The sequence below is a fragment of the Ochotona curzoniae genome, unplaced genomic scaffold (assembly GCF_017591425.1).
Source record: "Ochotona curzoniae isolate NIBS_2020 unplaced genomic scaffold, NIBS_Ocur_1.0 scaffold_4921, whole genome shotgun sequence".
In the NCBI taxonomy this organism is placed as follows: domain Eukaryota; kingdom Metazoa; phylum Chordata; class Mammalia; order Lagomorpha; family Ochotonidae; genus Ochotona; species Ochotona curzoniae.
The window spans coordinates 292,860-364,948 of record NW_024467125.1 but is presented as its reverse complement, the minus strand read 5'-3'; the positions used below and the strand labels follow the sequence as shown (position 1 = coordinate 364,948).

Here is a 72,089-nt window from a genome sequence, read left to right as displayed (position 1 = left end):
ATGCTGAAGCATATTCAAGTACTTATTAAAGAACTACATGGCAGAAATAAAGTGTTAACAATGCTCAATCTTTGTAGATAAGAAAACAACAAAGACAGAAATAAAACTCACCTGAGAGCACACCATGAAAGTGCTGAAATTGAAGGAGAAAATGAGAGTGGCTGGAAAGCGTTGAGTGTATCCAACTCAGAGCTGATGCAATAATTGTCAAGCAGGTATCTTTGATAAAGCTCTTCTTACTGCATTTTTAAGACAACATCGAGTCATGTGAGAGTGCAGTGAGAGTAGACAGAAGACACTGAGACCTCTGTGTTCCAGCAGCTGCTACTGTCAGGATTTCCATGCAGACATTTCCCTTCTCCTGGTCCTTTCCTGTCAATACTGGAACAGTTACAGCAACTCTTCACTGCCTGAATAGGCAGGGTAGTGATTCAGTCCACAAATGCTGTTCCAGGACCAGGGATTGTGATTACACTTTCTGTAATCCATTTTATGTGTTGGACAACCAAAATCCCTTCACATGGCAAAGGTAGTATTACTTCACTCTATCACATGTCCCTCCATACAGGAAATTGCTTCTCTACTCCCCCAGATCTCCAATTGCTCCAAAGTTGACCCCTTCTACTCTAGGGCATTTAAGACACTCACTCTCCATTAGAATTGACCTTTTCTTGCCATCATTGATTCAAAAAAAATGGACATTGCCCTAGGAGATCCAAAATTTCCCTCCCCTTTGATAATTACTGGCAAATGTTTTCATTAGCTAAATATAGCAGTCACTACCCCAGACCTATCCCAGCTGTTGGCTAGGTTTGTTCAGTTCTAAGTTAACCCCAGGGAAAACTGTCTGTGTCCACAGCCTGAGACCCCTCCTGCAGTGCCTACCAGACTCACTTGCATGGCAACTGTAGCAGGACTGCATCTGTAGGGATGCCCAAACTCTTCCCTGGATGGTGGATGCTGCAGACTGAAGCTCAGTCTCATGCACAGCAGCAGGAAAGAGGGAAGCTTTGGTCCCTGAGCTAGACGTGGGGAGCAAATGCAACAAGCAGGCTGCTTCTAGCCCATGGTTGCACAGTCTGAGGGAGCACAGCAAAGGAGGTACTTACAACCCCTGTCACTGCTCATTAAGCAGCTCCCTGACCTCTAAGCATCTGCCGGCCCGTGGCACTCAGGCCAGGACAGAAAGCAGGTGTTTCCCAAGAGACAATGATGCACCCAGGTGAATCCTCTTTCTTTCTTTATCCCACTCTGCTGCAAACACAAATAGTTGTCATTTAGCTCCTCACCTTAAAAAGTTTTGCTTAGTGAGACAAGCCAGTTCCCCTAAGACAATTATCATGTGTTTCTTCTAGTATGTTGCATTTAATGGTGAATACAAAAATAATGTAGAAATGGAAAGAGCATCTTGAGATTCGATTGTTGTTTCTACTCCTGGGAAGCTCTTTTTTTTTTTTTTCTCATTTTTTACTTGTTGAATATATCTTTAGTGGTGCACTAAGCTGGTGACTATAGAGGAAAGTGAGAACACATTTTTGTTTAAATATTAAGGAAAAAAAGGAAGGATAGAATAAAAATAATTGAACTGTGGAAATAAGGGAGGGATGGCAGGATGGTATCCTTGCAATTGTGTCTATGAAAGTAATAAAATTTTAGAAGGAACTAAAAGTCAAAACTATTTGATATGTTTATATTTATATTCATCAGGGGAAGAAATGATTTCATTAACTAAACATAAAAATTCACACATTCCATGAATCGATAATCGCTATCGTCTTTATATTGGTGCAACTGAGATTGGACGCAAGAAAAAGAAACAAATTATGTGAATTATGGTTGAATTCCTCAAGTAGGAGGACATATTTATGTAGCTGGAACAAATACTATAATGCCCAATAAGTATTCTTTTCATCAAGACATGGTTATACTGTTATAACTGAAGACATACAGACTACATTTCACATACACACACACACACATACACACACACAAGGACACTTCAGAATGTTCTTGTAAAAGTGAAATTCAATGGCATGTTTCTGGGGCCATGTATTGTGATGTTGACCTCCCACATGGCAGCACCTATTAAATTCACAGTCACTTTGCCTCTGTGCTGTTCCTGGCCCCTGCACATGGGAGGCAGGTGGAATTTGATCCAAGAACTTGAGTCCTCTGCACCCCATGTGGGAGACACAGGTGGAATTCATGGGCCTTGGTTCAGCCATCATTCACTGAGACCTTTTAGGGAGGGAACCAGCATAAGGGGAACAACCTGTCTGTGTGCAGCTCCCTTGCCTCTGTTCACCCTGCCCCCAAATCCTCAATTAAATCATTTCAGTTAGCTCACTCCTGCAGCATCCAGGGACTGGTACCAACATTGACACTGGCAGGAGTATACCATGACAGATATCACACGTCTAATACAGCCTGCAAGGAAAGAACACATGTCAGGAGATGAATTCTGAAAAACAGTCACCACAGCCACACACAGAGCATGGAGTGAAACTCAGAAACATGACCAAAGATACACAGCTGACTTCAGAACCAGTGGAATCTGTGCTTCAGCAAGATTCTCTATTGTACCATCACACTCTCCATCAGGATAACACCTCAAACCTTTTTATTGTGGAATGGCTCTTTTGGTACCAAAGGATAACATATAGAATAACTGAAGAAAGCAGAACAGAACAGGGTCGTGATAGTCTAGTGATTTTTATTGTGGCATTGTTTCCCATGATAGAAGATAATATTTATAAATGATGTATTGGTCATGTTGACTTCTACTCTACTGTTACAAAGTTGTGACACTGAGTTTGTCTTCTGGGGAATCAGAATCACTGGTAAACAAACACACCTGAACAGAAACATTCAAGATCCTGACAAACACGACTAGATGACAGCTCAGTTCTACAAGTGTTGATGTTCTTGAAGAAGATCCCTGAGCCTGAATGTGCAGTGGAATGGATGGTGTCCATGAGGTTTTCTCAGCTTCTCCATTCCTCTGGAGTGGCTTTGACAAACTCAGAAAGGGAGGGCTGTCTCCTCCAGGGCAGGCAAGGAGGAAAGGTCAGAGATCTCTCGAACTTTCCAAGCAGGTGCTTGAATATTCATCAAGAAAGAAGACTCAAGGAACAGGCAAATCTGCCAATTATTCACTCTAGCCAGAAATCCCACACCTGGACCACAAGACCCTTTCAGCACAAAACACCTGGACACAGGAGAAACGAACACTGTCACACAAGCTATCTTTGATAAAAAATTACTCTTTACAAATTGAAGGGGTTTTCTTATTCTTATCCAAGTAAAGATGATCTGTTCACTTGGGATCCTCCTGGGAGCTGAGACAGGGATGAGATTTTTAAGAGTAAAAGAGTCCCATTTTTTCTTTATGACCTATGCCTGAGAATGCAGTTAGCACATTTTGTTTCAAGAGTAAGATCATAGACAATAAATAATCCAACTGACCACTCACACACTCTACTGTGGTACTAAAGCCTATGCTGTTTAGGAGTAAGATGCACATAGGAATGATGGACAAAGATCAGAGTTTCATTCTGCCCTAAAATTACATAAATTGCATTCCATGTCATACTAGGTGTCCTCAGGTAGAGTCTGGTGTGCAAAGAAAATTTTTATTGCAATGATTCTTAAATGTCTGTTATCTGAGAGATATATTACGAAGCTAAGAAGAACACTGAATAGTATCATAAGATATTATTTACAAGAAATTGTATCCTGAGAAATGTGGAAATTTCAATTCTGCACACTTCCTCTTGAAGTTCAAGGAATACTTAAGATGTCTATGCTAATTAAGATTCCTATTAATAGTCCATGTGCTACACATATTACAATGAAATAACACACAGTCATCAAAAGGAAGAAATCATCTATTTTTGCAATAAGTCTGATGCAACTGGTGATCATTATGTATAGTAAATTAGGCTATTCCATAAAGCAAACTGTGTGCTGCTTAGAATACAAATGCACCTGGAAAGAAAGCATTCTGGGTAAATCATCACCTTGTATCTGCCAGGATCTCATATGGGTGCCAGTTCATTTCCATGCCATTCAACTTCCCTTCCAGTTCCTAGCTTGTGGCCTTATAAAACAGTAGAGCATGCCCAAAACCTTGGGTTCCTCACTTATTCAGGAAACGTAGAAGAATCTCTTGGCTTCTGGCTCTGAATTAGCTCAGCTCTGGTCTTTGTTGCTATTTGGGGAATAAACCAGCAGATGGAAGATACAATCTTTCTCTACATAAACATCTCCATTGAACTTATCCCCATTTCCAATAAAATGTTCAATATTAATTTTAAGATTTGTGTTGGAGAAGATGGGTCAGGGGCTAATGTACTGTGGGAAGTATCACTATTTCTTAAATCTCTACTGCGAGTAATGAAACCTCCTAATTTTATCCAAATAAAACGAGGTGCTTTAAGTGTAGTCTACACAAGAGACCCATTCTGAAAAACCAATGCAGTGTACCTATAGTGGTCTGAGAATCACAGATGACCTGAAATGTGTAAACCTTTAATATCATACATTGAATTTTCAGTCATTCATCCTCTTTGAAGTATTTTGTTCTGTGATGGACATCCACCAATATTTAAAAAAAAAGAAATATATTGAAAGGGAGCAAATTTCATGTTAGTTGTGTTAAGAAAATAACAGTACTTCTCATGGTATTCCTCCTCCCTCTCTCACTCTCACAATTCCGTTTCTTTCTTTCTGACTCCAGTAAGTTCTTCATTCTGAGAATATAGTGGTGGTTCGAAGTTATTCCAGAGTAAAACAGTTCCTCAAATATTTCATGATTATGCAGAAGATAATCTCAGTAATAAGCAATGTTAATACAGGTATAACAAATAAGCATGAATGTCCACGTTACCATGAGTTCAACCAATAAGCACCAGATCCAATGCCAAACACAAGAAGCAGGGAATTGTCTTGTCCTCATTATTGTTGGCAACATCACTGTTATCAGTAAGCAATTTCAGGGTAATGGCCCAGCACAAATCAATGTTAAATGTGTATTGACTGTCTGCCGCATGGATGTGGAAGACCTGAGAGAGCTTTAGATCTGGCTCTGCATGTGGACTACAGGTGGGATTTGAATCTTGACAACTCTGAATACAATTGGGACTGTGTCTCCACCACACACCCATGACTGGGTGATCCCATGGACATGATCAAGATCAGCTTATCATTCCTAGATCTGAGGGAAATTGTAGTAGGTCTGTGATATGGGGTTAGGAGATTTTGTTTCCACAGGGTGAAAGTGCCCACAGGATACAGTCATAAATATTGAGTTTGTCTGATATTTGAGCTGTCATCTTGGGATAAAAAACACTGCAAGAATAAAGTTGCCTTGTTTTACAGAACAGCATGTCACAGGACAATGATGTACCCAGGAGCTGAAGTCCCAGAGAGAAACATGCCTGCTGAGCAGGCATAAGGAACTGTGCACAGCTCTCCAGCCAGGAACTGCTGTCAGGAATCCTGGCTGTCTGGGGTTTGGTAGTGCCCAGCTCAGGGACAGGCACTTGGTACCTTCCTACCGGCTTGAGTAAGGAAAATGGTCCTGACTCCATGCAGAAGCTCCCCTGGATATGTTTGCATTTCCAAGTAAAAACCTGCCTCTCTAAGAACCCTTCAGGTAAGTCTGAAAATCCACCAGGTGCTGCAGGAAAGGCTCAGCAAACAGCAGCCAAGAGCATTCACCTGTAATGAACTGAGAGTCACACTATCCTAGACCTGGGCCAAGAGAAGGCAGATGGCAGAGAAGCCTGCTTGCCAGAGTCATGATCTCAGTGAAGTGCTTGTGCCTGAGGATGAAAAGGGACATGTCAGTGGAATTCAGTAAGGCAAGGGACCAGGAAGTGAATGTACTCCCATGAGAACAGGGAATGGGACAGGTCAGATGGAAGAGCTGTTACCAAAATTTTGTGCAATGAGTGGCTATGCAAGCAAGGTTTTTGCTGTGGAGGGTTGTCCATGGACGTGACGACATGTCTTTTTTATCTGTGACATGAGTCTAAATGAATATGCTCTGATGTGAACAAGAAAGATCCAGGCAAGACAAGCCCTAGCTGCAGAAGCAGTTTCTGTGTCACACACACTGTAGCCTCTCCTCTCGTATGGTTGATTCACACAACCAAAAATCTAATGGGCAAAAAATGCCCATCAACAGAGGACTGGATAAGAAAGCTATGGTTCATATATTCCATGGAATACCACTCAGCTATCAAAAAAAAAAAATGAAATGCAGTTCTTTGTGGCCAAATGGGCCCAACTGGAATCCATTATTCTAAGAGAAATGAACCAATCCCTAAAGTTTAAATACTACACGTTTGCCTTAATCTGAGATGAAAAGTTGTTAATCTGGAAAATAATACCTATATATTGTAATATTATTGCAATCTCTGACAGCATGTATCCAATGCAATAAGATAAAGTGTTGTAATCTATAAAATAACAATTAATGTGGGTCAGAAGGCTTATGATCTACATCAAAGAACTGTAAAACCTAAAACACTCTTAATACCCTATGTTACTCTGTAATGGGGAGGGAATGCAGAGAAATCTTCCATCTCCCTAAATAGTGAGAGGAAGATGTGAAATATAGCCTATCAGGATCAAATCTGATAACTCATAGACGACAGACTTGAGTCGGCTCTAGACAATATTAAAGCTACACAGGCACAGGGGGAGAATCGGGAGTGATCCTGAGAGCCTCTTAACAAGAGGTCGTTCGTATGGAGCGGGGGTTGGGGGAAGACCCCAGAGTGGAGCAGGTGGACAGGAGGAGGTTTGTATCCCAACCCTGAAGACTCCCAGGTCCTCACCAAGGACTATCAGTATGGACACCAAGGACTACATCCCAACCGCGAAGGAGACCATGGGGAATAGGAGTGCCTTCAGAGGCCAAGAACTCTAAGGTCACCCACCCCCATTTGGAGCCTGCACAGGGGATGGAAGAAGTCCAAACTCTGCCGTGCAGAAACCAGCGTCATCGGAACAGTGGCCTGGAGCCCCAAGCAGTCTGCAGAAACAGAACAATAAACTTCCTTCAGGACTAGGGAGGCGAGCTCTCTCTGGTCATTGCCTGGCTCCGGCTCTGGGTCCCTCCCCCCCTCGCAGTGACCATTAGGATCTCTCCAGAAACCCCTCAAAACAAACAAACAAACATACAAACAAAAATCTAGAATGGACAGACAACCACAAGGAAAGCTTAGAATCAGACAGGAAATGGCCAGCATGGATCCAATCATGCCTCACTAGGTGGGACACAAAGATTAGTTATGCCTCACTGGAGTATTGGGGATTTATCTGCACACCCCTCCTAAAAAGAAAATGTTCTGTACCTGAACTAATAACACATGTCTTGCTAGAGTTATAAGCCAGTTCAGACCATCCAAAAAACAACTAAGTACAGCAAAATCATGCTTCAACACTATAAACAGCTAAATACTAAAATAAAAATAGACATGAGACAGCTGAATAGTAATCTATAGCTATTTTGAGGTGTATGGAATGTGGTTGAATATAAACCAAAAATTGAAATGTCTATGAAGAAGTCACAGGATGTAGTTAAGAACTTGCATTTTCCTATTAACATACTGTTAATCAATACCATGTCTATTAATGCGACAATGTTGTAAATGGTTGTTGATGTTATGTTGGGGCTTTTATTGATTGGGATGATACTTTGCTGGCTTTGCCTTCGGACCAGAGATGGTCTCACCAAGAAATCATTGAACCCACAAGGATAGTAAGACACTGGTCTTTATGCTTGGTGAATGCTTCCAGTGAAAGAACCTCAACTGAATTTGAACTGTGGTAATGAGGCAGGGTAGAGAAATCCACCATGGGGAGAGAGTTCGGGGAGGGGTGGTTGGAATCCCAGTGCCCATAACACTGTTTCACATAATGCAATGTAATTAATAATAAAATGAAATGGGTACACTCAGGAGCCTCACTTTACATTTTTAGAGGTCTGAAAACAGTTTATAGAAAAATAAATATTATGGAATAAAATGACTGTGTGAATATTAAAAAACCTTGTGCACTAAAGCATAGGTCTTAATCATTCTTTGTGAAAATTTGAGTTCATGTCATGTTCTGGAATCTGCAACTTAAGACGGATATGGGTTGGTGAGATGCTGCCTAAACTTCTATTTTGTAGGTATATTTCTGATTTGTACTTGTATTTCTGTTGCTTGCTGGTTGTAATCTTCTAGCCATTATTTGTATTTGTAAAAGTTATATCACTTACTTCCTAATTCTGGAAGCACCTGTTATTATTTGACTAAACATCATGTTTATATTTCATAAATCTGTTTGAATCCCACTATCCATCTTAAGTGAAAGTACACTGTTTCATATATATATATATCACACCAGTGTACCTATTTTAAAATTTCAAAAAGTAGGAGTGTAGGATTGAGGAAGGGTAAAGTATGATTGTGCTTCTCAAACTGTATATATGCAATACATTAGATTTTATCTATTTATATAAACATAATATTTAAAATTTGTGAAACATATGAATTTTTTTAAAAAAATTAAAAATAAACCAGTGAATAAATTATGAAATATCCACCTTCACTGCTGTGCAACCCCCCTGTCCCTCTCATAGCTCTTTAAACGTCTCTCTGCATCCAGTGTACACTCATTTACTGAGTATACAAACACATGAAATCAATCTGTTACGCAGCAGGGGTTCTTGTCAATGTTGGGAACATTTATTCACATTAAGATCATAATTATGTTTTTCTACAGTGCCAGTCACATTAATTTTAACCATAAGGTCTTTCATACAGAGTTTTTAAAACATGTTATTTATATATTTATTTGAAAGGAAGAGTGACAGATAGAGGGAGAGAGTGATTGCCCCCATCCACTCCAACAGCCTGGGTTTGGCCAGGCTGAAACCAGGAGCCAGGAAATCCATCTGGCTCTCCCATGTGGAGGAAGAGTTCTAAGCACTAGGGTTAGTTTCTGCTGCTTTCTCAAGAGCCAGGAACTTCACTTGGGTCTCCCATGTGCATGGCAAGGATGTATGGACAGGGGTCAGCTTGTGCAGCCTTCCTAGGTGCATATCCAGAGCTACATCTGCAGCAGAGCAGCTGGGACTCAAAGTGCAGCTCTGCTAAGGGCCGCTAGCATTGTCAGAGGTGCTTAGCTTGTTACAGACACCACAGTTAAGATCTCTAGCACTTGTGATCCTCTTTAACGGTATGTGAAGTGGGGGACCACTCTGTTTCTGCACTTAGAGAACCACGTGTGCCAGATCTTATGACAGATTTCAAACTTTGTTATTTAAACTGTAACATTATCTTGTTATGTAATCAATTTTGTCTTGAATACTATTTCTTAGTCTTCTCACTTTGTTTGATGTCATGAACCCCACATGACATAATATCCCTTATATAAAGAAATAATATTATATATGCATAGAATATTTACCTCTGCAGTTAATATTACATATGTGAAACAGTATTAAATCTGAAAAGTGTTTTAACTTAATAAGAATTATTTATAATAATTATATAATCAGCTATAAAAGGTTAAAAATAATACTTTATAATAGATAAAACTTGTAAAAATTAAAAATAAATATGCACGTTATTGCAAAGGCATTATTGAACAAGACAACCAATTATGTCGTTTAGTTTGCTTTATGCCAGAATATCCCATGTCACATATTTTGTAAGCAGGGGCACTAATTGATTTATCAATGCATGACTATGTTGACTGTTGCTACGCAGTTCTGGTTCAAGACTTTTTTGTGTTTAATACATTGGGGGGGGTTTAGTAAATCTAATGATTTGATTCTTCTCCTGTTCCTGACATTTCCTTATTTCAAACCTGTTTCTATGTCTTGTACCATTATTTGTAGGGAGCCTGCATCCCACACCCTAGACGGACGGCGCCGGACTGCTGCTTCCTCCTGTGCTAGAAAAAACAAGTCACAGGAAGTCTGCTGTGATTGGCCCAGGGGTGCGTGGATGGCGCGTGGACAGCGCGTGATCTGTGTGATGATTGGCCTGCCCGCTGCGTGCACAGGTGACCTTTACGTTGATTGGCTGGGTTACCTAATATATAAAGGAGCCAGAGAACTGGGGAGGGGAGAGAGAGCGCACCTCAGAGAGAGAGAGAGCGCGCCTGTGATGCTGTGGCTGCTGCGCAGCTGCATGGTGGCTGCTGCGCGGCCGCCGCGCACCAGTTTTGCTGTGTCTTCTCCACAATAAAGGTTCCACAAAGACAACGAGTGTCCGGGTTTGACTTGCTGGCCAAGGGACCCTGACAATTGTTCACTGGACCATGTTAGGACTGAAAGAGAAAAAAAAAAAAAAAAACAGGTAAGGCGACTACACATTTAACCCTTACAGTAGCAAAGGGAAGTCATCACATAATTAAAGAAATGCTGTGATGCAATATCTGAAGGGACACATCTCGTGGAGAATATTATTTCATTTATGACATGTCATTGTCCCTTTTGTAAAGAACCTGTGGAGGAGATAGTGTTGTGTGTTGGACAAAGAGGAGAACTAGGACCAGAGACTGCTCAATGGGATTATGAGACAAAAGACAGAAATTCAAAATAGCAAAATAACAAACATGAGATCCCTGGAAAGGAAAATGAAGGCCTTCCCTAGGCAGCGGTTAGTCCTCATAGAGACCAACTGCTCAAATATTATGCAATAGACATGGGAAAACAATTCTGATTGACACAAAAAGGTCCAAGTCAAATTTTGATTGTTGACTTTGGGGAATTGCTGCTTTATTCTCTTTGCTCATTTGTTTCTATCATAGTGTTCATTCAGAATGTTTCTCAACACTGCTGGGATATCATTATTTTGGTCTATTGGATCCTTGATTTTTAACCATCAGCTGTAGTTTTGCTAGGGCATCTAAGAGATACAATCAGAACAGGGGTATTTCCAGAACCCGGGCAAATTTTTGTAAAGCTTTCTCAAGAGGTCCTTGAACTAGTTAGATCCCTCTTGGGGACAGCTTTATATGTATTGGGCATTAAAACAATTCTTCCAGTCCAAGGCAACTAAGGGGCATATGAAAATGTAGCCTGCCAGAGAGTCACAAGTGAAGTTATGGGTACCGTTTTCATTCCATAGGGACAGTTAGTGTGCAATGACAGCCTCGCAGAACTCCTCTCCAATTATGTGACTGGGATGGGTAGAGCATTCATGCCACATAAAGGAGAACGAGGTGTTCATCATGTGTGTCACAGGGTTTTGAAGTAGATGGTAGAAAAATAGGAGTAAGACAGTGTGAATTTCCACAAACTTTCTGACCCTCCCACATGCTGTGTGTACTTGCATAGTATTGTGTGTGTATGTGTGTGCATCTGTGGAAGTGGTTAGCAGTGACAATAACAGAAAAAAAGTACATAGGCTCATCACACAGTCTCCAGCTTGCACTGGTTCAAGGTCATGGTTATTGACCTTTCATACTGAAAAAAACAAACTGTGCTTCAATACCAACTATTTCACAAGCTTCTGATTTCTCTCACTTGTGGGCAATGGACCATGAGACCCATGGGGCTGTGCAATCCACAATTACCAATACAAGCTGCTAAAGCTGTGTTCAGAAGCTCACCTCTTATCAGTGTATTTATGATTTCATGATATTTTGGGGTAATATGGGTATATAGTAAGTCAAGAGCACCGGTGTCCTCAAATATCAGACATAATACAGTAGCTGAAACACACAAGCACAGGTGGAAATAGGCCTTCAAGAAAGGCCTTTGTAGCCTTTGTAGCTCATCCGAGAAAGATCAAATGCAGTGATATTAAGCAGGTTTCCCTCCATCTTGAAGTGTCAGGGGGATGAGCCTACCTCCTGCCTTAATATTCTCTGATATCTCAGACTCCTCCATGTTGCTCATTCCTGTTATCAATGTCTTGCCCAGTGGCTGTGCTCATCTACAGCATGGTACGTGTCTCTTCTCAGACACATCTTTTCCCACACATTGTTGTGCACCTGCTTTCTGTTAATTGAGATCTTGATCTTTGTCCCAGTGCCACATAATTTGCTGGGATTGCCTGACCCTGAGACATAAGTAGTACAAGCCTACCTACACCTGTGTTTTAAAGCTTGTTGCCTTCCTTCCCAGTATACACACATCAGCGTGATGTGATGTGTTGGTTGATCTATCTTTGTTTACATTCGCTCTTCATTATTAGGGAGGTTTGTTTCTCAGAGCTGCTCACATACGGTTGAAACAGTGCCTGGAATGTACCAAGTAGTCAACAATCATTCTCAAGTGCATATTAGAAACTCATTATAGCTACAGGGTGCACAGCCTTATGAGGAAGTGAGGTTCATTTGAGAGGAATTCTACGCCACAGAACAGAGTCATTATGCTGGAATCCAGACTGATCTGAAAAACAAAAATGATGTTGTTTCTGCTGGGTAGCTAGCACTCACCTCTGTCCTGTTCTCTCTTATTTGGTAGTCACATCGACATCATGGGACCAGGAAACCATACATGGGCTGTGAAATTCCTTCTGCTGGGACTTTCAGAGGACTTGGCAATGCAGACTCTAATCTCTGGCCTGTTCCTCTCATGTACATGGTCACTGTCAGTGCTCATTGTCCTGGCCTTCCTCGCAGACCCACACCTCTACATGCCCATGTACTTATTTCTTGCACACCTATCCTAGGTGGATGTGTGCTTCACCACCACCACCATCCCCAAGATGCTGGGGAACATTCAGATGCAGAGTCAAGCCATCAGCCATGTTGGCTACATCACAAAGATGTTTTTCTTCATATTCTTTGTATCACTGGACAATTTTCTTTTGGCTTTGATGGCTTATGACTGGTTTGTGGCCATCTGTCACCCGGCGCACTATATGGTTAACATGAATCCTCAACTCTGTGTGTGGGTGGTTCTGCTGTGCGGGATTATCAGTGTTCTGTATGCCTTGCAAAACAGCTTACTGGTGCTGAGGCTGAGCTTCTGCACACATGAGGATATCCCCCACTTTTTTCTGTGAGTTGAACCAGGTGGTCCACAGAGCCTGTTTTGATATGTTTCTCAATGACCTCATGATATATCTTGCAGCTGTGCTGCTGGCCGGAGTTCCTCAGGCTGGGATCTTGTACTCTTACACTAGGATCCTCTCCTCCATCCATGCCATCTGGTCAGCTCAGGGCAACTATAAAGCCTTTTCCACCTGTGCCTCTCACCTCTCTGTTGTCTCCTTATTTTATGGCACAGGACTGGATGTATTCTTCAGTTCTGCTGGTACACACAATTCACACTCAACAGCCATGGCCTCAGTGATGTATAGTGTGGTCACACCCATGCTGAACCCCTTCATCTACACTCTCAGGAATAACGATATCCAGAGGGCTGTGAAAATACATCTGAGGGAAATCTGATGGCCATTTGCAAGTTATACCCACGAATCAGACCTTTAAACCTAAGGGACCACAGAAGGGCATGCAAAACTCCCTCCCACCCAGCCCTTCTGCTCATTTCCTGAAGGCTTCACTTCATTTCACAACTTTATATTTGATGCTTCCTTTCTGAAGTTTTCAGTTGTCTTGGATTTTCACACTTCTCTTCCTTGTTAATTTTTTCCTGTCCCCAAATCATTTCTAGGTTAAAATTCAACCACCTTGACTTCCTTTCTATGTGATAAAGTGGTATGTTGTACTGCTCTTTGTAGTGATGAACTACATTCACCACCAAGTCTGTTTTTGTGAGGCTATGACATGATAGTAGTTCTGTTTGTTTCTGAAATAAAGCAGTTGGAGCTACATATAGATATCTCTGTTCAGTACTGTGGCACCCAACCTTAATCCTGAGCCTGACACGAAGAATAAATTCTCAACCTTGGAGCTTGAGCGGCGGATGGGATCAGAGAGGGGTGGGACCTTGGGCCTGAGGGTTTAAACGTCCAGCAGCCAGCCGGCTGCTGTGGGGCCTCAGAATGCGGCATCTCATGCCTTGATCCCACACGCAAGCCACCATGTGCACGTGGTGTGCTGTCTATGTGGTGAACTGTCCCCGGTGGCCAGTGCACCATTTGATGCCGTGCTCTGCCTGCTGCCCCGCCCCCCAGGGGAGCTCTAGGATTTTGGTTCTTTGATTCACTGCTTAGGTAGCTTCATGGTGAACCCATAGTGCTTTGGGGACATGAATCAATCCTAAAGATTCCCAATGACAGTAACTCTTCCTCTGAAGAATCTGTAACTACTTAACAATGCTGAGTACCAAACACCAGTTCATGCAATGGCTAAGGCTCTGTGCTTGTCCAGATGATGGCCCGATTACCTGATATGATGATGGATCAGTAGAGAGGTCACAGTATGCAGGGCCACGACATGAAATAGCATTTGAGAACCATATCTGGGGGTAGATTGTGTAGAGGATGTGTGGGCCAAACCCTGTGGAAATTCTAACTCCACTGAATGGCTTAGGAGTGGGGATGGTGATGGCTGAGCTGGGTGTGACCAAGGAGCTTACCATCAATCACAGCAAAGGAACCCTCAGCAGTCTGGATAGGTCAAGGCAGTGGCACCCGAATGTGCATCTTGAATAGGGTGTGGGGTGGGCCAGGCTGCTACGTTCACCAGCTCATTCAAGGCCAAAAGGAAGGCCAGTCTACATCAGGCACTGGCCTAAAACCCAATGGCATGTATGAGAACTAGATCTGGGAGTGGATCAAGGCAAGAAACTTGGGAAACTCCCCTGGTGAGCCATAGCTCCCACTGGTGAACATGTGGTCCAGACCTGGGGGTTGGACAAGTTGGGCAAAGTAGCTCCAACTGCCCATCAGTGTATGGAAAGGTCATGGAATGGGCGTACCTGAAAGTACTGAGCAAATCTTAGCCCACAAGTTAAATTAAAAACCAGGATGGAACACAAGGCAAGCCCAGCTACGTTCTTGCACCAATTGGTCTATGTGAGCCAAGGACACTGAGCCACAGTGTCTAAGCGGGGGTCGGAACAGGTGGTGGGCTGTGATGAGCTGAGTCAGAGCAACCACTGGCATGCTTAACACTGGCCGGAAACAGGCCTGGTTGGGGAGCTGGGGGGAGACTCTAGCTGGGTGGAAGTGCCCACTAAGGGGCACATGGGCTGGAATGGGGCTGCATTCTGATTGGGATACAGTTGTAGCCTCCCTTGTCACAAGTGTGGACTGGGACTTGATGCACAGGACCAGGTCAGACTGCAACACCTTCTGGTGTTCTGGAGTACCGGGGTAGATGTGGGATGGACTAAGCAAGGCCTCAACCCCTACTGAGCCATGTATGAGCTACATGTGGGTATGGTCAAGCCGTGGCTTGGCTGTAACATCCAACAGCAAAGACCAGAATGGGTTGAAGGCTAGTTAAGAATAGCCACTGTTCCATGGTAGAACAGTAGGTGAACTGAGTAGTGCTGGCTCATAGAACCACTGATATGCATGTAACCTGGCTCTAGGAGGGTTCTGATGGAGGAGCCTGGGAAATGCCTCTGATAGGACACAGACCCTACAACTATGCACAAGAAGCATGGGAGAAAACAGCCCAGAGGAGGCCATGGAAAGTGTCCCACTGGCATACATTTGCCATGGATTGGGGCCGGACCAGGCTGAATCAGTTTACATCATACACTGGCAGATCTGAATGCCAGAGCAGAGTGTGGGTGGAGTCAGATTCAGTCGTGACAAAAGCAGTACACAACAAAGAATGCCAAGGTGAGCTTACCTGTGCCGGATATGACTGCAGCACCCAACCAGCACGCATGAGAATCAGAAAGTGAGGAGCAAAGCCAGGAGGGGAATAATGGATGATTCCATTGAGCTGGGATGGGGACAGACCAGACTAGGCAGGGCTACAACACCTGTGGGCCTCACATGGACCAGATCAGGGAAAAGCCAGGATGGGCGGACTATTACTACTGGTGCAAACAAAATTAGAGTGGGTGAGAGTGTTGGGGGGTTACCTGCAGCAGAAGCTGGCACTGGGGCGAATCCTGTCAAGCCTAAGCACAGAACCACCTGGAGAGTGCATAATCTGGGAGTCAGAGAGACATGGGGGGGGATAGTGGGCTCCTCCCTCTTTGGTTATGACTCCCATGGGAGAGCACAAAATAACTAAAGCAAGGGCTAAGGTGGCTAGACAGAGAGGCACTCAACAACATCTGTGATGGCTGGATAGTTGAGCTAGTTAGATGGAACTAAGCTTCAATATCCTTCAACATTTACTGGAACCAAATGGAATATGGGCAGACTGGACTAGTTTGCTACACATACTGGCAAACCAGGATAGGGGCAGGCCTGGTGAGGGTTGTGGTGGGTCACTTTGACTGGGCTGCAGCCCCCACTGGTTTATGTGAGGGCCGAGTATGTGCTGGTCAGAGCCAGGCTGGACTGCAACACCTGTTGTTTCAAGTGGAATTTGGGTCTGAAAACAAAACCAACCCAGCAGTTGCAATTACCAGCTGATCGGGGTGATGGACTGTGATGAGCCCTGTACTTGCTGGTACATATGAGAGTCTGGTCTGAGAACACCTCAGACAAAGTTTCTTTGGAGATCTCCCCAGTCAAAATGCTGGCCTCTGAAGCCTAACCAGGAAAAGATAGAAGATCGAACATGTCAATAAACCACCTCAGTTATATTTCAACAGTGAAAAACAGGCCTAATTGGACACACTAAGTCAATCAGTGCATTCTTCAACAGCCTCATCATGCCTGGAGTGGCAAGATTGGCAGCTCTTCATAACAGGTGAACTATCAAAACCACTTGAGCAAGGATCTCAGAGCATGCATTACACCCGGGACCTGGGTTGAGTGGGAGACTTTGTGGGGCTTCTCCCTTAATATTCCCTTTGCCTCAGATATATGAAGGAAACAATAGGGAAATAGTGGTCTTACCCACTTTCCTATAGCCCTTGTACCTTTTTACCCTAATTAACAATGTAAAGATTGCCAAAAATAAAAAAATATGTATATATTAAAAACACCCCTAATTAGTTTAGTATAACTAAAAAAAAAAAAAAACTGTATTTGTTGGAAGATCTTTCTTCCTCTCCTCTCTGTAAATTGGCCTTTATAATAAAAATAAATAGATCTTGAAAAATAAAATTCTCACCTTGCAACTTTCAGGATCACATATGTCTGCCATTTCACTGTCCAGGCTGTTCTGCTTCCCATCCAGCTCTCTGCTTGGTGCTTTGGAAAACAGAAGAAGATGGCCCATATCCTTGAGACACTGCACCCATGTAGAAAACCTGGAAGAAGTTCTTGGATTCTGGGTTTGCATCAGTTCAACTCTGTCTGTTGTGGGCAATTCAGGAGTAATTTAGAATGGACAATCTTTCTATCTTTGTAAATCTGATCTGCCTTTCCAATAAAACTAAAAAAAAGATCTTTACCAAAAAAAGGTTAAGCCCTGCTGGATGATGCCAGTTTATCATATCAGTGTTCCTGTCAAGTCTCAATTGCCTTACTTCTTAATCATTTTCCTACTAATGCACAGGGGTAAGTGGATTGTTTGGGGTCTGTCAGGGCCTGGGTTTCCTGACCCAGAATCTCAGACCTACCTGGGTGATGGGTGCTGAATCTGTAAGCTTCAGGCATGGGTTCTGGCAGGTCCAGGTTGTGTATGTGAAGTCCTTGGGCCTACCTATGACAATAGGTCCTCCTCAGTGGGTAAGATAGAGCAGTGGACGGCAAGCCCTTATGCACATGGAGAATATCAAAGCCCATTGGAGACTGCAGAGGACATCTGCTACCATAGCAGTGGAAGAACAGAATAAATTGGACAACTATCCCAGCCAAATTAAGACAGCAAAAATCTAGATGAATGGAAACACTAAGATTGATTATGTCAGTCAATGGATAGTGGGAGTGTTTCCTCATTTTTGGATCTTCAAGACTTCAGAAGTATCCAAACCACCTGTCAGAACACTCCAAAAATGCTCCACATCAGAGCCATGGGTTGATAGTGGGTAGCCCATCCCCATCCCTGGATACTGTGGCAGTTTGCAGGCTGGGTATGTCTTCTCCCATTACTTTTCTCCTTTTGCCATATAAAGCAAAAAAAAAAAAAAAAAAAAAAAAAAAAAAAAAAAAAAAACAAAATAAAACAAAACAAACAAACAAAAAAAACCAGAAAACTTGGAAGGTATGATCACACCCACTTCTCCCTAAGCCTATTTGCTTTCCACTCTGATCAATTATGTAAACATCATCAAAAATAAAATAAATCAAAAAATTTAAAAAAAGAAAGCCAAAAGTGTAACCACCAGTAGCAACACAGTAGCAGCCTTCACAGCGGTTGCATCTCTTAGAGCATCCATCACCTCTTTTCCCTTGTCAACCATTTTTATCCTTCTATTGGATATGGTAGGAGGATGGCATGGGTATCCTTAATTATTGATTTGATTTCTTAAATTCAGAGTCATTCACTTAAAAAAATTAATGAAAAAGGTTGAACTCCTGGGTGATGACAGTTTAGTGTATCAGAGTTTTGCTTTGAGTCTCAGTTGTTTCACTTCTCATTCAGTTCTCTGCTAACGCACATGGGAAAGGAATAGAAGATGCTCCTGTCACCTGCGTTGGAGTCATGGATGCTCTTCTAGGTCCCTAGCTTCATCTTGTGTGGGAGATCACCCCTGGATCTCCACCTGCCTAGTCCATACAGGAGGTCATAGGCACATGGTACTCTTTGCCTCTGCCTAATAGATCCCAACATGGCCTGTTCACTGGACATGCAACAGGAGCAAAGGGCTGCACCATAGTCTCTCTTTCCTCCTCTGCTAGGATTTCCTTTGTAAACAACTCTAGGAAGTCAAATGTTAATTCATCTTTGTTTTCAACAGATAAGGAGCCTGCCCTGAGATACAATTTCCCACTCTTCCTGTGCTTCCTGAACTTTGACTTCATTGGATGATCCAGATGAGACAGACATATCCATTCAGACCGCCCTTCTGCATGCCCCCCTTCTATATATGCTTGTGACTTCTCTCAAATAAATGGACATTCTTCACCAGCAGTTTGTCACCCGTGTTTCTGCTACAGAAGAGCACTGTCATCTCACCTCTTAGTGACCTCAGGGTCTGCTGGACAGGAGACCCCCAAGAATCTTGGAAAAGGTACAGCTTGTGCAGCCATTGGGTAATGAACCCAGTAGATGGAAGCACTCACTCTATCTCTCCCTCTTTTCTCTTGCTCTCGCTATCCCATTTTGAATGCATACATAGGTCTTCTTAGGACATCTGAAATTTATTCTCATGTAGAGATCTTCTGCAAATATGCAATATTTGGTCTTAATTATAGAAAGCTTTGCATGGACTAATATATAAGCTTCATATTTCCCTCTTAACTCTTCTTTCTGTTACCTTCTCAGCACACTCATGTGTATTTTACAGTAGGCCATGACACATCACAGTATTAGACCTTATTTATGTTCATCTCTATTGCTACTATGTCCCCTTTGTCACCTGGCACAGTGTTGCCAGGCACTGTTTGCTGCCCAAATGCACTTGTGGAGTGCTGTTGCAGTGGAAGTTGGATTTTCATAGACAGGCTCCTTATGACTAGAGTGTCAGGGATGACTTTCCCCAAGACAGAACACCTTGCCCATGAACTGACACTGGGAACTGGGATCTGAATCTGGGTCTCTCACATGAGTAAGCATGAAGCCAATGATTTCTCACTTGGTGCCTCATCAGGGTGTGCATTAGCAGGATGTAGGGATTAGGTGTGGGAATGGAGCACATATTCAAACTCAGGTGCTCTGAAATCTGGCAGTAACATCATCCACAGATGCCTTTTATTTTTATTTGAAAGTGAGGATTGCAGAGAGAGAGAGAGAGAGAGAGAGAGCTCTTGTGGCCTCTGGTTCACTACCCAAATGTTGCAATGGTGGGCATTGAGCTAATCTGAAGCCAGCAGCTTCACTGGGGGTTCTCTCATGTGGGAGGCAAGCACTTGAGTCCTTCAGCCATCACCCTGTGCCTCTCAGAGTGCACACAGCAGAGATGACAATTTGGAAGTGGATGGAAGACATGAACCCAAGCATTCCAATGTGGGAGGCAGGCATGCCAAGAAGTGTCTTCCCCCACCATGACACATCAACTGCCTCAGTGGTGTACTTAACTAACGTGAGTCCCTCAGCCATTTCCTGCACAAGAGATGTGGTTTGGGCAGCATCTATCTACTCATGGAAGTGCAGACATCTGGGATGTGTCAGTGGGTAAAATGATTTGAGTTGTACATTTAGGACATCACTTTTCTGTTTTTATTTGAAGCTTTTAGTGCTTCCTATACATATGACTTCTCCCATCACCGTAAAGCATAAACAGATAATCTCCTCTATGTAAGAATTTCAACATGAGTGTTTCAACATGGGCGAGTCTCTGGAAAATTTTGTACTATATTTCCTGTGTCACAATTGTCAGGATGGCTTTAGGAGAGGCCAGGCTAAGCTAGTCTGTTCAACTGGCAGTTCACATGAGAGCCAGGTCTAGGTGTGGATTAGGCTGTAGCAGTCATGGGTGAGAGCCAGAATGTGTGCAGGACAGTGTAGGCTAAGCTGCAAGACACACCTGTGAAGGCCAGGATAGTGACCAGCCATGTAAATTTGGATAGCACCACTGCTAGAAAACATGAGTTCAATTGCTGGGAGCAAGCCTGATAGGGAAACTTGGAGAATTCCATGCAGGCCACACCTCCTGCTACCTCAAGCAAGAGCTAGAGCTAGGAGCAGGTTAGAAACATGGGGTTGCAACACCCATTGGCATACATATGAACTAGGTCTGTGGCCAGCCTAACAGGGTCAGTCCACAGCGCACACTACTACAATTGAGAGTCAGTACAAGCTTCAGGCCTGACTAATTGAAACACAGCACGGCCTCTTATGAGTCTGGGGCTTGAAATGGGCCAGGCATTGATAGGGTGCTTTAGTCACTGGTAAGAGCTGAGACTGGGGGCATCTGGATGTGCCAGTCTTTAGCACCTGTTGGTGAATTCAAGACTGAGGGTGGGTCATCACAGATTGGACAGTAGTACCTGCTGACACACACAAGACCTGGGGCTGGGAACATGCCCGGTAGGGTGAGTCCCTTGCTGGCTGTTGCTTGCACTGGTGAATGTGATAGCTGGGACTGGGTGTGAATCAGTCCAGGGTTGGGCCAGGCTGAAATGCCTGCCATACTCATTGGCAAACAAGAAAGCCTTAATGGGTGTAGGCCAGCTGAGCTAGGTTCCAGCACAGCTGAAAAGTGCCAAGACTAGATGTGACTCATGCCTGAAAGAAATGCAGCAGCCCCTGGCAGGTGCAAGATCTTGTTCTGGAAACATTCCTGGCAGAGGAACTGTTGACACTTCCCTGCTAGGCGGAACTTATGCTGGGCCATACCATTTGTCAGTTTGTGTGAGAATTAGGATTGGGATACCAGTATCTCCATTGCCTGGTGCAAGTGATAGACTTACATTGACCCTGCCCTGGCCAGCACACACAAGAGTCAAGTCTGAGTTCACCCCAGGTAAGAATTTTGGGGGACTCTCCAATTGATTCACTGGACTCTTAACATGGTGTGCAGGTGTGGGGACTGTGTCTCATCAGTTACTAATAACTGAGTAGTGGACATCATGGGAGACATGATAACTAGATCATCTGGGCCAGCAGGCAATGTTGAGTGACTTATCCGAGAATGGTTGCTGCAAGCACCTGTGGGTGACCAACTTACATGTGTGTTGATGGGTTCTTATAGCCTTGCCAAGCCTGGTCTATCTATAACTCTTCCTCACACTGACGAGTAGGAGGTGCAACCCAGCAAAGGTGTCTCCAAAGTTCTCCTATTAAGCATGTTCTATGCCGCAGGACTTGTACATTTTGGAGGGGTTCAGCCCAACCTTGCTTGGCCCATCCACATTCTCAGCTGACTCTGGTTTGTATTGCAGTCCAGCCTTGCTGGTTGCAGCCCACATTCCATCCAGGCTCTTTTGTGTGCCAGCATGTGCTCAGGCATGGCCTAGCATGGCCTGCCCTCTACTTGGCCCATACAAATGCTCATATGCTGAAGACTTGCCTGGCCTGGTTGTTGGCCACAACCAGCCCCTACTCTTGTGCTACCCAGGGGAAATTGCAGACTTGTAGGGGATTTCTCCAAGTTCTGCTAGGAGGCCTGCTCATACGTTGCAGCGGAGACAATGACCCTGCTTCGCATGATATGCCCTCAGTCCAGATCCTTGCATGTTCTGTCCCCACTTGGTCTCCTCCTAGTCCCAGGTCAAATGAGTGTCACTTAGGTTCTGGTCTGACGAATTTGTGGTCCAGCCTGGCTTGGCCTGTCACTACTCCTGTTCTCCACATCAACAGCTGGTTGTGTTGTCCAAAATAGGTGAGATTGCCAATCTCCTAAAGAATCTACATCCAAATTCAGTTATTTTGCATTCTGTTAGGTGCTGTGTCTGATCATCATGAGACCCATCACTGCTCTGATACTGGCAGATAGCTATTGTTGCCTAGCCCAGCCAGGTATGCCCCCTAGCACCAGCCTTTGCATGGACCAATAGGTAATGTTATTTATACCAGTGCAGGTCTCCCATGTGGGCAGGTTCTTCGGCCTGACCCAGACATGCCCTCTGATTTTTCTGTCTAAACCATTCCATCCTACCTGTCTTCCTGCAAGTACAGTGGCCCAGTTTTGGATAACTCAAGAAGTTGTCCTTCCAGGCAAACATGCTGTCAGCCACTGCCATTCCAATATGTACCCAGACACACTTTTCCAAGCAAGCTGCAGACATTGCTGCCTGGTGACCATGGTGGCATGTCCCTGCATGGAGTTCCCCTATTTTTCCACTTATCATTTAAACAAGAAAGAAAAAAAAAAACAATAAACAACTATGCTGGCATAGTGGTTTAGTTAACACAAAGTTGTCATTATCCAGGCCCAGAATGCCCACTGGCTACTAGTTATTTTTCTTTTTTAAAGATTTATTTTTTTATTATTTTTTCATTGGAAAGGCGGATATACAGAGAGGAGAGACAGAGAGGAAGATCTTCCGTCCGATGATTCACTCCCCAAGTGAGCGCAACGGGCCGATTCTATGCCGATCCGAAGCCAGGAGCCTCTTCCGGGTCTCCCACGCGGGTGCAGGTTCCCAAAGCTTTGGGCCGTCCTTGACTGCTTTCCCAGGCCACAGGCAGGGAGCTGGAAGGGAAGCGGGGCTGCCGGGATTAGAACCGGCGCCCATATGGGATCCCGGGCGTGCAAGGCGAGGACCTTAACCACTTGCGCCACCGCGCCGGGCCCCGCTACTAGTTATTTTTCTCCGAGCACTGTGATGGTTCCCTAGGGACAAGGAAGCTTAGGCAGTTGTGTTCAATATCTGATCCAGTGTCCTTACAATGTGCCTGAGAATGTGGTGGAAGATGGCCTGCATCTCTGGGCCACTGCCATCCATGTGCTTTGACCTTCATGTCTAGTTTCAGCTGTCATGACCACTTAGGGAACAGGAAATCGCTTTTTCTCTCTCCCTGTGTCTACCTTTTTCTCTCTCTCACTTTTTCACATAAAAAGTAAATGTTTAATGCAGGCATGGTAACCATGAAAAAAACATTTTTAAGTCTATGTGTAGTTGTTTGAGTGTTTTTGTTTTGTAAATACACACACTTTCATCAGTTTGACCAGCATATTGTAAACATTTTGACAATACTCTTAAATAATTCTTTTGTTTAGATGATCTTTACATAGTTGATTAGGGCACAAACGGTGAAAAGCTACAGGGAAGAGGGTAATGCCATTGTTTTCACAATAATATTACTTATTTTTCTGCATCTGGAGTAAGTGGAGAGATAAAAAAAAAAAGACCCACCCAAACGCCCACCCATCCCATGTCCCTGATGTGGGGCATGCTCTGAGGGTCCTGCTCATGCAGTTTTGATAGTTCTTCAGTTCTGAATTGTTGCCAGTCTCACCAATCTAAGCACAATGAAATCTATTCAGAATCCACTGGCTGACATAGTCTCTTCATGGTTGAGATCTGCAGTTCAGTTGGAGGGATCCTCAAAGAAACTTCATCTAAGGTGATTCCAGTCCTGATTCATGTGTGTGAATGCCAGTACAGGGTCTAACACATTCTGTCACCCCAATCAGCTTATGCATATGCTGGAGATCGCATTTGCTGGGCCAATTCTGTTTCCAGCCCTATCTCCCACACAAAACAATGGGTATTGCAGTTAAGCCTGATTCTACCTTGCACACTTGGCCCTCTTACAAACCAGTGGGAGCTGCAGCCTAATTGGGGCAATTGCCAAAAACCCCTTCAAGACCTGCCACCTACCCTGGTTCCCATGCATGCCAGTACGTACAGCAGACTGGTCCATTCTCCTCCACATCCCATTCATTTTTTATACATGTCAATGGGCATTGAATCCTAGTTCAACCCAACCAACCCTACTTTCCAGCCCACACACGTGCTGGTGGGTGCCGTCCTGTCTAGTCACCCCTGCTCCAGTCCTGCTTTTCCATGCTGTCCAGTGGGAGTGGTATCTAAAGAGGGCTGTGCCCACTTTTTCCCTATTGGGCTACTCCCACTCCCAGATCATGCTCTCCCAGATGGTTCTATGATTTAACTTGACAGAATTAGGAGCCAGTGCCAATCTCTGCCAGCTGCCTTTTAATAAAGGAAAGTAGGATTTTACAAAACCCTTGAAGTAATATTAGGCTACCTAAAAGGGCTTCTGAAATGTCCACAGGTATCTAAAATGAAAGATGAGTTACCAATGTAAAGGAGAAATACTGTTAAAGAAAGAATATTTAAATTCCTTTGTGTCACATTTTTAAAGAAAATTATTTAAAAGACAGAGAAAGCTAGAAGGAGGGAGTGAGAGAGAGGGAGAGATCTTTCATCGGTTGGTTCATTTTCTGTGGGTCATGATAGCCAGGGTTGAACTTCCATGAAGCCAAAAACTTCATCCTGGGCTCCCAATTGGGTAACAGGAATCCACATCCATCTGCAGCCATCCATGCTGCATTATCAAGGAGTGGAGAAGTGGAGTATCTGGGACTCAGACAGCTGATTTCATGTGGGATCATGGCGTCACCAACATCAAGTGAACCTGCTGAGTCATATTACCATGACGGTTCTAAATTTAGTCTCAGAAATATGGAATTTCTGGAGCTCTGATATATGAGGAATATTATTTTTGTTGTGTGGAAATGTATGTCAATGAATTCCTTATCTATTGCACCTCCATTATAATGAACATTCATGAATAATCAAATCACAAGATGCCAGTGTCATTCTTTAGCATGTGTTTTTAAAATGTATTCTGTATTTGATATCACATATAAGAAAAGCATAAAATAGGTGTCATTTTGATGTGGCTTGACTAGACCATTTAAATTTTATTATAACAATTCTTCAACATATTTTACCTGAAAAACTGCTAAAAAGGAGAACATTGAATACTTTCATAGGGATGCTATTTGACCAGAAATTGTATCATGAGGTATGTGTTACTTTCAGTTCCTCACACTTAACCCAATGCAATTCAAGAAATATGCATATTTGTGCTGCTAATTAGCATTTAATGAATAGTCATCTGGGATACATATGCAACAGAATACCACCCAGCAATTAAAAGAATGAATCTCCTCTTTTTTTAATGAATTCAGTGCAACAGCTAAACATTATCCACACTGAAACTGTCCAAACCTTAAAAAGGTAAATTGATGTGGTAGTTAAAAAGAAAAACAACAAAAAAATGTAGCCATGAAATATACAAAGCAGTCTATACGCTGTAAAAAATACACATGGAATTGGAAGTTGTTCAGCATATGTAGTGCCTCTTCATTCACTTCCATTTCTCCATGAATTTTTTTGAGCCCTGTATTTCCAGAAAAAGATTAACAATAGAATTGGGGAAAAAGAAAAACAGGAAAGAAAGTGTGTGCTGCAGAGATAACAGCAGCGCAATGCAATGATTCTTTCCTTTGCAGTGTACACAGTGGAATTAATCATCAAAAAATAAAACCAAGACAGAAAAACAGAGCAAGCAAGCTCTAAATGCATGACAGTGTCTGACCCTCAGTTGAGAGATGAAGCCATTGACCCTGCCCAGGTTCAACACCTGGGATCCACTATCATTTATGGAACAGCAGTCTTCTCAGAGGACCCCTTCACATCTGCGTTCCTCAGGCTGTAGATGAAAAGGTTCAGCATGGGGCTGACAAGTGTGTACATCACTGAGACTGCTGCATTCGAGGCTGATATTGGGGCAGCACTGGCACTGAGGTACACACCTAGTCCTGTGCAATAAAATAGGGAGCCAGCCAAGAGATGAGAGCCACAGGTGGAAAAGCCTTTATACTGGCACTGAGTTGACGAGATGGCACAGATGGAGGATATGCTCTTGGAGTAGGAGTACAGGATTCCAGAGAGGGGAACTCCTGCCAGCAGCACAGCTGTAAAGTTCATCATGCCGTCATTGAGAAAGGTGTCACAACAGGCTCTGTGGGCCACCTGATTCAACTTATAGAAAAAGTGGGGGATACACACCTGAGTGCAGAAGCTCAGCCTCAGCACAAGTAAGCTGTTTTACAAGGCATACAGAACACTAATAATCCAGCACAGCAGAAGCAGCTGCACACAAAGTCGAGGATTCATGATTGCCATGTACTGCAGGGGGTGAGAAATGGCCACAAATTGGTCATAAGCCATCACAGCCAGAGGAAAGTCATCTAATTCTGCAAAGATTATGCAGAAGAACATCTGTTTGATGCAGCCTGCATAGCTGATGGCTCTGCTGTGGGTCTGGATGTTTACCAGCATCTTGGGGATGGTGGTGGAGGTGAAGCAGACATCTACCAAGCACAGGTTGGTAAGGAAGAAATACATGGGCATGTGGAGGTGTGGGTCTGAGAGGATGGCCAGGGTGATGAGCAGGTTCCCACTGAGAGTGACCAGGTACATGGAGAGGTATAACTCAAAGAAGAGAGACTGCAGTGCTGGGTCCTCTGAGAATCCCAGGAGAAGGAATTCTGGAAGTTGGGTTTGATTTCTCAGTTTTATGTGGCGCATGTCACTACCAGAAAGAACTAGCAACCAACAGAACAAAAATTCAAAATACATGTTTTCCTGTTCAGCATGCAGCTTAATTTCTACTTTATTTAGTCCCCAAGTTGATGAGATTGCATGGGTGGAGGATAGGATCACTGATCACAAATTCCTATTCACTCCAAGTCCTTTCTTAAACCCTCAAATACAGATGCAGGCATTTTTGTTCATACAATTTGCAAAATATGGAATTCTTCAAATTTTGATGACCTCTCAAAGCTATGCGTTAAGATTCTTTTGGGGCAAGCATTTTGTATTATAACAAACTAAGCTTTTAAACACATTTTCCATTGCACAGAAGTGCACTCAAAGTACATATGAAAGGATTCCATGGAAGAACAGATGCTGTTTCAGTAGTCAGTATTTGTAGGTAAGGAGATGAATAAGAAAAGTACAGGGCCCGGCATGGTAGCTTAGTGGCTAAAGTCCATGCCTTGCATGCACTACAATGCCATATGTGTACCAGTTTGTGTCCTGGCTGCTTCACTTCCCATGCAGCTTCCTGTTAGTGCCTTGGAAAGCAGCAGAGATTGGTGCAAAGCCTTGGGACCCTGCACTTAAGTGTGATACCAAAAGAAGTAGCTCCTTGGCTCCTTGGCTTGGATTAGCTCAGCTCTGACCATTGTGACCACTTGGGGAGTGAAACGGTGAATGAATATCTTTCTCTATGGCTCTCCTCTCTGCCAAGTTGATATCCCCTTATAACTAAATAAAGAAATCTTTTAAAAAGACAAGAACAGAACTGTCTCACCTGACAGCACACCACAAAAGCACAGAAATTGTAGAACATGTGAATTGCTGGAAAAGCTTGAGTGTATCCAACACACAGATGATGCAATTACTGTCAAGCAAATGTCTTTGATACAGCTGTTCTTACTGCCTGGTTAAGATACACTGAGTTATTTGAGAGCACAGTGAGAAAAGACTGAAGACCCTGAGACCTGTGTGGTCCAGCAGCTGCTACTATCAGGATTTCCTTGCAGACATTTCACCTCTCCTGGTCCTTTCCTGACAATACTGTGACAGTCAGCTACATACATGCCTGAATGGGTACTGTGATGACTCAGTGTGCAGAGGTGGTTCCAGGGACAGGAGTATTTATTTTCTCTCTCTAACCAGTATTGAGTGGTGAACAACCAAGCTCCTTCACACTGCAAAACTGGTACAACCTCACTCCACCACATCTCCTCCCACATTGGAATTGGGTCTCTATTTCCACAAATCTCCAAATGCTGCAAAGGTGGCTCCATGTGTTCTAGGCAGTTTAAGCCTGTCATTTTTTTTTACTAGAATTGATCTTTTCTTGCCCTAGTTTCTTCATCAGCAATGGTCATTGCCCAAGGAAAGCCAACATTTTCCCACCCTTGATAATCAAAAATAAATGCATTCATTCGTTAAGTATATCAGTCAGCAACCCCAGACCTATCTTAGGTGTTAGCTAGCTTAATTGAGTTCTGTAATGACCCCAGGGAAAGCTTTCTGTGTCCTCAGCCAGGGAATTATCTTGTAGTGTCTGCCAGGCTCACCTGCCTGGCAGCTAAAGGAAGAAAGTGTCTGTATTGATGCCCAAATTCCTGCCTGGATGGTGGATGCTGCAGACTCAAGCTCTTTCCCAGGCACAGCAGAGGGAAGGAGGGAAGCTCTGCTCCCTGAGCCAGACTCAGGAAGTAAATGCAACAAGCAGGCTGCTTCTAGCCCAAGGTTGCTCAGTCTAATAGACCATAGCAGAGGAGCTACTTCCAGCTCCCAGCACTTGCTCATTAGGCCGCTCCCTGACCTCTAAGCACCTGTTGGCTCTGAGGGACTCTGGCCATGACAGAAAGCCATTTTCTTGCAGGTGTTTCCCAAGAGACCCTGATGTACTCAGGTGAATTCTCTCTCTATCCTGCTCTGTGGCAATCACAAATAGCTGCCATTTAGTTTCTCATCTTAAAATACTGTTTAGTGAGACAAGCCAGTTCTCCAAAGATAGTTATCGTGTGTCTGATAATAGGCTGTAGTTGATGCTGAACACAAAAATAATATAGAAATGGAAAGAGCATCCTGAGAGTTGAGTATTTTTTCAACTCCTCGGAAACTGTGATTTCTTAAAGGTTTTACTTGTTGAATTTGATGATTAGTGCTGCCCTAAACCTGTGATTCATGTGTTGTAGTTCATATTTTAACTGTAACAGAATGATTTAATATATATTTCAATATAATTGGGGTATACATTTCTCAATACTTATATATGATGATAATTAGGGAAACAGAAATGCATTTATCTTGATTGGTTATTATACATTATTCACACATATTTTGTTATATACCCAAAAAAGTTGAAATATTATCTGTTATTCAAAATAAATTAATGTTATACAAAAAATAACATAAAAGTAAGTTCTTATATGAACCAATTATTTTATTTGAAAATATTTAAAAATTATAATTTATTTTATTAAATTTTAACAAATACTGCATTAACCCTTAACAAACCATTCACTTTAGATGTGTAGCCACATGGGTCCCACATATACACATTATGGACTTATTTGTGCTACTGCAGAACATGTAGCTTGCACTGAATTATGGTAGAGAGAATGTAAATAGATCTGTGATTTAATAAAATGTCTTCTCTAACCTTTCACCAACTAGTTTTAGAAAGTCTAACCATTCTTCTGAGATTTCCTCAACCAAGTGTCACACCTCTCAATGTGCTTTTTTTTTTCTTTACTAAACATAGGGCATATGTAAATTTGACCCTCAGAAAGTTAAATTGATTTGGGTGTCTTAAATGTAACTCATAGCATGGAATAGGTCAAATGGAAATCAAAGAGAATAAATGCACAACCAATAGTGCTAAAATGCCAATCTTGTACAAAACTTATGTAACTTAAATTTGTGGTGGGTTTTCTATTTTTCCTCCTGTGGTTGATTTTGTTTGATGGCTTTTCATGTAAGGGGACGTACAGTAACTGTGTATTAGAGACTATCATCCTGAGCTAGGAAGATGCAATGCAACATGCATCCCTACTTCCAAATCAATGATGGATTCCCAATGAAACTGTTAAATAGATCTTGACAGCAGGATGCTGGGCTCTCTGCCATTGGCTATGCCTACAATGGAATGATAGGATTAAATATCTAAATGATGGACTTATGACTGTGAAGGACTATACTACTGTAATAATATTGGGGGAAATCAGGGGATGAATGGATTTGTGAGGGATGAAGGCTAATCCAAAGGCTAGGCAACTGCATCATAAAATAATAATAAAAATAGAAATAAAAACAAATGATCTTTATGGAAAGAATATCTTGAGACATGATGGCTGTTCTACTCCTAGGAAACTCTAAATTCTCTATTTTTTTACTTGCTGAATATGATGGTTAATGTGGCACTAAGCTGTGATTATACATGAGAGTGAGGACACATTTTTTTTTTCAAAAATTCAGGCAAAAAGGAAGAAAGGAATGAGGGGAATTGAGCTAGGGAAAGATGAGAGGGAAGGCAGGATGGTGTCTATGCAATTGTATCTGCAAATTTAATCAAAATTTACAAAGAGTTAAAAGGAAATTCATGTGGTGTGTTCGTTGGTGAAAAATATATTTTCTGTATCAAAATAAACAGAACAATTCACACATTCCCTGAAAGCAAACATTGCTGTCTTTTGTATTGAGTTATATTGAAACTAGATACAAAAGATGAAACAAGTTGTGTGATTTGTGGCTGAATTCCTCAAGTGGATTCATGTCTGTCCCAATGGGAGTGCTGGCATCTCTGAAGAAAAACTCATCTATTCTATGCTCTCTACTTTTCAGTTCATTTCTTTACTGTGTATCATTTTCTTGCCATTGGAGAGCACGTAAGCAATTCAAGTATTCTTTGGACAATGCAGCCAATACCTAAGCTTTTCACAATTGATGTAGGTGTTTGAAAATCAGAGTCATAGTTGAAGAGAGAAAAAATCTCGCATCTCCTGGCTCACTGTACCCATGAAGCAATCTGAAATCAGGAAACAGATGCTTCATCCATGTCTCCCACAGGGATACTATGGGTCATTTTCAGCTGCTTTGCACAAGTTAGTATCATGTAGCTGTACCAGGAGCCTAGCAGCTGGGGACTAAACTGTCACCCACAGAAAATGTTGGCATTGCAGGCAGCAACTCATCCTGCTACACCACAGTGGCAGACCCCTGAAAGTTAAGGATTTTCTCCAGGTAAGCCTTGTAGTTCCCTGTTTGTCTGAACGTTTTCTGCACCACCTGCAGACTGCTTGGTTCAATTGAAACTAAGTGCACCTGGGTGGTTGTTGCAGCAGAGGGAGACTTTGGCCCCAGGCAAAACAGCTGGAAGCAGTCTCGTCCTCATTCCTCTCAAGGTCTCCCTAACTTCTCCCACTCTTCTGGGGGTTTTCTGCTCAATCCCACAGTAGCACATTCTGAGAGGCAGATGTTTACAGCTCCCTGGTGCTTCTCTCTTGGGCACATTTCCCTCTGGTTTCTTCAAGCCCTCACCTTACTGTTTCCCTATGGGACTTTGCTTGGTCTACATGGCAAAATTTGCCTGGATCTATGGTGACATGTCCTAGCCTGGAGTTCTTCTGGTTCTCCACTTTGTACCCTAATAAACTAAGATTATTAAAAAAAAAAAAAAAAAAAACTCTGCTGCAATAGTGGAATAGTTAAAATAAATATATCATTAACCAGGCCCAGAATGCCCACCTGTTCTTTTTCTCTGTGCGCTGTTGTATTTACCTAGGACAAGCACCCTAGGTAAGTGTGCTCCACGTCTGACCCATTGTCCTTGTAACGTGCCTGAGAATGTGGTCGAAGATGGCTTACAGTGGAAGAGTGTGGGCCTCTGCCAAACATGTTCTTTGAGTTGGTCTCATTTCAGTTGTTTTGATCACTTAGTAAACAGGTGATCTCACTCTCTCTCTTTGTCTTTCTCCAATTCTTTCTCTCTCACTTTTATGAATAAAAACTAAATATATATTTAACACAAGCAAGTTAACGCTGGTTAAAAATATGTATTTTGAAAATCTATGTGTAGTTGTGTTTTTGTTTTTGTTTTTCTTTTTTTTTTTTCCTTTAGGTAAACACCTTTTCCTCAAAGTTTGGCACCCTGCATTTTAAATCTTTTGACTTTTTTTTTTTTTTTTTTGGTTAATGAAACAGATAAAAATAAAACTACCAAACGAATACTAGGCTATGTAAAAGGTCCTCTGAAATAGCTACAGGAATCTAAAACTGAAAGATGAGAACTAATTTGGTTAATTGCCAAAATAAAGGACAACAACTGTCAAGGAAGAAATTCTTTACTTATATTGTGTAATATTTTAAAAGCAAATAAAAGACAAAGGGACAAAGAGAGTGAGAGAAAGAGGGAGAATTTTTCTACCAGCTGGCTCACTCCCAATGCATCACGACAGCTGGGGCTGGACCTGCATGAATCCGCTTGGTCTCTGCACCCTCTCTTTCTTGAAAGTACAGTGGTCTTCTCAATGCATGTCCTTGAGTAGTCACTCCTCTCCTGGATATGAATCCTGAAGTCACCATTCAGCCTTACTTGTGCCATTGCCCATACCCCATGTAAGCCCACATGCCAAGTCCCTAAGTGTGTCACCACTGGATTGCCCAAGGGCTTTGCCCAGCAACATTTGCACCTGGGTCACCCAATCTGGAGTCAACTCTGCCACCATTGGGTGAGTAGAGGCAAGAGCACCCGGCGCAGGCACCATGATGTCTCCTGCTGCACCTGTCAGGCCTGAGGGATTTTATGTTAATGTTTTAATGGATATAAAGAGAACAGGTTTCAGGTATTTCATAAATACATTTCTAAGAAGTTAGTCATACTTCCTTGCAACCATTTCGCCTTTTTCCTTCCTTTTTTTCTTGATTTTTTTTACACTAATGTAATTTTTTTTTTTCTGTAGGCCAGGCCATATTTATTTGTTTTTTATTATTATTATTATTAATTACATTTCATTATGTGACACAGTTTTATAGGCACTGGGATTCCCCGAAACCCTCCCCAAACCTTCCCCCTATGGTGGATTCCTCCACCTTGCTGCATTACCACAGTTCAAATTCAGTTGAGACTCTTTTATTGCAAGCATATACCAAATATAGAGTTTAGCATATTATTGTCCAGGTAAGTTCAACAGCTTCTTGGGTAGACCATCTCTAGTCTGAAGGTAGAGTGAGCAGAGTATCATCCCGATCAATTAAAAGCCCCAACATAATATCAGCAACAATTTATAACGTTATGGAACTAGTTGACATAGTATTGAGTAACCAACATGTTAAAAAAAAACTCAAGTTCTGAACTACATCCTGTGATTTCTTCATTGACATTTCATTTTTAATTTATATACAACCAGGTTCTATACAGCTTAAAATGGCTATAGATTACTATTCAGCTGTCTCGTGTCTACTTTCATTTTAGTATTTATCTGTTTATAGTGTTGAAGCATGATTTTGCTGAATCTGGCTTTTTTTTGGGGGGGGGAAAGTCTAGACTTGCTCATAACTCTAACAAGACATATGTTAACAGTTTAGGTGCAGAACAGTTCTAAGGAGGGGTGTGCAGAGAAATCTTCAAGGCCCCAGTGAGGGGTAACTAATCTTTGTGTCTCACCTAGTAAGATATAAGTGAATCCACATTGACCATTTCCTGTTTGATTGTAGCCTTTCCTTGTTGCTCTCTACCTATTATAGATTTTTTGTTTGCTTGGTTGGTTGGTTATTTGTTTGTTTTGAGGGGTTTCCGGAGCGATCCTGATGGTCATTGACAGAGAGGGTGTAGATCCAAAGTTGGAACCAAGCAGGACCAGAGAGAGCTCTCCCCTCCCTAATCCCGAAGGAAGTTTATTGTTCTTCTGTTTCTGCGGACTGTTCAGGGATCTTGGCTGTTGTTCTGATGCTCTTAGATCCTTCAAGGAAGGATTTGGACTTCTTCCATCCCATGTGGTAGATTCAAGCGGGAGTGGATAACGTCAGAGTTCTCAGCCTGGGGAACTTTGTGGTCTCCTTGGTAGTTGGGATGTAGTTCTTGGTGTTCATACTGATAGCCCTTGGTGAGATCCTGCAGTCTTCAGGGTTGGGATGCAAGCCTCCTCTTTTCCCCCGTGCTCTGCTCTGGGGTCCCCTCCTGCTTTTTCCATATGACCTCCTGTTAATAGGTTGTCAGCATTGCTCTTGGTTCCCCCTAAATGTCTTTGTAGTTTAACTATTGTCCAATGCTGATTCTACTCTGTTGTCTATGAGTTACCAGTTATGATCCTGGTATGTTGTATTTCACTTTTACCTCACATATTCTAGGGAGATGGAAGATTTCTCTGCTCCCCTGCCCCATTACGGAATAACATAGGGTATTAAAAGTATATTAGGTTTTACAGTTCTTTGATGTAGGTCATAAGCAGTCTGACACACATTGATTATTGGTTCATTGGTCATTTCACTATATTTCATACAGTTTTAACAATTTTCATAATGACAAGTTAAAAAGCAGAAAGTCTACTGCTGTACAGGAGCATTGACAAGGGCTAATAAACTAATCAAATCACAAGGTGCCAGTTTCATTCTTACACATCGCAGGATTTTTGGCTCTATTTGATATTAGCTATCATATATGAGGAAAAAGCATAAAATATATTTCATTTTAATGTAGCTGGAATGGAGCATCCAAACCATTTACCATAATGATTCTTACATGTAGGATATCTGAAAAATAAACTACCAAGATAAAAAGGAGACCCTTGACTAGTGCCATATGATGTTATTTGACAAGAATTTTTATCATGAGAAATGTGGAAAATTCAGTTCTACACACTTAACCTCATGTGATTCAAGGAGCATGTGTAATGCTTATGCTAATTAAGATTCCTGTCAAAAATGTGTATGGTGTACATATACACTGGGATGCCAACCAGTCATCAAAAGAATGAAATCTTATCTTCTTACAATAAATTCAGTGCAACTGGAGACCATTACATATACTGAAATAGGCAAGTACAAAAAAGATGAATTTATTTGGTAGCTAAAATAGAATTTTAAAAGTAGAGGAATCCATTCTAAAAAGCAGTATGTGCAGTATTAAAAAACAAAAGGAATTGAAAGGTTTTTTTGTTGTTGTTTTTTGTGTTTTTTTAGGACATAGACGCTCACTTCATTAACATCCATCTCTCCATGAATTTTTTGAATCCCCGTGTATTTCTGAAGAAAAGCTGACAATAAATGCTGCAAAATGAAAAATATCAGAAAGAAAGTGTGTTGAGCTACATGACATAACACACAATGCAATGCAATGGGTCATTCATTTACAGTGTACACACAGAAAATATTATTAATAATAAAACCTGCGACAGTTAACAGACTAAGCAAGCTTTTCTTCTTCCTCTAATAAATGAATCAGTGTCTGACACTGAAAGTTGAGACATGAGGTCATTGACACCTATCAGCCCCAACACAAATGCAATCCACTGCAGTTTATGAACTAATAATCTTGTCAGAACCTTCTTCATGTCTGTATTTCTCAGGCGTGGATGAAGGGGTTGAGCATGGGGGTAACCACTGTGTACAACACAGAGGCTACTGCAGTTGAGGCTCATCGTGCAGCAGCACTGTCACTGGGGTACACACCTATGCTTGTACAAAAAATAGGAAGATGGCAAAGAGGTGAAAGACACAGGTGTAAAAGGCCTTGTACTTCCTTTGAGCTAATGTGATGGCACAGATGGAGGAGACAATCTTAGAATATGAATACAGGATTCCAGCCAGGGGACCACCTCCCAGCAGCACAGATACAATATAAATTATGAGATCATTAAGAAAAGTGTCAGAGCACACCAGTTGGATCACATGATTTAACTCACAGAAAAAGTGGGAGATATCCACGTGTGTTAAGAAGCTCAGCCACAGCACCAGTAAGATGTGTAGCATGGCATTAGTACATCGATGACCCAGCACACCAGAACCAGCTGCACACAGAGAAGGGAGTAGTACAGGGGCTAAGAGATGGCCACAAATCTGTCAAAGGCCATCACAGTCAGTAGATTGTCATCCAGGCCTCCACATAGCAGAAAGAAGAACATCTGTGTGATGCAGTCTGCATAGCTAATGGCTCTGCGTCTGGATATTCACCAAACTCTTAGGGATAGTGTTGGTAGAGAAGTAAACATGCACCAAGGACATGTTGATAAGGAAAAAATACATGGGCATGTGGAGGTGTGGGTCAGAGAAGATGGCCAGGACGATGGGCAGATTCCCAATGGCAGTGACCAGGTACATGGAGAGGAACAGCCCAGAGATGAGAGGCTGCATTGCTGGGTCCTCTGAGAATCCCAGGAGAAGAGATTCTGACAGTTGAGTTTGGCTTCTTAATGTCTTGTGCTTCATGTTACTACCAGAAATGAAGAGTTGAACCTGAATCATATTCATACAAAGCAGACTTAACAGAGCAGAAATCCATAATTCATGTTTTTCCATTTAGAATGTGGCTCCCAAATTTGGAGATGACTCCGTTTTCATTAGCTCTTCCCAGAGGAATTAATGAGCAACAATTTCTTCCAACCCTCAATCCTTTCCTAAAGAATCAAATATTTCTCACATTTGAAGAACCACATATCAAGTGGTTCTTTGACTACCTGATAAATATCTATTAATTAGTGATTACAAATGCACCATTGATTTTTCAATTAAATTCATGAAAAAAAGCAGGAGAAGAAGCAGTGTAAACATATATAATATATATGGTCTCATGTTTCTTAAGAAATCCTGGGATTCAATTATGATTATGAATGATAAGCTGACTTTCAGCCACATGGTGCAAGTGAAGGCAGAAGTGGTATGACTTTGAGTAAACGATTCAGTCATGTTGGCAATGAGGAATCCCAATGGGTGTCACAGCGTAAGAGAAATTCAATAGGGAACAGGTAGGAAATATATATAAATCTCACTTGCTAAGACTCAGTTTGCAGAACCATGCTTTTACTAATTTAATGACATTGAGTTTGAAACTGAGAATCAGTTACTGATTTTGACATCAGAAAACTACAGGCTTTCATGAGTCCTCTAAATTTCACTAAGAAGTTCCATGACAATGTCTTAGAAAATACAGCTAACACATTCACTTATTGTTGTGCATACTCTTCATAAAGTAGAGTTCTCCAAGTTTTGATGACCTTTCCTAAACTTGGATTAAGATTAAGATTTTTTTTGCCAGATATTTTGAAACATAATAACATATCTTCTAAATGTATTATTCTTTGCACTGAAGTACATTCAAGTACACATCAAAGGATTCCATGGCAGAAAAGGAGCTATCTCAATGGCAAATCTTTGTAGATTAGAAGGTCATAAGGACAGATCAGGCGCATTCGGGGTGGTATGGCCGTAGACTAAGGTAATAAGGACAGGAAGAAAGCTCTCTCACCTGACAGCACACCAGGAAATTGTTGAAATTGCAGGAGAAAATGAGAGTGATGGGAAAGCCTTGAGTGTATCCAACTCACAGGTGATATAGTAACTCTTAATCAAGTGTCTTTGATAGTGCTCTTCTTACTGCATTTTTAAGACAATGCTGAGTCATGTGAGAATGCAGTGAGAGAAGACAGAAGACTCCAAGACCTGTGAGTTTCAGCAGCTGCTACTACCAGATTTCCATGCAGCCATTTCCCCTCTCCTGGCCTTTTCCTGTCAATACCGGGACAGTCAGTTACATCCCCTCTTAACAACTCAAATGGGCAGCGTGGTGTCTCAGTCAGTAGAAGCTAGTCCAGGGCCAGGAGTTGTGATTGCCCCTTTTCTAATCAGTTTCAAGTGTTGGGTGACCAGGTGCCTTCACGCTGCAAAACTAATAAAACCTCACTCCATCCACCACATGTCCCTCCCAACAGAAAACTCCTCTTGTGCAAATTTGGCTATGTGCACTCTCAGCAACTTATGCCTCTTATCGTCTATTAAACTCAATCTTTTCTTACCTTCATTTGTTCATCAGCAATCACTATTGCCCTAGGACATCAAACATTTTCTTGCTCTTTGATTATCATGAATAAATACATTCATTAGGTAATTATGGCAGTCAGTAATTCCATACCTGTCTCGGTGCTAGCTATGTTGGACCTGCTCTTGCTTAAAAACAAGGAATGCTCTTGGTGTCCACAGCCTGGGACTGTTCCTGCAGTGTCTGTCAGGCTTATCTGCATAAAAACTGTTGGTGGCAGGTGTTTGTGTGGAAGCTGAAATTCCTTCCTAGATGGTGGATGCTGCAGAATGAAGCTCAGACTCAGGCACAACAGAGGGAAGAGGGAAGCACTGGTCCACTAGCCAACATTAAGACCCCAAATGCAACAATCAGGCTCCTTTTCCAGCTACAACAACCAGGCTGCTTATATTACAAGGTTGTATGGTATGAGGGACCACAGCATAGAATCTACTTACAGCTCCAGGCACTTACGCATTAGGAAGTTCCTTGACCTCTAAGCACCTGCTGGCTGAGGGACTCTGATCATGACAGAAAGCCATGTTCTTTCAGGTGTTTCCCAAGAGACCATGATGGACTCAGGTGAATCTTCTTTCTCTTTCTTCTGCTCTGCGACAATCACAGATAGCTGCCATTTAACTCCTCACTTTAAAATGTTTTGCTTAGCAAGACACACCAGTTCCCCTAAGGCAATTATCATGTATTTTCTGTAATACTTTTAGTAAATTCTGAATACAAAAATAATGTAACAATCTAAAGAGCATCTTGAGATTTGATTGTTGTTTCTACTCTTGGGAAGCTGAAATTTCTCTAATTTGTTACTTGTTCAATATAATGGCTAATCGTGCACTAGGCCTGTGAGTAAGATGTTGTAAATTTAATATTTTTAAACGCAGCTTACAAAAACTCATTATATGTTTCAAATTAATTAGTTATATGTTTCTCAATACTTATATTGGATTATATATTTTTTAAAGATTTATTTATTTTTATTGGAAAGTCAGATCAGATCTACAAAGAGAAAGAGAGACAGGAAGATCTTTCTTCCCTCTGCTGATTCACTTTTCAAGTGACCGCAGTGGCTGGAGCTGAGCAAATCTGAACCCAGCAGCTTGGAGCTTCTTCCAGGTCTCCCACACAGGTGCAGAGTCCCAAGGCTTTGGGTTGTCATCAACTGCTTTTCCATGGACAAGCAGTGAGCTGGATAGGAAGCAGGGTCGTCGGGATTAGAACTGGCACCCATATGGGGATCCCAGTTTCACTCAAGGCAAGGAATATAGTTGCTCAATATATAGGATAATATTTAAGGAGATGCAAATTAAATTAACCATGATTTGATTATTACACATTGCCTACCCATATCAATTCTCATATTGGATATCCTAAATAAATGAAACTGTTCTCTTTAAACTGCCTTTTTTGTCTATATGCTACATAACCTCACAGGAACTAATCTATTCTCTGTTGAAACAAGGAGCTGTCTCTTAGCATTAATGTGAAATGATATTAGCTTTTATAGAATGCTATAGAAATTGCACTTCCACCCATTTTTTAGGCTTACTTTCAAGTAATACTTTTTATGTTTCCGTGCTGAACCCTGAATACAGTACTTCAGGAAATGTCCAAATTCAATCTACTTGTAAGATCAACAAATGAAAGATTATCATTAATTGCTATATGTATCCCAAACAACATTTTTCCCCTTTTGACATAAGCAGATTACTACTAAGTTGAACAGGATCAGCCTAGTAAAGCAACATTTACAGTAACATTTGTGTTGAGATAGTATAACTACTGCTTCCAGCGATATTTATTCCTGCAACTCCAAACATTTTTTGCAAAAATCATTAATAATAATGTGAATGCATAACTTGTGTGATTTCTATATTTCACTATCTGTATTCAATTATTGTTTAATAAAATGTGTTTCAAAATGTTACATTTAAAAGTCTTTTAGAGATAATGTATTTAAAAAGGGATACATATACATGAAAAAAAAAAAAAAGTAAAATCAGACTATTCAACTGAGCCATCTCAGACTGGGCTGTAGCACTTGCTGCACACACAAGAATTGAGGTTAAGATAGTTTCTGGAAGGGCAAGATTGGAGACTCCCTTGCTGGCTTCTGCTTCCGCTGATGAGCCAGAGAGCTGGGACTGGGGGTCGGGTAGTCAGGGAGTGGGACTGGCTTGGCTGGCTACCATATTCATTGGCAAACACAACAGCCTGAATGGGTGCAGGTCAACTGAGCTAGGACACAGCCCAGCTGATAAGTTTCAGGATAAAGTGTGAGGATCTCATGCAGGATTCCAGGAGCCCCTGGCAGATCAAGATCTGGTGCTAGGAACATGCCTGACAGAGAAACTGTGGGTTCTTCTCTGCTTGGCTGTAACTCTTAATCTGCTACAGCACACATTAGTTCCTGTGCTAATTGGGGTTGGGCATGGGTATGTCCATTAGCTGGTGCAGGTGATGGACTGAATTTGACCCTGCCATGTCTAATGCATACAAAGTCAAGTCTGAGGTCACACCAAGTGAGATTTTTTTTTTTTTTTTTTTTTTGCAAATCCCCAACTAGATCATGAGATGCTAACTCTAGAGCACAGGTGTTGATAACTAATTTGATTTATTGCCAAACTAAAGGAAAGGCACTGTCAAAGAAGAAATGTTTTACTCTGTGTAATATAATTTAAAGAAGATTATCTAAAAGATAAAGCGACTGGGAGAGTTAGAGAGAAGGAGTCAGAGAGAGGAAGAGATCATCCATCAGCAGGCTCAGTCCCAATGGGCGATGATAGCCAGGGCTGGGCCTCCATGAAGCCAGGAGCTCAATCCTGGTCTCCCAACTGGGTGACAGGATTCCACACCCATCTGCAGCATCCCCAGATGCATGATCCAAGAGTGGAGGAGTGGAGCATCTGAGACTCAGACAGTTACTTCCTGTTGGTTGGTTTGGTTGGACTTTTTGTTTTGTCTCGTGCTGCAGCTATCAGATTCCTTAACTTATGCAGCAGAGTAAATGGTGCTTCGGCAAGTAGCAGTAAACTTCCAGGCTGCCACCCAATACAGCATTGGCCACAGGTGGGCACACATGTGTTACTATGTGCACTCGGAGCAGAGCTGGCTAGTGATGGCAGTGAGCATGGCCACAACCTTTCAGATTTGCTTCTTGATGGAGTTCATGTGCCCTATTACCAACCAGATCTCCCACTAAGCCTGGGTGCATGAGGCCCCCTGGGGACTCAAATGAGGCAGATAAAGCACCTTGCAATGGATAAGTTTAGGCCTGAGCCAGGAGATAGGACTCAGCCCTGTTCTCCCATGGGCTGAAACAGCAACTTGAGCCATCATGGCTGTCTGTCAAGGTGTTATACCCGAATATTTTGAATCTTATTAAGTACAGTGTCTTCTGAAAGTTGTTGCAAACTACCGTTATATTCAAGTGTACCACATTCCAGGAATCTCATGGGAAGAATTAGAAGAGAAGGTTTGTTGTAACATATTTTCCCACCAGGAGTGAGAAGAATTCTCAGAACCCGAATGAAGAAACAAGTATTTTCACAAAAGTTCTATCCCAGCACTGAGGAGATCAACGTTGCATCAAGTGAGTTGAACAAATGGATGGGGATGTTCTTGAGATTATTTTTTAAATTTCATTTCTTAAATTTCTACAGATAAAAAGAAAACAGGTTATAGGACTTTTATAAATAAAATTTGAAGCAATTAGTCATACCTCCCTGCTTCAATATCTCCTTTGTTCCTTTCCTTATACAACTTTATGCAGTAATGCAGTTTTAAAATTTTAATCATAGTCTTAATGTCAAGTAAAAATCAGAGTGACTACTGCTGTACAGGAGTATACACAAGGGTTAATACAATAACCAAGTCTCAAGACGTCAGGTCCAAACTTACATATCACATTTTTATCTGTGCGTTATGTATAAACTATCATATATAAGAAAAGGCATAAAATATGTGTTTTTTTGTGTTCTGGTTGGAATAAAAAATCAAAACGTTGTACTATAGTGATTCTTTTTTATTTATTGATTACATTGCATTACATAACACAGTTTAATAGGCACTGGGATTCCCCTAACCCCTCCCCGAAACCCACCCCTCATGGTGGATTCTTTCAGCTTGTTGCATTACCACAGTTCAAATTCAGTTGAGATTTGTTCATTGCAAGCATCTACCAAGCATAAAGTCCAGCATCTTATTTTCCAGATAAGTTCAATGGTTTCTTGGGGAGACCATCTCTGGTCTGAAGGTAGAGCTGACAGAGTATCATCCCAATCAATTAAAAGCCCTGACATTACATCAGTAACAATTTATAATGTCGTGGAATTAGTTGACATGGTATTGTGTAACCAACATGTTAAACGAGAGAGAGAGAGAGAGAGAGAGAGAGAGAGAGAGAGAGAGAGAAAGGGTGCAAGTTCTGAACCACATCCTATGACTTCTACATTGACATTACAATGATTAGTTTATATACAACTGGGTTCTCTACACCTTCAAATGGCTATAGATTACTATTCAGCTGTCTCATATCTATTTTAATTTTAGTATTTGGCAGTTTATAGAGTTGAAGCATGATTTTGCTGAATCTGGCTGTTTTATGGGTAGTCTAACTCAATAACTCTAATAAGACATATGTCAACAGTTTAAGTGAACAGTTTTAGGAAGGGTGTGCAGAGAAATCTTCAATACCCTAGTGAGGAGTACCTAATCTTCGTGTCCCACCCAGTGAGTTATAACTTATAAGTTCATCCCCACTGCCTGTTTCCTGTTTCTAAGCTTTCCTTGCTGTTCTCTATCTATTCTAGTTTTTTTTTTTTTTTGCTTGTTTATTCGTTTATTTGTTAGTTTATTTTGAGGGGTTTCTGGAGTGATCCTGATGGTTGTTACGAGGATGGGGAACCAAAGTCAGAGCCAGGCAAGAACCAGAGAAAGCTCCTCTCTCTAGTCCCAAAGGAAGTTTACTGTTCTGTTTCTGCAGACTGCTCAGGGCTCCTAGTTTTCATTCCAATGACCTTGGATCCTGCAAGGCAGGGTTTGGGCTTCTTCCATCCCATGTGGGAGATCCAAATGGAGGTGGGTAATCTCAGAGTTCTCGGCCTCCAAAGGCACTCCAATTCCCTGTGGTCTCCTTCGCAGTTGGGATGTGGTACTCGGAGCTCCAAGGAACAGTGGTTAAAGAAACTGTGGTATATCTACTCCATCAAATATTATTCAGCTATTAAAAAGAATGAAATTATTCTATTTACAACCAGGTGATCCCAACTAGAAACCATAACGCTGAGTGAAATGAGTCAATCACAAAAGAACAAATATCATGTATTCTCTCTCATATAAGGAAGCCAACATGGAAAGTGTAACTCCAACAGTCCAATCTATCCTGTTTTTTTTTTTTTTTGATTGTCTGTTTTTTTGGCTGTATCCCATGTGTTTTGATGTTTTTATTTCAGTTTGGGTGCTTCCAAATAATCTCTATTTACTAATTGAATTCATCACTTGCTCATGAAGTATATGATGGCATCATTTTTCACAAGAGACTTCTGTCTTTCCTTTTTGTCATGCATGTATAGTGATTCTTAAATGTATGTTATCTAAAAAATGATCTCCTAAGCTATAAAGGAGAACATTGACTAGAGTCATAAGATGTTATTTGATAAGAAACTATATCATGGGGCCCGGCACAGTGGCACAAATGGTTAAGGTCCTCGCCTTACACGCCTGGGATCCCATATGGGCGCCAGTTCTATCCCAGCAACCCCGTTTCCCTTCCAGCTCCCTGCCTGTGGCCCTGGAAAGCAGTCGAGGACGGCCCAAAGCCTTGGGCCCCTACACCCGCTTGGGAGACCCAGAGGAGGCTCCTGGCTTCGGATCTGCATAGCCTCTGCCCGTTGCGCTCACTTGGGGGTTGAATCATTGGATGGAAGATCTTCCTCTCTGTCTCTCCTCTCTGTATATCCGCCTTTCCAATAAAAAAATAATAAAAATAAATCTTTTAAAAAAAAAGAAACTATATCATGAGAAATGTGGACACTCCAATTACACAATTATCCTCGTGCACTTCACAGAATATGCGTAAGACTATGCTATCAAAGATTCCCATCAACAGAGCATGTGGTACACATAAATGGAATAACACGTAGCCATCAAAAGAATGAAATCTTATTTTTCTGCATTAAATTTGGTGCAAATGGATATCAGTATGCAAACCAAAAAAGGTCATTCCAAAAGCAAATAGATGTGGTAGTTCAATAGAATTTAAAAATACATGAATGCATTATAAAAATATGTAGTCACTCTAAAAGATACATTTGGAGTTAAAAGTCATATAGCACATAAACTACCCTCATTGACTCACATTTTGCATGAAATTTTCGAGTCCACTTGATTTTCTGAAGCAATATTTACAATAAAGATGGGAAAAAGGAAAAATCAGAAAGAAAGTGTTGACACACCAGATAAAAAGCATTGCAATGCATGGGTCATTCATTTGTAGTGTACCCAGAGGAATGAATAATAGTAATAATAATAACAACAACAACAATAGAAACAAAACAGAGAACAGAATATCAAGCTCTGCTTCCTCCTCTGATAAATTCATCACAATATCTAACATTGAGGCTTGAAACATGAAGTCAGTGACACTGCTCAGCCCCAATACAGTTGGTTTCTATATTTTATGGAACATCATTCTTTTCAGAGCTCTCTTCATATCTGTGTTCCTCAGGCTGTAGATGAAGGGGTTCAGCATGGGGGTGACAATTGTGTACATCACCGAGGCAGCTGCAGTTGAGGCTGAACTTGGGGCGGCACTGGCACTGAGGTATACTCCTATGAAGGTGCCATAAAATAGGGAGACAATGAAGAGATGAGAGGTACAGGTGGAAAAGGCTTTATACTTGCCCTGACCTGATGAGATGGCACGAATGGAGGAGAAAATCTTAGAGTAAGAGTATAGGATCCCAGACAGGGGACCACCTGCCAGCAGCACAGCTGTAAAGTTCATCATGCCGTCATTGAGAAAGGTGTCAGAACAGGCTCTGTGGACCTCCTGATTCAACTCACAAAAAAAGTGTTGGATTTCCACATGTGTGCAGAAGTTCAGCCTCAGGATCAGAAAGCTCTGAATAATGGCATTCAGAACACTAATGACCCAGCACAGCTGAACCAGCTGCGCACAGAGCTGGGATTTCATGATGACCGTGTAGTGCAGGGGGTGAATGATGGCCACAAATCGGTCATAGGCCATCACGGTCAGAAGAAAGTCATCCAGGCCTCCAAATAGCAGAAAGAAGAACATCTGTGTGATGCAACCTGCATAGCTGATGGATTTGCTCTGTGTCTTGATGTTCACCAGCATCTTGGGGACAGTGGTGGAGGTGAAGTCTATATCTCTTAATGACAGCTTAGCTAGGAAAAAGTACATTGGCTTGTGGAGGTTGGTGTCAGAGAGGATGGCCAGGACAATGAGCAGGTTCCGACTTACAGTGACCAGGTACATGGAGAGGAAGAGCCCAAAGATGAGAGGCTGCAGTGCTGGGTCCTCTGAGAATCCCAGGAGAAGGAATTCTGAAAGCTCAGTTTGGTTTCTCACTTTCATGCATTTGAGATCACTATCAGGAAGATGCGATTGAACCTGAAGCATATTTATACAAAAAGAATGTAAATATCAAAGTGCAAATCCAAAATGCATACGTTCCCGTTCGGAATGTAGCTCCTACATTTGGAGATAGCTCAGGTCCCCTTTAGCTGCTTCCCAGTAAAATCAATGACCAAGGATTTCTTTCCACTCTCAGGCCTTCCCTAAAAGATCAAACACATCTTGTATTTAATAACATATTTTTGACCCCTTCTATTCATCAGTGTTTACCAACTTACTATACATTTTCCAAATAAATGCATGAACAAATAAGCATATTTTTTGTAGATTTTAATTGCAGTGGATTTTGCAACTCAGGATGAGTTTGTGGTTTGACGACAGAAAAATGCAATCTTTCATAATTTCTCTTAAACTTTACTAAGAATGTACATCAAAATGTCTTAAAATCCAACTAACAGATGCACTCATGTTTGTATATATGTTTTGCAAAATAGTCATTTAAATTTTGATTACCTCTTACAAGTATGGTTTAAAATACTTTTGCTCCAGATGTTTTGGACCGTAACAAACTTACCTTTAAATACACATTCTTTTTTAGCATTGAAGAACACTCCAAGTATATATCAAAGAACTCAATTGCAGAAAAAAAGCTGTCAAAAACAGCCAATCTTTGTACATAAAATAATAATAAAGACAGGAATAAAACTCTCTCACGTGAAAGCACATCAGGAAATTGAAATTGCAGGAAAAAGTGAAAATGCAAGTGACTGGAAAGCCTTGAGTATATCCAGCAAACTGATGATGCAATATTTGTGAAGCAGGTGTCTTTGATAGAGCCTGTCTTACTGTATCTTTATCATTGAGTCATCTGAGCTACAATGTGAGAGTAGAGAGAGGACTGTAAGATGTGTGTGTTTCAGTAGCTGCTCCTGTTAGTATTTCCACGCAGATGTTTCTCCCTACCAGGGCCTTTTCTTTCAGTACAGGTACAGTCAGTCATAAAGCAAAGAAGGAGAGTTTTAACACAGTTTGAAGAAGCTGTTCCAGGGCCAGGGGGTTGTCATTTTCCCTCCTTAATTAGTTTTGAATGGGGAACAACCAATCTCTCTCTCCCTGGAAAACGAATAAGACCTCCCTGCACTACACATCAGTCCACTAAGAAAATTGCTTCTCCTTTCCCCCAGGGGAAAGTTGCTGCAAAGTTGGCTCCAAGTACTCTGGGCAGTTGAATCCTCTCATTATCTCTGTGAGATGATCCTTTTTTGCCCTGATTTCTTCATTAACACTGACCATTGCCCTAGGACATCCAACATTTTTTGCCCTTTGATAATCACTAACATTTGTATTCAGTAGTTAATTACATGATCAAGAACCCCAGAGCGATCTGGTGTTTTAGCTCAGCTCCTGGGTGACTCTGTGGCCATGGCCTGAGACCACTTCTGCTGTGTTCAGATTCACCTGCTTAGGAATGGTGGATGGTGGATGCTGGAGACTGAAGCTTGGTCCCAGATGAGGCAGAAGAAGGGAAGCTCTGGTCCCTGAGCCAGACTCAGATCCCAAATGCAAAAATCAGGCTGCTTCTCCCAAGGCAACAAGCAGGCTGCTTCTAAACCAAGGTTGCACAGTCTGAGAGAACACAGCAAAGGAGCTATTTATGGCTCCTGGCACCTGCTCATTAGGCAGTTCCCCAACCTCTAAGCACCTGCTGGACCCGAGTGTCTATTGCCATGAAAGAACGCTGTTTTCTTGCGGATGTTTCCCAAGAGATGATGATGGACTCAGATGAATCCTCTTTCTGTTTCTCCTCCTCTGAGGCAATCTTAAATAACTGCCAATTTAGCTCCTCACTTTAAAATGTTTTGCTCAGTGAGACAAGCCAGTTCCCCTAAGACAATTATCATGTGTTTCCCATAATATGTCATAGTTAACAATAAATGCAAAACTTATGTAGAAATGGAAAGAGTATCTTGAAATTTGATTATTGTTTCTACTCCTGAGAAATTGTGATTTCTTTAATGTTTTACTTGTTGAATATCATGGTTAGTTGTACCCTGTGCTTGTGGCTACTGGTAAATTCTTATACCATCCAATTATTTTATTTAAAAATATTACATTTCCTTTTATTTGTAATTATTTTATGAAAAATTAAACGATGTTCTTATTAGACCCTGAGAAGTATATTGCCTCAGATTTCTTTTTTTTTTTTTATTGTTGCTTACATTATATTATGTAGTACAGTTTTATAGGCGCTGGGGATCCCCCCCACCCCTCCCATACCCCTCCCCCCATGGTGGATTCCTCCACCTTGTTGCATAACCATAGTTCAAGTTCAGTTGAGATTCATTGCTTGCAAACACCTGCCTAGCATAAAGTTCAGCGTCTTATTGTCCAGATAAGTTCAGTGGCCTCTTGGGGTTCCACATATGCTTACCTGATGGGCTTATTTGTGCTACTGCTTAACAAGTAGATTGCACTGAAATATGATAGGGAGAGTATAAAAGGATCAGTGATTAAATAAAATGTCATCTCGAATATTTGATCAACCAGTTTCAGAAAGTCTAACCATTTCTCGTGGATTTCCTTAATTAGGTATCACACTTCTGAATTTCCTTTTTTTCTAACTAAATAACGCTCAGAATTTTAAATTTATTCTAGGCGCCAAATGTAACTCAAACCATGAAAAAGGTCAAGTGGCAATCAAAGAATATCGATACACACCCAGCAGTGTTCAAATTCCAATGTTGTACAAAGTTTTGCCTTCTGTTTTATATTTGTTGTCATAGATTTGCTATTTGTGCTCCTGTGTTGATTTTGTTTCATGACTTTTCATTTAGAGAAAAGCACAATAGCTGTGTATTAGAGACTATCATACTGAGATATGAAGCTGCAATGTAACATGCATCTCTACTTCCAAATGAAAGATGGACTCCCTATGGAACTGTTAAATGTGTCTTGAAAATAGGATGCTGGTGCTAAATATAAAAATGAAAATAGGCACAAGACAGTTGAATAGTACCCTGTAACCATTTTAAACATTTGAAAGCATGACAGACAGAAGGAGAGAGTGAGTGCCTCCATCCACTCCAATACCCATGTCTGGCCAGGCTAAAACCAGGAAAAAGGGACTCCAACTGGGTCTCCCATGTGCATCACAGGGATCTAAACCCCAGGGTCAGCTTCTGTTACTTTTTCAGCATCCAGAAACTCCATCTGGGTCTCCTTTGTGGAGGGCAGACACCTAAGCACTGGAAGCAACTTCTGCTGCCTTCCCAGGAGTCAGGAACTCCATCTGGGTCTCCCATGGAGATGAGGACAGGGGTCAGCTTCTGCTGCCTTCCCAGGTGCATGCCTTGAGCTAGATCTGTCGCAGAGCTGTGATAAGAGACGCCAGCCTTGTCAGAGGTGCTTAGCTTGTTACAGAGACAACAGTTCAAGTCTCTGACTCTTGTGATCCTATTTAACAGTATGTGCAGTGTGGACCCACTCGATGTTTTTTGCAGCTAGAGAGATACCTGTACCAGAACTTATGAAACCTTTCTAACTTTGCTATCCAAATTGTACCACTATTTTGTTATGGAATTAATATTGTCTATACTCTGCTTTAGTCTCTTCATTTTATGTTTGCTGTCATGAACCTCACCTCATGTGAGGTAATATCCATGATGTAAAGAAAGTCTGTTATATATGCATAGAATATCTACATAGGAAGGGAATATTATATATTTGAAAATCTGTTGAATTTCCAAATATTTTAAATTAATAATTTTAAACAAATAAAACTTGTAAGGAATTAAAAACAAATACACATATTATTTAAATGTCAATTATTATTTAAGACAATCAATTATGACCTTGAATCTGCTCTATGCCAGAATATTCCATGCCATATTTTGTGATCACATAGTCACTGATTTATGAATCTATGTTTATGTTATACTGTTGCTAGGCAATTCATGCAGGAGACTTTCTTTTGTTTAAAACATTTTTGGAGGATCTTACTGATTTGATTTCTTCTCCTGTTCTTGCCATTTCCTTACTTCAAATCTGTTTCTGTGTTATGTAGTCCTGTTCCCTGGACCATGTCATGATTGATAGAGAAATAAAGCAAATAAGGCGACTGCTCATTAGCCCTTGCATGAACAAAGGAAAGACATCACATACCTAAAGAAATGGCTGTAACATAATGTGTTGAGGGACACATCATATGGAGAATGTTATTTCTTGTAAAATCAAGAAACGGCTACTTCTGTAAATACGTGTGCATAACAGACTGTGTGTAGGTTGGGCAAAGATGAGAACTAGGATGAGAGAATGCTCAATGGGTTTATGAGACAAGAGAGAGACTCAGAATAATGGAATAATAAATATGTGTTTCAAAGGGAAAATGAAGGCCTTCCCTTATTAGACATCAAAGAAACCAACTATCAAATAATAAGCTATAGATATAGGAAAATAATTTTGGTTGACACACACACACACACACACAAAAACAGAAGCCAAATTATGATGGTCTTTGTGTGCTGACTTTGGTGAATGGCTGGTTTATTCTCTTTGCTCATTAGCTCATGCAGTAGCATTTAATCTGCATGTTTCTTAATGCCTTGAGGATATCATCACTTGAAAATCAACCTGCTGTTTCTTTCTTTCTTTTTTTTTTTTTTTCATGCTGGATATCAAGAAGATATAATTGGACCAGGCAAGTTGCCAAAACCAGTGAAAGTTCTAATGTTCTTTCTTTTTTTTTTTTTAAATGAAAAGACAAGTTTATTTTATACAAACATTCTTAGAAGTCTATGCATATTTTTACTGTATTCATTTTCACGAGCTTTTTGGAGACCCTCATATATGCAGGTTGCAGAAGTTTTTTTCACCCACACACAAATTTATCTTTTTTTTTTCTCTGTGTTGATGTGCATAGTTTCTTTTTTTTTATTGTTGCTTACATTGTATTATGTAGTACAGTTTTATAGGCACTGGGGATTCCCCCCACCCCTCCCATACCCCTCCCCCCATGGTGGATTCCTCCACCTTGTTGCATAACCATAGTTCAAGTTCAGTTGAGATTCATTGCTTGCAAACACATGCCTAGCATAAAGTTCAGCGTCTTACTGTCCAGATAAGTTCAGTGGCCTCTTGGGGAGACCTTCTATGGTCTGAAGATAGGTCTAACAGAGTAAAGATCCGGTCAGTTAAAAGCCCCAACAAGGCCTCAGTATCAATATACAACATTATGGAATTAATTGACATAGTATTGGGTAAACAATATGTTAAAAATAATGCAAGTTCCATTCTTCGAAACATCTGGGTTGAGACAGTATCAATGACAGGTTCAAAAAATAACAAACAACCATACAAAAATTACAGGTTAAATCAAGGCGAACATGTGGTATCTAATCTTTTGGGATTCACTCATTTCCCTTAGCATTATAGTTTAAAGTTGGGAACATTTAGCCACAAAGAACTGCATTTTGTTTTTTTTAATAGCTGAGTAGTATTCCATGGAGTAGATGAACCAAAGCTTTCTTATCCAATCTTCTGCTGATGGGCATTTCGGATGCTTCCATGTTTTTGCAATTACTGATTGTGCTGCAATGAACATAGGGATGCATGTTGGTTTGTCGTAAAACAGGTGTTTTGGATATATTCCTAGGAGTGCTATTGCTGGGTCATATGGTATGTAGATTTTGAGTTGTTTTGAGTGTTCTCCAGACTGATTTCCATAGAGGCTGTACCAATTTGCAGCTCCACCAGCAGTGGAGTAGGGTTCCCTTTTCCCCGCATCCTCACCAACAAATGTTGTTGGTATTCTTGTTTATGTGGGCCAATCTTACTGGTGTTAGGTGGTACCTCATCAATGTCTTAATTTGGATTTCCCTTATTGCCAGGGAACTGGAACATTTTTTCATATGTTTGTTTGCCATTTGGACTTGTTCCTTTGTGAAATGTTTGCCCATTTCCCGTGCCCATTTCTTGAGTGGCTTGTTTGTTTTGGTTTTTTGGTTGTTTTGAAGTTCTTTGTATATCCGGAATAAATTTAACCAAAAGCGTAGGAGACCTATTCGAAGAAAACTACAAACTATTTAAAAAGGAAATTGAACAAAACCTCAAAAGATGGAATAACATCCCGTGCTCCTGGATAGGCAAAATCAATATCATTAAAATGTCTATACTACCACAAGCAATATACATTTTCAATGCAATTCCAATCAAATTGCCCAAAACATTCTTCACGGAACTGGATACAATGATTCAAAAGTTCATCTGGAAACACAAAAAACCACGAATAGCTAGAACCATCCTGAAAAATAAGAAGTTAGCAGGGGGAATCACAATCCCGGACCTCTGGACATACTATAGAGCAGTGGTTATCAAAACAGCCTGGTACTGGCACAAAGACAGAAAGGAAGATCAATGGAATAGAATAGAAGCACCAAAAGAGAACCCACACAAATACAGCCAATTAATCTTTGACAAAAAGACCAATGACAACTCAAGCAAGTGGGAAGGCCTCTTTAGTAAATGTTGTTGGGACAACTGGCTGATAGCCTGTAGAAACAAAAAGATAGACCCACATCTATCACCATACACCAAGATCCAATCTACATGGATAAAAGACCTAAACCTACATCCAGAAACCTTCAAACTCTTGCAGGAAAATGTAGGAAATACCCTGCAAGACCTAGGAGTAGGTTCCAACTTTCTAAGAAGGACACCAAAAGCAATAGCAGTTGAGAACAGAATAAACAAATGGGACCTCATCAAACTAAGAAGCTTCTGTACAGCAAGGGAAACAATCAACAAAGTAAAAAAGCAACCCACAGAGTGGGAGAAGATCTTTGCACACGATATAGGCGATAGGGGGCTAATGTTCTTTCTGAGGAGCTCCCTGATCTTGTTAGATCCCCATTAGGACCACTTTGATTAATTAGGGATGCTAAAAAAAAAAATAATTCTTCCAGCACAGGTAAGCTTATGGACATGCAGAAATGTAGCCAGCAGGGGAATCACAAACTGAAGTTATGGGTGAAATCCAAACTCCATAGGGACAGTTAGTGTGACAGTGACAGCCCCACAGAGCTCTCTCCAGTGATGTGATGGAATGGGTAGAGTGTTCGTGCCAAATGAAGGAGACCATGGTATCCACTACATGCCTCAGGGACTTGAAGGAGATGGAAGAAAAACAGGAGTAAGAGACAGTGGGAATTTCCACTAACTTTCTGATGCTCCCAGATGCCTTGTATGCACATAAATATTAGTGTGTGTGTGTGTGTGTGTGTGTGTGTGTGTGTGTGTGTGTGTGTGTACAAATGTGGAGGTGGTTAGCAATGACAGTAAGTGAAAATGGGCACTTAGGCTCATCACACAGTCTCCAGCTTGCACTGGTTCAAGGTCATGATTACTGACTTTCTCATGCTGAAATAACAAAACTGTACTTTGAATGCTGAGAGTTTCACAAGGTTGTGCATTTTTTCATTTGTGGCCATTTTTTAAAAAAATATTTATTTTTATTATTATTTGAAAGGTGGATATACAGAGAGGAGAGACAGAGAGGAAGATCTTCCATCCGATGAATCACTCCCCAAGTGAGCACAACGGCCCATGCTATGCAGATCCGAAGCCAGGAGCCTCCTCCGGGTCTCCCACGCGGGTGCAGGGTCCCAAAGCTCTGGGCCGTTCTCGGCTGCTTTCCTGGGCCAAAGTCGGGGAGCTGGAAGGGAAGCGGGGCTGCTGGGATAGAACTGGCGCCCATAAGGGATTCCAGGCGTGCAAGGCGAGGACCTTTTACCACTTGTGCCACTGTGCCGGGCCCCATTTGTGGCCATTTTGAAGTGAGCCATGGATCTCACAGGGCTGTGCAATCCCCATCTACCAATGCAAGCTGCTAAAAAACAGTTTTCAGGGTCTTCTGTCTTTTAACGTATATTTGACATTATGACACTTTTTGGTTAAAAACGGCATGTTGTAAATCAAGAGCACCTGTATCCTAAAAGTTCACACATAATACAGTAGCTAGAACACACAAGCAGAAGTGGACAAAGAGCAGTACCCTTTCCACTTCAAGAATGGCGTTCATAGCTCATCAGAGAAAGATCAAATGCAGTGACATTGGACAAAAGTACTCCCTCCATCTTGAAGTATCAGGAGGATGAGACTACCTCTTGCCTTAATATTCTCTGATCCATGTCAACATTCCCCTACTGCTCATTCCTGTTGTGAAAAATCTTCCACAGATGTCTTATTCACCTGAAATGAGCCCCTCCACAGTTTATCAGCTTGGCGCATATCTTTTGCCAGACACACCATTTCCAAGAAAATGTTGTGCACCTGCTTTATGTTCCTTAAGATCTTCATCTTTGTTCAAATGACACATTGTTTGCTGGGTTTTTCTAACCTGAGACATGGGTAGTGCAACCTTATTTATCTCCCCTGGTTTAAAATTTGCTGCTTTCCTCCAAGCATACATCAGCATGATGTGATGTATTACATGATTTCTCTTGGTTTACATTCGGTCTTCAGGATTAAGGACATTTGGTTCTCAGCGCTGCTCACACATTCTTGAAATGGTGCTAGGAGCATGATGAGGGGGGAATATGCATTCTCAAGTGCATGAATGAAACTCATAGGTGCAGGTGCACAGTATCAGAAATAAGTGAGGCTCATCAGAGAGGAAGTTTTCATCAGAAGGAGCATAGGGATGCTGGAGGGACCCATTAAAAAAAAATTGATGATGTTCCCACAGGACATCCAGCATTCACCTCTGTCCTTTTCTATCTCCCACAGGTAGTCACATTGCCAACATGGAACCAAGGAACCATACATGGGTTGTGGAATTTCTTTTCCTGGGACTCTCAGAAGACCCAGCACTGCAGCCTCTCATCTTTGGACTTTTCCTTTCCATTACCTGTACTGTAATTGGAAACCTACTCATTAACCCGGCCTTCCTCTCAGACCTGATCCTCCACATGCCCATGTAATTCTTCCTCTCCAACTTGTCCTTGGTCAACATCTACTTGACATCCATCACCATCCTGAAGATGCTGGTGAAAATCCAGATACAGAACAAAAGCATCAGCTATGCAGACTGCATCACACAGATGTTCTTCTTTATGCTATTTGGAGGCCTGGATGCCTTTCTTCTGACCATGATGGTCTATGACCGATTTGTGGCCATCTGTCACCCCCTGCACTACACGGTCATCATGAATCTCCGGCTCTGTGTGCAAGACGTTCTGTTGTTCTAAACCATGAGTGTCCTCCTTGCACGGCTACACAGCTTACTGGTACTGAACCTGAGCTTCAGCACACACATGGAAATCCCTCACCTTTTTAGTGAGTTGAATCAGGTGGTCCACAGAGCCTGTTTTGACACCTTTCTCAATAATCTCATAATATACTTAGCAGCTGTGCTGCTGGCAGGAAGTTCCCTGACTGCAATCCTGTACTCCTATTCCAAGATCATGTACTCCATCTGTGCTATTTTGTCAGCTCAAGGCAAGTATAAAGCCTTTTTCACCTGTACCTCTCACCTCTGTATTTTTTCTATTTTATGGCACAGGTTTATGTGTGTATGTTAGTTCTTCTATTAGCCATAATTCACCTTCCTCTGCCATGGCCTTGGTGACATACACGGTGGTCACACCCATGCTGAACCCCTTCATCTACAGTCTGATAAATGGAGACATGAAGAAGGCTCTGTAAATAGTGTTATTCTAAAAGAATATTGGAACCCATGGCCTTGGGGCTGACCAGTGTCAGTTACTTCATGTCTCAAGACTCAGAGTCAGACACTGTGATGCAATTACCAGAGGGAGAAGCAGTGCTTGCTTGTCCAGTTCACTGTCTTGCTTTTAATAATAATAATAATAATAATAATAATAATCATCATCATCATCATTCCTTTGTGTACACTGCAAATGCATTGCAATGTGCATTATTCCTGGTAGGTCAACAAACTTTCCTTCTGATTTCTCCTTTTTCCCATCTTCATTTTTCCAGAAATACGAGGGCACAAAAATTTCATGGAGATATTGATGTTCATGTGGTAATAATGTACATGGTAAAACTTTTAAATCCATGTGTATTTTTATGCTGGTCATACTACTTTTTGTAATTAAATTCTTTACTTTTTAAAAATCCTTTTTTAACAACCACACAAATTTTTGTTTTTGGGAATTGGCCTTTTTCAGTATGGATAATGATCTCCAGTTCACCAAATTTAGTATAAAAAGATAAGATTCCATTCTTTGGATGTCTGGGTGGTATTCCATTGCATTTGTATGCCACATGCAGTGTTGATGGGAATCTTAATTAACATAAGTATTACACTTGCCCCTGACCTGCATGAAGTTAAGTGTGCAGAACTGAAAATTTGACAAATCTCATGGTATAATTTCTTATCATATGACATCATATGATACTATTTAATATTCTCTTTCTTATTTTACTAATTTATTTTTTAGATAACATGCAATTAAGAATCATTATTATAAAAGCGTTAGATGCTTATTTGCAACCAAACCACATCAAAAAAATCATATATATTTCATGCTTTTCCTTGTATGTCACAGCTAATATAGAATACACACAGATAAACCACGATATATAGGAATGAAACTGGTATCTTGTGACTTGATTATTGTATTAACCCTTGCCAATATGCTTGTAAGCAGCAGTCTTTCTGCTTTTGTCTAACCATTAAGATTGTGATTAAAAGCTTGAAATTGCATGGTTGTAAGGAATGAAATTAAAAATGAAGAAAAGGGAGAGCATGCAGGGATATGTCTTATTTCTTAGAATTTTATTTATGAAATGCCTGCTGGACACTAGGGGTCCTATCTTGTGCAGAACAGCAAAAACACAGCACCTGAGAACAACGATGGCATTCATTTATTTCTTTGTCTCCATGAATACAAAATGTGTTGAGAAGCCTTCAATCATTGGTTCTGCGATAGCACAATTTTTTTGTGAAAAGTAAAAAGTAAAAATGGTACAGATGCCAGGATTTTACTCTTATAAGAATCTTGTTCAGCTTTTTGACTTGTATTATCTTTGCCGTTACTTGGATGATGATACACATGCATGATGATCATGATGATTATGATCACATGCATTTTAGGAAATAACTCAGGGGATGCATGCAATCTTGACTCACTTGTCTGCAGAGCAATATGTAGCACACTTACATCATCACTCCAGGAAAGCATCACCAATAACAGTCAATAGCACAAAACAGATGTGCCAGGGAAAGACCCCCAGCATAGTTCTTTTGTAGAGAACAGCAAAGCCCTTCATTCCCAGGAACTCCTAGCAACACTCATTGGTTCATCATTTCTATGCTGATATCCCTTCAAAGTGTTAGAAATAGGATAAGCATTTCTATGTAAGAAATGGTGCACTTGGTAGCTGTGGACCCTGTCTTTGAGAGATAAGACAGTGAATTTTCACATGGAATGTTAGGTATTCAAATGTGTGATTTCTCAGATGGGATGCCATGTATGCCATTTTAGAGCAGGATGAAACTCTGACCTTTGTCCACCATTCCTATCTGCATCCTACAACCAAACAGCAAAGACTTTGGTACCAGAGTGTAATGTGTGAGTCATCTGTGGTTTCCTTCCAGTCTAGGATCTTTCTCGTGGAACACAGTGTGCGATCTGTATTCTCAGACATACCGAGAAAAATGAGACTCTGTTACTCCAAAAACTCTCATCCCTGTCTCATCGCCCATGAATGTCCCATGTAAACAAATTGCTTGCCATGGATAAAAATCAACAAAACAGCACAATAAATGAAGAATCATTTTCCATCCTAGATTGTTTGTGTGACAGTATCCTGCCCTCCTTTGTCCAAGTACTTCGTGCTGAAAAGGTCTTGTGGTTCAGATATAACGGTTTGGATTTGGTGAATGGTTGGTGAATGTACCTTTTCCTTGAAGTTTCTTCCTGCTCCTACTTGAAAAGTTCCAGAGAGATCTCTGATCTTGCCTCCTTGCCTGGCCTGGAGGTGACTTCCTGTCCTTTCTGAATTTGGCACAGCCCCTCCAGGTGAGGAATGCAGAAGCCAAGGCAACCACATGGACACCATCCATTCAATTGCCCATTCAGGTTCAGGGAACTTTGCAATAGCCTGAATTCACATAGAACTTGAATGCTCATCCAGTTGTGTGTCAGGATATCACATGTTCTTGCTGCAATGTGTGTGTTTTTCAATGTTTCTGATTCCCTAGCAGGCAGCCTCCATTTCATGACAGTAATAAAACAGTAGAAATTAATTACAGGAACATATTGCTTATAAATATTATCTTCAGAAATGGGAACCAATGTCACAGTAAATTTCCCCAGACTGCTATGACCTTGTTCTGTTCTGTTTGCCTTGATTATTGTATATGTTATTCTTTGGTACAAAAAGAGCCATTCAACAATAAGAGTTTAATATGATGTGAGAGTATGAAATGGTGCAATGGAGACTCATGCTCCACTGCTTCTCAAGTCAGCTGTATGTCTTTGGTTATGTTTCTGACGTTCATTTTAGGTTCTGTGTGTGGCTGTGGTGACTGTCTTTCAGAATTCATCTGCTGAGATGTAGTGTCGCTGTCCTGCACTGACACTAAAATGACAAGGAATCTCGAGGTTCTGGAAAAATGAGAACAACCACTGCAACTGGCACACACAGCAAAGGAATACAGGAAAAATCGCACAAACGAGCGAACGAAAAACCGAAGGACAAGAAGGGCGAACAAACAAAAAGGGAAAGGCGAACTAACAGAGGGGTTTATTGCCGAAAATAGACTGTTTATATACAGATCTCCACCAATCACTTATCACGTGGGTTCACTTGGCGCTATCTGATAGGCCAGCAATCCCATGGGGGTGGGGGGAGCATTAGCATATCCCTGTGACTTCCGGTTTGTCTACAGGCGGGACAAATCACACCCTGCCCCTCTGCCAGCCGCCAGCTTGTGATCGCCTAACATACACGTGGGTTTGGCCACTCCCCACAATGTAGTCTCTTCTTCCAGCCTGTATTAGACCTGTAACATTTCCATGATGTACCTCTGCCGCTGTGAGTGCTGGTCACAGGTCCTGAATGCTCAGACTGAGCTAACGTAACTGATTTAGTTGGAGGATAGAGGGAGGTGCAAAATGACCAACAGAAAGAGTTACAGACTGAAAGGATGTTCTAACTTATGCTGTTTCACTACCCAAAATGTCTCAGCGGGCAAGGGTGTACCCAGGAACGCAAATTCCACCTGTGTGTCCCACATGGGGTATGGTGGACTCAAGATCTTGGAACAAAACCTGCCTGCCATCTATGTGTGCTGGCTGGGAGTTAGATGGAGGCAAAGCAGCTTGGTCTTGAGTGGCTACTACAGTGGTGGACTGCACTGTCATAATGCAAGCCACAAAAACCTGTCATCACATTTCACATTTACATAAACTTTTTGAAGTACTCTTTTTGTGTGTGTTTGTGTGTGTGTGTAATATGTAATCTGTATGACTACAGTTACAAGAGCTTAATCCTATCTGAGTGTGGTGTGGAATTAGTACTTTCTTTTTTGTATCTGAATAAGTATGGGTTTGCACTTGACAAAAATAGGCCTTACATCATGAACCTTGTTTTATGTTTTTGAATCTACTCCCAATATTACTTCAAAAATACAGAGAATGTTGACTATTTTTAGGGGACGTGAGATTTTCCATGTTTTTTTTAACCCAGCAAATAAACTCTTCACCTCCAAAAGTATATATGAAATATGTTTCTATACGTTTGATTTTACTAAATTTCATAAATTTCACCCAGAAAATTTATTAGATGAATCACAATTTGTCAGGAGTAAAACAAGTATCAAATCTCAAGATGCTTCTTTTATGTCTAGGTTTTTGTGTATTCAGCATTAATTAAAACATACTAGGATAAACACATGGTAATTGTTTAGGGAACTGGCTCTTCTCACTAAGCAAAACATTTTAAGGTGAAGAGATAAAGGGCAGCTATTTGTGTTTGACACAGAGCAGGAGAAAGAGAAGGATTCTTCTGAGCCCATCATGTTCTCTTGGCCAGGAGCTCTAAGTAGCTCCTCTGCTCTGGTCCCTCAGTCTGTGCAACCTTGGGCTAAAAGCAGCCTACATGTTGCATTTGGTGTCCTGAGTCTGGGTGTGGGACCAGAGCTTCCCTCCTTCCCTCTGCTGTGTCTCCAACATCCACCATCCACTATCCTCCATCCACAATCCAGGGAGGAATTTGAGCATCTATAAAGTAATCTTCCACCCACAGGTGCCATGAAGGTGCGCTTGGCAGACACTGCAGGAGCGGTTCCAGATTGTTCAAACAGAGAACTTTTGCTGGAGTCATCCAGAAGTTTTGCTATCCATGCTAACACACCAAACAGGCATGGGTATGATTGCTATACTTAGCTAATGAAAGGATTTATAAATAATTATCAAATGGCTAGAAATTGTTGGATCTCATAGAGCAATGGTCATTACTGATGAAGAAATGAGGGTAAGAAAAGACTACGTATAATAAAACATGATAGGCATTAGTTGTTTAGAGTGCACATAGCCAACTTTGCAGCATCTGCAGATCTGTAGTAGAGGAGGGCTGTTTTTCTGTGTGCAGGGATACATGGTGGAGTGAGGCTGCAACTGTTTTATGGTGCAAGTGTGCTTGGTTATTCACCACTCAAAACTCATTAGAGGAGAGAAGATTACAACTCATGGCCCTGGAACAGCCTCTGCAGTTTGAGTCACCACCTTGTCCATTCAGGCAGTAAAGAGTTTGTGTAACTGACTGTCCCCATACTAACAGGAAAGGGCCAGGAGAGGGGAAACACTAGTGTGGAAATCTTGAGAGTAGCAGCTGCTGGAACACACGCATGTAATAGTCTTCTCTCTGCTCTCACACTGCATTCTCCCATGCCTCAACGTTAACTTAATGATGCAGTAGGAAGAGCTCTATCAGACACTCACTTGATAGTTATTACACCACCTGTGAGGTGGATACACTCTAAATTTTCCAGCCATTCTGATTTTCTCCTTCAATATTAGTGATTTCTTAGTGTGCTCTTATGATACAAAATTTTATTCCTGTCTTTGTTGTCTTATTACCTACAAAGATTTGCCAATTATGGCAACATTTTTCTGCCATGGAGTTCTTTCATGTGTCCTTGAGCGTGTTTCAATACAGTCGAAAATGTATTTAGAAGTGTTTTTTTAAAGATTTATTTATTATTTTTATTACAAAGTCAGATATACAGAGATGAGGAGAGACAGAAAGGAAGATCTTCCATCCAATGATTCACTCCCCAAGTGACCTCAACAGCTGGTGCTACACTGAACCAAAGCCGGCAACCAGGAACCTCTTCCAGGTCTCCCACAGCAGGTGCAGGGTCCCAAAGTTTTGGGCCATCCTCAACTGGTTTCCCAGGCCACAAGCAGGGAGCTGGATGGGAAGTGGAGCTGCCGGGATTAGAACTGTCACCCATATGGGATCCTGGGCGTGCAAGGCGAGGACTTTAGCCGCTAGGCCATGGCGCCGGGCCCTAGAAGTAGATTTTTATGGTCAAAATATCTGGTGCAAAAATGTCTTGATCCATAATATGAGGGATCATCAAAATTTGGAGAAACCTATTTTGATTAATGTGTGCACAAATGTAAATTAATCTGTTAGCTGCATTTTGCAAGACATTTGATGGACCCTCTTATTATAATTGAAGAGAATCTGTGAAAGTTTATACTTTCCTGTTGCCAAAACCAGTAACTCATTCTCAATTCCAAACCCACTGTTATTGAATCTACAGAAATTAGGTTCTGCAAAATTAGACTAAGTCAGACAGACATATATTTACTCAAAGACATGTCACTTCTGCCTTCAGTTGCATGATTTGACTGAAATACATTTTATCTTTCATAATCAGAATTGAATCCCATTGTTTATTATGATATGTGGAAGCATATATTATACAGAGTATCTTCCCCAGGTTTCTGACTCATCCATGTAATTGGAAAATCAATGCTGAGTGTATAATGAGTGATGATATATATTTATCAAGTGCTCAAAGAATAGCTCAGTCAATGTGAGAAATATTTGCTGCCATAGGGCAGAATGCATTTGGGATTGAATTCTTAATGATTGCACTGGAAAGACCAAATGGAAATTGAGCCATCTCCAAATGCAGAAGTTACATTCAAAATGAAAAACATGCATTTTGATTTTATGCTCTGTTCATTAGGTCAAATTTGTATGAATATGATTCAGGTTCAACTACTTCTTCCTGGTAGTGTTCTGCACCACATGTAAATGAGAAATCAAATTCAGCTTTCAGAATTCCTTCTTCTGGGATTCTCAGTGCTCCACCCCCCCACATCCTCTGACTTTTGGCCTGTTCCTCACCATGTACCTGGTCACTGTCAGTGGAAAACTGCTCATCATCCTAGCAATCCTCTCAGACCCACAGCTCCATACACCCATGTACTTCTTCCTTGCGAACCTGTCCATGGTGGATGTCTGCTTCACCTCCAACACCATCCCCAAGATGCTGGAGAACATCCATACGCATAGCCAAGTCATCGACTATGCAGGCTGCATCACACAGATGTTCTTCTTCAATACCTTTGTAGCAATGGATGACATTCTCCTGACCATGATGGCCTATGACCGATTTGTGGCCATCTGTCACCCCCTGCACTACATGGTCATCATGAATCCCTGCCTAAGTCAGTGTTCTTAATGGCCTTCTTCAGAGCTTAACAGTGCTGAGACTGAGCCTCTGCACACACCTGGAAATCCCTCACTTTTTCTGTGAGTTGAATCAGGTGGTCCACAGAGCTTGTTCTGACATCTTTCTCAATGACCTCATGATGGATTTTGCAACTGTGCTGCTGTTGGTTGTTCCCCTGTCTGAGATCCTGTACTCCTACTCCAAGATCATCTCCTCCATCCGTGCCATCTTGTCAACTCAGGGGAAATATAAAGCCTTTTCCACATGTGCCACTCACCTCTCTGCCATTTCCCTATTTTATGGCACAGGACTAGGTGTGTACATCAATACCACTGCTGCCCAAGTTCAGCCTCAACTGCAGCAGGCTCGGTGATGTACACAACGGTCACCCCCATGTGGAACCCCTTCATCAATTGCCTGGGGAATACTGACGTGAAGAAGGCTCTGAAAACACTCTTGTGCCTTAAACGCTAGTGGAACCCAAAGCATTTAGGCTGAGCACTGTCGGTGACTTCATGTCTCATACTTCTGAGTCATTCATTGTGTTTCACTTAGAATCACAGTTGACCAGACGTAATTAGTCTGCTGGCTGTTTTGGAAGTTTTCAACGATTATTTCCTCTGTCTACTCTGCAAATGAAAAATCCATTTCCATTGTTCTGTGATTTATCTCTGCTAGAACACAAATTCTTTCTGATTTTTTCCCCCACATCTACTGTCAAAATTGTTCCAGACTGATAATTGCATGTAGAAATGAAATGACTGAGGAGCTAGTTTATGTGCTAAACAACTTTTAATTTCATGTGTATTTTTACGTTGTATATACTGATTTTTTTGTTTCATGCGCATAATTCTTTTGTACTCTCTTGTATCTACCACACAAATTTGTCCCTATTAAGAATTGGCCTATTATACTATGCGTAATGTTCTCTAGTTGCACCAAAATTATTGCATAAGATTTGATTTCATTCTTTGATGGCTGGGTGGTATTCCATTGTATATGTATAACAGATGCCTCTTGATGGAAATTTAATTAGCATAGTCATTACACTTGCTCATTGAATCGCTTGAATTTAAGTGTGCAGAATTTAAATTTCCACAATTCTCGTGACACAATTCCTTGTCGAATAACATCATATGACATTATTTACTGTTCTTCTTAGCTTGCTGGTTTATTTTTCAAGTAACATACATTAAAGAATCATTTTAGTAAAATATTTGGGTGTCTTAATCCAGCAAATCAAAAGGAGTCATTTTTGATGCCTTTTTTTGGTATGTGATAGTAATACAGAAAGAATACACACACACAAAACGACAATGTATAAGAATGAAACTGCAACCAGTCCACTGCACATGCTGGCAGACACAGGAACCACAGCTGGGCTGGTGGTCAAAGGATCTTATTGAAGGTTGTTTTTACTGGGCTGCAGCTCCTCCTGTGGTATATGAGGGTTGAGCTTGCGTTGGGCAATGCCAGGTTGGTTCACAGTTCCCACTGGCTTGATAAGGATGGAGGGCAGAATAAATTGATCAACTATCCCAGCGAAGCATAGAGCAAATTTCTAGGCCAAAGGAAACTCAGAGGCAATTGAACTCAGAAAGATTTCTTCATCCTTGGAGTGGCAATGCAAGCAGCATCTCAGAAGTATCAAACACAACTGAACAGAATCAGAAAATGCTCAGTGGGGACCTTGGAATGACACTGAATGGAAGTTCCCTCATCCCTGGGGTAATGTGGTGGTTGAGAGGCTGGGTGTGGCTTCTCCTCTTGTATCCCCCTCTCCTCCATCTACTGGCACAAGAAGAAGAAAATGTGTAAACAAGAGTCTCACCCACTACACCCTAATCCTCAACCCTTCCCACCCCAATCAACTATGCAAACATCATCACTAATAAAATTTAAAAAACGAACTGGAATCTGGTTATTTGATTATTTTATTAACCAATAAATTATACTGCTTGCCTATATTTGTATATATTGCTGCACAGCTGTAGAGTTTCTGCATTTTAATTGTCATTGTGTCTCTGATTATACGGTTGAAATTATATTACCATTAAAATTAAAGAAAAAAGGAAGGAAGGGGATATTGAGGCAGGAATACATGACAGAGTTCTTAGACATTTATTTATGAAATGCATGACACATGTCCTGTTTCTAGCCCTAATTTTTAAAATAATTTATATTATTTTATGTGATGTTAACCTTATTGGTAAGAGCGGGGTAGGACAAACATTAGGGAAAAGTGAATGTGGCCTTTGTGTTTGAATTTTCTATTTCCCCATTCTGTTTCAGGAGTGGGGATATAAGGCTAGAAGCCATACTCAGCCTCCCAACCACCCAGTACTCAGGGTTGGGGAAACATCGCCCAGTAACAACACAGGTCCCATTGTGAAACACACTCTGAGGGTTTTGACCAGGTGGTATTGATAATTCAGAAATGTTGACAATCTCACCAATGCAAGTATGATGGAGCCCTTTCAGAGTCCTTTAGTAACCTCAGAGGCTTCATTTGCCCAGATATATATTGGCATTTGACTGGAGCAGTTATCCAATTTGTTCTATCTTCCTTTCCCTGGAATAGTACAGATGTCCCCTGCAGGGCTCAGTGGACTGCCATTTCCTCCATGTGGAACTAGGCCAATGTCTACTAGTCTGTTTTTTCTGATATCCAGGATTAGTTATCACAGATAGGCCAAGGGCCTGAGCAAGCTGGCCCAGAAACCCACCACACCAACATCCATGGGACTCACGGAACTGGTACCCAGAGCACAAGTGGGACAAGAATCCAGACAAGGGGATACAAACCCCTTGCCCCCACACACCCAGGGCCCAGGGACCCAGCAACCACCATGTATGAAGGAAAATTACCCAGGCCAGGTGACCAGAACCCCACTGGCTTCCCCACCACCAAAGAGACAAACAACCACCGTGTAGGCAAGCCAAGAACTCAGTAAAGGTGACCCAAACCCTTGCAGAAGTCCCTGCCACAACACACCTCAGGGACCACAGACCAGGTAGCAAACTTGCAGGCAGACCTAGGACCCCCGCCAGATTCCAGACTCCCAGGACTCAGGGAACTAGTACCTACTGTGCAGGCAGGCCAAGGACCAGAGCAGACTATCTGGATTCACTGGCACCCGAATGGATGAGGCACCTACCATGCAGCCAGGACAAGGCATAAGACTAGGAGACCCAGGTTCAGCTGGATTCCCTGCTCCTGGAGCTAACGGATCTAACATCCACCAGACAGCTGGGCCAAGGTCCTAGAACAGGCAAGCTAAACACTACCATATCCCATGCACCCAGGACTGACCGACCTGTACCAGCCACACAGGTGGGCCAAGAACCTGAGCTAGGTGACCCAGGTTTGCTTGAAACCCCATTACCAGTTTTCACAGACCTGGCAAGAACTGTGAGGGAAGGGCAAGAAGCTGAGCCTGGTGACATGAACCCTGCCTGATCCCCCAACCTGGCTTTTACCCAACACCCACCACTCATGTAATCCAGTGTTGCTTTTTTGGGGCTAGGATAGAAATTTTGTGAAAAATTCTATTTATTCATTGGAGCTTTGAGTATTCTTCCTACCCATAGTAGGACCATACTTTACAGGAAACCTGTCCTTGGGCCCAGCGCTGTTGCTTTGCTGCTAAGTCTTTACCATGAATGCATCAGGCTCCCATATGGGCATGGGTTCTTGTCCCAGCAGGCCCTGGTTCCCATCCAGCTCTCTGCTTTTGACCTGGGAGAGAAGAGGATGGCCCAAAATTTTGGAACCCTGCACCTATCTGGGAGACGTGGAAGACGATTCTGGCTCCTGGATTTGGATCCTCACAGCTCCAACCGTTGTGGCTGATTTGGGATGAATCAACAGACAGAAGATCTTCTCTGTCTCTCCTCTCGTCTGTATATCTGACATTGCAATATAAAATATATAGATCTTCAAAAAATACTCATTTTCTTTATTAAAATTATTAACATTTTAAAAATATAGGTGACCAATTTTTAAAATTAATTAAAAAAGAAGCACACACCAGAGACACATAAGTCAACATAGATTTTCAAAAAAAAATTTTACCAGGATTAACTTGCCTGTGTTAAATGTTCTTTTTTTTTTACTTAGAGTAAGAAAGAAAAAGAGTTAGACAGAGAGAATGAAAAAAGACAGATTTGCTGTTCCCTAAATGGTTATAACAGCTGAAACTAACATGAAGGTCAAAGCACATGCAGGCAAAGGCCCAGACATTCAGGCCATCTTCCATCACATTCTCAGGCTTATTAAAAGGATAGTGGGTAAGATGTGAAGCACAACTGCCTAGGCTGCCTGGCCCCTACGCAACTATTGCAGTGCTGAGAGAAAAGCAGTTAGTTGCTGGTGGGCGTTCTGGGCCTGCTTATGCCAAATCTCTGTTAACTATAGCACTATGTCAGCAGATTATTCATTTTTATTCATTTTTGAGTATTCATTATTATTCTCTTTTTCTTTTTAAAATCATAAGAATAGAAGCTGGGGTACTCCAGGATGGAACATGTTTCTGTGGTCCCCAGGCAGGTTGGTTGCAGTTTGTCATGGGAAGGCATATTGGAGGGGGAGTGGCTGAGCGCATCTTGGACAGGGGAAGAATGACTTCTGGGGTCTTCCAATGACTGGGTCATTCTACCAGCAAGAAGACAGGGTAGGAAAAATGGTTTACTCAGAAAAACTAGAGGGCATATCTGAGTCAGACCAAAGCACCTACCCAGATGGGAGACCTGGATTGGACTAAGTAGCAACAACTTCTGCCTGCTGGTGCATAAAATCTAGTGAGCGTGGGCATACCTGGCTGGGTTAGGTCACAGTAGATCTCCGTGTCAGAGCAGGGATGGACCACATGAAGAGTGAGCATAGCAACCACCAGATTCCAAAAAAACTGGATTTAGAGATAGATTCTCAGGGAGATTATGGGCTCACCTCTGTGGGATCACAGCACCTGCTGGATTACAATAGTGCATGGAGCTGTAAGGAGCTCCTCTACTGTGGTCCCTCAATTGTGTAACTTTGAACTGGAAGTAGTCTAGTTGTTGCATTTGGAGTCCTGAGTCTGGCTCAGAAATGAGTGCTTCCCTCCTTCCTCATTCATGCCTGGGATGGAGCTTCAGTTTCCAGCACCTACCATCAAGGGAGGAATTTGGTCTTCCACACAGTCATGTCCTCCCCCAGTTCCCATGCAGGTAAGTCTGGATGAACTGCAGAGGGGCCCCAGAAATTGTGTATTTAACTAATGAATGTGTTTCTTTGTGATTACAAAAGGCAGGAGAATTATTTGGATCTCCTAGGTAGTGATCATTACTGCTGAAGAAATGATGGCAAGAAAAGATTAATTCTGATTGGCAGTGAGTGGTTTATACTGCCTAGAGTGGATGGAGCCAACTTATCAGCATCTGGAGATCAGGCGGTGTAGAGGAAGAATTATTTTTGTGTGAAAGGACATGTGGTGGAGTGAGGTAGTGTCAATTTTCCAGTGCAAGGGAGCTTGATTGTTCACCATATGAAACCCACAAGAGGAGGTGAGATTACAACTCCAGGCCCTGGAACAGCCTCTGCAGAAGGAGTTACCAACCTGCCCTTTCAGGTTTTTAATGAGGTATTATTGACTCTCCCTGCATTGACAGTAAAGGACCAGGTGAGGGGAAATGTTTGCATGCAAGACCTTATTATATCAGCTGTTGGAACACTCAGTTCTCAGGGTCTTCCGTTCTCTCACATTGCATTCTCCCATTACTCAGTGTTATGTAATGATTCAGTAGTAAGAACTCTATCAGCCACATGCTGTACAGACATTGCAATGTCTAAGAGTTGGATACACTCAAGGGTTTCCAGCCATACATATCCTCTAGTGCAATTTCAGCATTTTGCTAGTGTGCTGTCAGGTGAGAGATTTTTATTCATATCTTTATTGACTTCTTACCTGCAAGAATTGACCATTGTCAACATATTCATACTGGCATGATATCCTTTATTGTGTAGTTGAAGTCAGCATCAAAGTCCATAAAAATATATATTTAAACATTAAGTTTCTATGGATCAACATGTCAGTTGCAAAGAAGGCTTTAATCACTACTTGTATCCATATGAATTCAGAAAATATATGTGTTGTTCATACTTTGTGCACCAAAATAAGCATAGCTTTCATTTGTATTCTTGTTTTAATTCGAAAAGACAGATATAAAGAGAGGATGAGACACAGTGAGGAAAATCTTCCATCTGCTGATTCACTAACTAGATGGCCACAACGCTCATACCTGAGCCAATCTGGATCTCACAGGCAGGTGCAGGGTCCCAAGTCTGTGGACTGTCCTCAACTCCTTTCCCAGGCGTTGAGCTGGGAGCTGGATTGGAAGTGGGGCCAGCAGGATCAGAACTGGTGCCCAACTGGGATACAGGCTTGTGCAAGGTTAGAACATTTTCTTCTGGGCCCGGCACAGTGGCGCAAGTGGTTAAGGTCCTCACCTTGCACGCCCGGGATCCCATATGGGCGCCAGTTCTGTCCCAGCAGCCCCGCTTCCCTTCCAGCTCCCTGCCTGTGGTCTGGGAATGCAGTCGAGGACGGCTCAAAGCTTTGGGACCCTGCACCCGCATGGGAGACCCGGAAGAGGCTCCTGGCTTCGGACCGGCATAGTATTGGCCGTTGCGCTCACTTGGGGAGTGAATCATTGGACGGAAGATCTTCCTCTCTGTCTCTCCTCTCTGTATATCCGCCTTTCCAATAAAAAAATAATACAAATAAATCTTTTTAAAATTTTTAAAAAAGAACATTATCTTCTATGCTACCACTCTAGGCCTTTCACTTGTCTTAGATTTCTGATGTCAAATATCAGTAACCATCCTAGTTTTCCTCCCTCTGTCCTATATCTGCAAAATCACAACTAGGTCTCAATGTGTCCTTTCTGCATGTATTTCCAGCTTCTTTGATGTTGAATCATTCTTCTGCTTGGATATCTTCTGTGGTTCTTCTTTGTTTTATGGGGCTGGATCATTTAAAAAAAATTTGTCACATCTCTTCCACTCTCATTTTGAATGCACTATTTTTCTCCATTTTACAGACAACCATATTATCTCTCACAATAACAACCAACCCCATGTACTTCTTATACTACATGGAATGCTGCTTCTTCCTCCCACAGGAAAGACTCCATTCTGTGTTCATGTATCATCTGCTGTTTGGAAAACAGATGGTGAATGAGTAATAATTATTTATGCCACTGAGATTTGTACACATTTCCACTTGAATTTATAAAATATATCTGTCCTTTTATTGTTACTTGCTAACAGTTTATCTTCTCAGGGTCACAGCAGCTGCATGATCATGTTATCTTATTCTCATCAATTGTCTTGGTAATGTGAATACCAAGAATTCATGAATGCAATTTGTTATTCTTCCAGGCAAAGGGTTTTAATAATCAGGAGAGAGAGTCTGAAAGAGTTTTCCCTGGTGGGAGACAGCCCAGGACCACTTCACATGGCAGGGTGATCCCGTGATGAAAATGATCACATAATACAAATGTTTAGCCTTTCCCCCCTTCATTTTTACTGTCTGAGATGACACTATTTAATTTACATTATAGTCATACTTTTAATGCTCCAGTAAATAAAGAGCAAGGCATGTCAAAATGCAAGAGACTCGCCTAGCATTCAGCAAGCTTAGAAGCTAAGGTTTCCAGCATCAGATGTGAGATATCCATCATGATTTAATTTAAGAAACATGTGTGCCTGGCTTAGCTCATTTCTTATTAAAATGAGGAAGGGGCAGAGTCCAAGTTAGAATCCAGACTGTTTTTAACTCACAGTCTCTCAGTGTTATGATGATCTTGGCGGGAATTGTCAGATCATAACTTCCCTCTTGTTTAAATTCTCTCTCTCAATCTCTATGATTTTCATATAGAGTATGAAAATTGCCCTTTATGGGTGAAGCATTGAAAACGTTGCTAGGTTGGTCTGCAAAACAGCTGGAAGAGAATAGCTGGAACATTCTGCCACAAATAAATGAATAACGTGTGAGGTGTAATGGAGTTGTTGATTGGCCATTTCTGATCATTATGCGGTGTAGACATGTCCCTTACAGAACCGTTTGTTAGCCATCAATCTTAGTTAAAAAGTTTATAAAAATTATTCTGAACTCCAGATTTTAGAGTGAAAAATTAGCCCTGTTTGAGTATATTTACACATGAGAGGGTTAATGGACTTGAATGCCTACTATTTCTAAGTACAGGGAATCTCACATAGTTCCTGAAACACACACATCATGGAAGTTCTCTGTAGGACATTTCAACTTTCAACACCAAAATAATTTTTAAAAACATTTGACAGGATTTGAAGGATTCATGTAGTCAGAGGTCATTAATCTTATGTCGCCAGATCTGCTGTGTCTACTCCCAGTCTCCCTGGTGTGGCCGGGTTGAAAGGACATGAAGATCCTCTAGCCCAGGTGGCAGACTGGGCTGCTGTTATGGCGTGTAAGCTGAGCTCCAAGCAGAAGTGCCTAGGTCCAGTGAGCAGATGCTAGAAAACTCCACACACAGCACTCATGAATGCTGAGCATTGGATTTGCTGCTTTCCACAGAGGACTCACCATGAACTAACACAATGCAAGAAGAAAGAAGTGAGATGAAGGCTCACTGTCTCATGCAATCTCCCTTGTATCAGGGAGACCTCTGTGCCCCGACCACCTGTTCACATATAATCTGCACACACCACACATACACACACACACACCCCAGACAACGGACACGTAACAGACATTACGCATACCCCAGACACACACCCAAATACACAGACAGCAGAAAACACACATACACCACACACACACACCAGACAACAGATACACACGCATAACATATACACACACTAGATATACACATGCCAGAAAACAGATACACATACCAGACACACAATGCACACATCATACAGAAGACACATATACAGCAAACACACACCAGACATAAACACACCAGGCAATAGATACACACCAGACAACAGATACAAACACACACATACCGCACTCACACCAGGAAACACACATAGACCAGACACACACACCAGACAACAGATAGAAACACATAGCACGCACACACACACAGCAGACATCTGCTTCTGTTTGATCTTGGATTCTCCTACTCTTTCTAGGTCTATGCACTGGTTTTCCCTGTAGGAGTTCAAGTCTTAGATGATCTGGTAGACACAGAGTCCCCTCATTGTTGAGGTCTCTCTTCAAACATGATCTTTTCAGCTGGCTAGACTTCTTCTACTAGAAGTAATGTGCCTTTACTTCTTTCATTCTCTCAGATTCAGTGTTTCTCTTGCAGATCTCCAGAATCCTGCATTTCAGACCTCTACAGGAAGCCCCAAGCATTGCAGCTCTGGACTGATACCTGTGACAGGGGCAGTCACAACCCTGGAACTCTCAGGTGATGCTGGGACAGGCATTTCTGGTTGATGATGGCCTTGGGGTGTCCTAAAAGACAAGAGTTTAATCTACAAATATGGGACTAAATTTGTGACTGCAAAATAAGAGTTCAGAATGTCTATGATTTTGCTAATATTCTTGGTGCAATGTTTTACCACTAGTGTTATTTTAACTTTGCTTGATAGTGACACCTTATGGAATGAAGAAATGAAACATGACATTCACAATTCCTTCTTCTGGGATTCTCAGAGGACCC

The 72,089-nt window shown here is 41.7% G+C and overlaps 1 protein-coding gene and 5 pseudogenes across 1 annotated transcript; 3 read left to right on the top strand and 3 right to left on the bottom strand.

Annotated features, from left to right (window-relative positions):
• The first annotated feature begins 12,494 nt into the window (after window positions 1-12,494).
• LOC121149992 lies at window positions 12,495-13,413 on the top strand (annotated as a pseudogene).
• Window positions 13,414-26,126: 12,713 nt separating this feature from the next.
• On the bottom strand, window positions 26,127-27,059 carry LOC121149991 (annotated as a pseudogene).
• An 8,554-nt stretch (window positions 27,060-35,613) lies between these two features.
• LOC121149990 lies at window positions 35,614-36,476 on the bottom strand (annotated as a pseudogene).
• Window positions 36,477-44,743: 8,267 nt separating this feature from the next.
• Window positions 44,744-45,673, bottom strand: LOC121149980 (olfactory receptor 7A10-like). Its single transcript, XM_040970611.1, has one exon. The coding sequence runs from the start codon at window positions 45,671-45,673 to the stop codon at window positions 44,744-44,746; it is 930 nt and encodes a 309-aa protein (XP_040826545.1).
• Window positions 45,674-54,657: 8,984 nt separating this feature from the next.
• LOC121149989 lies at window positions 54,658-55,372 on the top strand (annotated as a pseudogene).
• A 4,776-nt stretch (window positions 55,373-60,148) lies between these two features.
• On the top strand, window positions 60,149-62,867 carry LOC121149988 (annotated as a pseudogene).
• Window positions 62,868-72,089: the final 9,222 nt, after the last annotated feature.

What these genes read in the sequence shown, in the direction of transcription:
- LOC121149980 (XM_040970611.1), bottom strand. Translation starts at nt 45,673, where the DNA reads ATGAAAGTGAGAAACCAAACTGAGCTTTCAGAATTCCTTCTCCTGGGA.